The following is a 72,089-nucleotide window of genomic DNA, read 5'->3' as shown; positions in this document are numbered from 1 at the left end:
GATGTGATTTGCGGTGCGAATCACATCCGGATCTCCCCCCGCAGCAGTGTGAACCCAGCCTAATAGTCCCTTGAGGTGAGCGAAAAAGTTCGTTGCAGTGTGGGAAACGGGTGGAGAAATTCAGAAGAGTATAAGTCTCCAATATGTGTTATACCTTTTTTTTTCCAAGGAGCTATCTGCATGTCGGGTATGAGCAAGTTAAGGACTTCGATCGGTATGGGTACTTTACACAGGGTGGCTGGGGTAGGCAAGTTCGTGAGGAGATAGGAGAATGCCTTTACTGATGCACGGACAGTCGGAGATATATGCTTGTCCATATTACATAAGGAGGGGAAGCTCAGGAGCCAAATTTTCAAGTTGCTACCGGGGATTTGAGAAGCTTCAATAGAGCTCCATTGGTTAAGAGGGTTGGGGGAGAACCATTCTCTCAATTGTGCTAAAACAGCCGCCATATAATAGTCCTGCACATCGATGTATGCCATACCACCAGCTAATTTATGTCTAATGAGGGTTACATGGTTTACCCTCGGTCTTTTACCTTGCCATACAAAGTTTCTGAGAAGGGATCGTGGCTGTGTGAAAAAAGACATGGGTATCGGGATAGGCAGTGATCTGAAGAGATATAGAAGCCTTGGGAGTAAAACCATCTTGAAGGCAGCTAGTCTACCTGCCCTAGAAAGTGACAGTTTGGTGAGTCTATTCAGTTCTATAGGTAGTGTATGCAAAAAGGGTAGGTAATTGGATTGGTATAATGCTGTGGTATGTGCAGTGAGTTTTATACCTAAGTATGTGAGAGTATTTGTGGACCATGCATAATGATATCTATTCTGCAAAAAAGTTTGCTGATGTTGAGACATTGCTATTGGTAGTATATAGGACTTATTAGCGTTAACTTTGTAATATGAAACACAACTGAAATCATCAAGTGCAACTTGTACCGAAGCCAGGGAAGTGATGGGGTTGGTTAATGCAAAAATAATGTCGTCCGCAAAAAGGCTGATTCTGTGATCAGTGTTTCCAATGAGAAAACCAGAAATGGCATCGTGCGATCTAATTTTAGTTGCGAGGGGTTCTATCATGAGATCAAATATCAGGGGCGAGAGGGGGCAGCCTTGTCTCGTGCCGTTAGTAATGGGAAATGGCGTAGAAAGCATAGATAAACAATAGACTTGGGCTGAGGGGGTAGAGTATAAAGCTAGAATTGCAGTTAGGATAAAACCTTGAAAGCCAAATTTTTCCAGGGTAAGTTTTAAGTATTGCCAGTGAACCCGATCGAATGCCTTCTCCGCGTCCAAAGAGAGGAGCAGAGAAGGCACTCGATGGGTCGCTGCATAATGAATGATGTTGATCATACGCCGTGTGGCATCAGAAGTCTGGTGGCCTTTGACAAAGCCAGATTGGTCAGGGTGTATTAATAATGGCAATATGTCAAGTAGTCTAGATGAAATCACTTTCGCATATAGTTTTACATCATGATTGAGAAGAGAAATAGGACGAAAATTCTGTGGCAGATTTGGCTCCTTCCCCGGCTTTGGTATGGTAACAATCAAAGCTTTAAGCATTTCCTGAGGAAAGGAGGCGGAGGAGGCAGCAGAATTGAAAACAGGGGTTAAGTGTTCAATAAGTACATGGGTGAATTGTTTATAATATTCACCTACAAATCCATCTGGACCGGGGGCTTTATTGTTAGGTAAAGTTTGGATGGCTTTCCTAATTTCATCTTGTGTGAATGGGGCATTTAGTTGTTCCAACTGTTGAGGGGTCAGTTGGGGAAGATTGACTGATTGTAAGAAGGCCTGAATTTGGGAAGGTTGAGGTTGATGGAGTGTGTTATTATCAGCGAGGTTGTATAGACCACTGTAATATTCGCTAAAAGCATTGGCAATAGCTTGTGGATTAGTCAATTTAGAGTTGGTGGTAGGGTGGAGCAAGAAGGGTATAGGTGATTTGGATACATGGCCTTTGATCTGGTGTGAGAGTAATCTGCCGGGCTTATTACCCTCAGCAAAAAATTTCATTCTAAATCTTTTTTGTAGTTTGTCATGTGTTTCCAACAGTAGGGTTCTAAGTTCGAGTCTGAGGGAAGTCAGTTGGGATTTGAGAGCCAGAGTAGGGTTCTGCTTGTTCATGCAATCAGTGATTTGTATTTTAGCCAGGATGTCATCTAAACGCTGCCTCCTACGTCTCCTATCTCTAGCTCCGTACTGAATAAACAAGCCCCTCATGTATGCTTTATGGGACGCCCATAACACATGGGGGTCTGTAACTGAGTCCTTGTTTTGCAAGAAAAAAGCTAATAAGTTTTCATGCAATAGGTCTGTATACGGGTCCGTTTGCAGAATCCTAGTGTTAAGTCTCCATAAATAGGCCGGAGGGGTTTTAGCAGAGTCCTTAATAGTTATGCTAACTGGAGAATGGTTGTGGAGTGAATAATGGAGGAAGAGATTTTTTGAAGGGTCCAAGGGTCTGTGAGAAAGAGGTCAATGCGCGAGTAAGAATTGTGGCAGGAGGAGAAAAAAGTAAAGTCCTTTTCATCAACATGCAGGCATCTCCAAACATCATATAGATGAAAGCGAAAAAGAAGGGGATTTAGAGCTGGCCTAGGTCTCTTGGTGCGGATGGAGGAGTCCAGGGCAGGGTCAGGGGTGCAGTTAAAGTCTCCACACCATATCACTGCTCCTTGCTGAGCTGCAACTATTTTCTTATGGAGCTTGCGTAGGAATCGTGTTTGGTGCACATTGGGAGCGTAGGAGTTAACAATAGTGTAAGGAACAGTATTGATCGTGCAAGTTAAGATGATGTATCGACCATCGGGGTCCAGGGTAACCTGGGTGAGCTGGTATGCAAGGGAATTGCGAATGGCAATAAGAACTCCTTTCTTTTTGGAGGTAGCATTAGCCATATAGACTGTACTGAAGTTCTTGTTTGTACAAGAAGGAGGATGGCTAGACAAGAAGTGTGTCTCTTGTGCACACAGAATATCACACTGGGTTTGCTTAGCAAGTGACCATAGAGAGGTCCTCTTAGCGGGATGGTTTAATCCTTTGGCATTGATGGAGACAATTTTGATGGTCATGTTTGCAGGTTGGGTCGGGAGGAACTATAGTAGCTGGAAAGTTACCTGAAGTCCTGCAGGAGGGAGAAGCGGGTCCAAAAGGGGACTATGTGCGATTTCAAGGGATGCTGCCGGCGAAAGCGTTGATAGTTGGTCAGGACGACGTGTGGATGGGAATGTAGACGCCTTATCCAGGAAGAACAGATACTGTTGTAGACCTGCTGGGAGAGGGTAGGAGGAAGAGAAAAACAAAGCGCACAAAACAAAAAAAAAAAAAGACAAAGTTGGTTGAATCAAAGCACAAAAAGCAAGTGTCTGAGCCTCTAGATGCGAATAAATACTGCTTGTTGATTAGCCAGAGAGCCGTGCTATGGCCGCTTACAGTGGCAGTATGAGAAAAAACAAAAAAAATAAAAATAAAAATAAACCAATGAAAAAGTGTTTCCAATAGAACAGACCTTGGCACACCAGTGCCGGGAAACACTAATTGGGGGTAAAGAGTTTTTGTACCGAGCGTGAACATGAGCATAGAGCACACCGAATCGGCATGCAGTGATCACAGATCCGGGACCTTAGATAGGGAGTTGGTTCCTGCGGGATCTTGGCGGGAGAGGTTGAGGAGACATGGCACCCGTGTTGCTCTGATCCATGGGGGTCGTTTCATTATGAGAAGGAACAATGTTCCAGTTTCGCAGGAGTCTCAGGCCCTGTTGCAGCAAATGGACTAGGTGTTTTGATCCCTCGTATTGGATAGAGATTTTGGAAGGTGCAATCCATTGATACTGGATTTGATTGTTGCGCAATGCCTTGGTGATAGTATTGAGTTGTCTGCGTCTGCTTAAGGTATGTTGAGACAGATCAGCATATACTTGCAGGTGGCCATAAGGGTCAGGGAGAGAGGGCAGCCCTCTTACTGTGCGCATAAATTGCTCCTTAATATGATAGAAGTGCACCCTAAGAATAACATCCCTAGGTACAGCATCAGGTAGGAAAGAGGGCTTAGGTAGCCTATGTATACGATCGATAACTAGTTCAATGCCTTTTGCATCAGGAAGTATAGCTTTAAGAAGGTTTTTAGCAAATAAAGGCAGCTCAGTGTTCTGAACAGATTCAGGAATTCCATGGATTTTAAAGTTGTTGCGTCTGGCCCTGTCCTCTAAGTCTGCGATTTTGTCTCTAATCCAGCATGTTTCTTGGGCCTGTGCCTCCTGGGCATCAATCATGTCATTTATAGTAATAGTGACATCTCCCATATTGGCCTCAAGCTGCGTGGCTCTATCTTCCAATGCATTGATGCTACTACCAAAGTTCTGCATAAGGGACAGCATATCGGACTGCAAAGAACTTCTAAGGGACATCAGCATCTCCTTGAGAGTAGTGACTGCCTGACCTGCTGTGGGAAAGGAGGCAATGGCGTCCGGTTGTGGGCTTTGCTGAGGGAAGACATAGGGCATGGTGGCGGCCTGGACACTATCCTGAGGTAAACTATCATCCAGTCGCATCTTAGATTTCGCCGGACTATTCGTCAGCGGCGTTCCCGGAGGCGATGTATAGGAGTTGTCCCCCGTGATAGCACTTACCAGTGCGGTGTGGTGCGCGGAGACGTGCTCTCCGTGATGAGGAGAAGCAGCTGCCATCTTCAGCCCGCCGCGGGACGGAGCCTCGGCGCCATTTTGGTTGCGCCGTGTAGACGGCTGATACATGAATGCCGTCAGTTTCCGGGGGATCCTGTCCTCCTTTCTTTTGAGGGACATCTCTCCTCTGCCTTACAATAAAAACGCCGGCCAGTCGGTGAAGAAATAATTCCCGGGAGGTGCTGTAAGCCGCTGTTTTGCGCCGTCAGTGTGGAGAGCTCTGTCTTCAAGCGGCCATCTTGGTCACGCGCCGGACACGCCCCCCCCCCGCTTAAGGGATTTTTATTTGCAAAGAAGAATAAACACACACAGTCTCTTAAAGTAGGGTTAGAGGGTTTAGGTAGGAAAGTCCAGGTACTCTTGAAACTAAGTCAAGTAGAAAAGAGTCTTTCACATTAGGAAATTCAGAGAATAGCCATTCACAGCTGGATCCTCACCCTTATAGGATAGTCCTTCTCTCACCAGGCGTAGCAGCCTATAGAGTGCTCAATCAAAGCGAAGTCTCTGCCACAGACTTGCTATAGGACACTTGAATAAAGTCTCTGCCACAGATTTGTTATAGTACACTTGAATAAAGTCTCTGCCACAGAATTGTTGTAGAACACTTGAATAACTGAAAGATGTAGACAACTTAGAGAACGCTCGTACGGTACCAGTATCTTGCAGCCAATCCGGCGATACCATACGAGATCAGATTCACTTGGGGTCTTTCAACTAAGCCTCCAGGCTCCTTCTGAGAAGCCAACCCTTGCGTGGCCTTCTCCCGAAGAATCCTCCCCGGATGCTTTTTCCAGTTGCTGGGCCTCTTCACAAACCGAGACGGCACAGGACCACATCTGAATACTTCCTTCAGTTACTTTGCCTGCCCCGAGACTTGGAATTGGGTGAATCCACACCCCAGGCCATGAGAGCACTGGGGGCTTGTCAGGAGGACCAGGACCAAACAGACAGTAAGCACTTCTGGACCGGAATCTCGAAGCATGTGATGTCAGCACCTTAAGTATCCTCTCCCAGAATGCACAGCAAGAGTTACACTCCCACTGGGCTGGTTCCGAGAGAGAACTGGCACTCAATGCACCCAATTGGACTGCGTTATAGCCCCTACCAGAGATGACAATGCCACCTATGTTCATGCAGAACACAATGCAATCCAGCTAGACTAGTACTGAGACCAAAATTTAGTGTAATTGAACCCAAAACCAAACTGCAGTTCCAGGAATATTAAATGACAAAAACACCTAGTGCGTGCTCTTCAGGAGCCGATTCTACAATAACATTCGGGTAGCTCTGCATCTTCTGCCCAAGTCATCACGCAGGGATCGCTCCTCTCTATCCTGCCATTGCATTACCAATGCAGGTTTTTCAAAAAAGTGTACTTCATCCCTAGCCACTACACGTAGGTGAGCTGCGTAAAGCATGGAATACTGTATCTCCAAGGAGCGAAGCCTCTTTTTTACATCATTATACTGGGCCCGCTGCTTTTGCACCTCTGCCGAAAAGTCCAGGAACAGAGATATTTTAGAGTTATCTACCACCAGAGCATCCCCCAGAGTACGCGCCTTAGCCCTTGTACACACGGTCGGAGATTCCGACAACCAAATCCGTTATTCTGATGGATTAATTCCGGACGAGGTCCGGAAGTGATGTTGCATACACACGGTCAGACTAAGCCCTTGTACACACGGTCAGAGAATCAGTCGGAATGTGTCCTATCGGACCACGTTGTTGGATAATCCGACTGTGTGTGGTATGCATCGGGCTGTTTCCGTCGGAATATCCGTCGGACCAAATTTTCCAACTTGCTGGAAATATTTTCCGACAAACTGGTCCGATAGGACATACTCCGATCATGTGTAGAGAATTCCGATCAGACAAAGTGCCACGCATGCTCAGATCAAATTCCTACATCAAAGCTATTGGCTACTAGCCTGAACGTAGTCCCGTTGTAACGAAATTACATCATCACGTTCTGAAAGATCGGATTTTTAGACAACTTTATCCGACCGTGTGTATGCAACAGTTTCGGACAAAATCTGACGGACAAAATCCGACGGATTTGGTTGTCGGAATCTCCGACCGTGTGTACAAGGGCTATGTTGTTGGAATTTCCGGTTGCCAAGAATGCGGTGACGTAAGCCGCATACGGCGGGCCTAGAAAAGGGAAGTTCAGCACCACGTCCGGCACCCTTTGGGCTCCTTCTGCTGATCTCGTGTGTATCACGTGTTAGTAGAAGTTTGGTGAGAGACGATTCACGCTTTTCAGATTTGTGATTCAGTTCGCTACTGCTCTTCAGTTTCTGCTTGTCTTTGCGTATCTGATAATCAGTGCGTGTAGTCAGTAAGTATTTGTTTCTCATTGTGCACTATATCTTGGTATAGTACGCTTTGATTTGCATTGCTTATTGTCTGCATGCTTCTGCTATTCAGGTCGTTCTTTCAGGCATTGCTGTTTATCAGTGCTTTCTGTTGTCCGTTCTGACCAGCCGACCGCTTTCAAACCATGTGTCGTCTACGTACTCGTCGTAGAGTTTGTGCTGTGCAGGGGCTTCCTCTTGGGGTTGCGCCACCGTGACCAGTTCTCGCACATGCCTTTGCTCTGTGAGATCCGGGAGAATAATCCTGATGATTTCAGGAATTATCTCCGGATGACGGACCCCGTTTTTCACCTTCTGCTGGCTTTGCTGACCCCTTGTATCAGCAGGCAGGATACCTGCATGCAGCAAGCCATCACTCCGGAGCAGAGGCTCATCGCCACGTTGCGCTACTTGGCGACAGGGATAAGCCTTCAGGACCTCAAGTTCTCTACAGGCATCTCCCCCCAGGCTCTGGGGATCATTATTCCAGAGACCTGTTCTGCCATCATTCAGGTCCTGCAGAAGGACTATATGAAGGTAAGTTTTATCCTTTAACATCACATTCTATGTATTTCATGATTGCTAATGTCTTGCATTTCTTTCCTCATTCCCTAATTACCATCATTGCAATATGCTCTAATTCATATGCTCTGCCCCTTTGTCCTCATGCAGATTTGCCTCACTAACTTCCCCACCATGCTCTTCTTGGCCCATAAAACTATAGTCTAGTCAATTACCAATGTCTTTTTTCAGCTCCATAATATTGCTTTCCCCTAAACACCCCCTAAAATGTTTACAAATGTTATGTGTGTGCTTCAATTCATGCAGAGTGAAATTTGTTTTTTGGTTGTGCCAAACTCATTAGGAACCCCCCTCCCCCCAACTGCTAGGTCAACTGCTAGCAATCCTCTATCTGCTGACTTTACCAAACCCAATACACACTATATTTACCTTTTTGATGGTCACATTTATGGATGAATTTACCAAAGCATGTAGTGCAAGGGCCTGCCTCAATACTTTCAAATGCTATCATTTTGTTTGGTTTTTCCCCTATTATTATCTTGATATGTAATAGCAGAATGTGAAAATGTGCTTCCATTTTGTTTTCTTTTTGGTATTATGACACTTCTTACCTCTCCGGTGGGCTGCCAATAGTGTAAGTAAGGAGGGGCTTCCCAAAGTATCACACATTATTTAGGCATTCAGCTCTCAATCAAGTGGAGAGGGTTACCTGTCCAAAACATCCCCCCCTCATTTTTTAGCAAGGGCCCATCAGATGGGGGGGGGGGGGGGGGTGATGACTCTGATAAGGGGACCTTATACTTTAGGCTTTAAATACTCAGTTCCCAAAATGTTATACTGATCTTGGCCAAAAATGTTGGTGTCTAATCTGATTGCAATGTTGGTTTGCAAAATTACTAATTTTTGGTCTTGTTTCACTCCACAGTGTACTTCAACGCCACAGGAACCGCAGACTGTGGCCTCCTACTTTTCCAGTCGTTGGGACTTTCCCAATTGTGGAGGTGCAATTGATGGGAAACACGTCCGCATCGTCCCACCACCCAACTCGGGGTCGTACTATTTTAACTACAAGGGGTTTAATAGTATTGTGATGTTGACGGTGATGTCTGCGACCTATGACTTCTTGTATGTGGACGTGGGGCAAAATGGCTGGATGTCGGATGGTGGAGTGTTCGCACGGACGGAGTTCTACTGGCGTCTCCAGAGTGGCAGTCTGGGCTTGCCACCCCCAGAAGAGAATCAGGAAGGACTCCCGTTTGTCTTCGTCGCGGATGAGGCGTTTGCCCTGGCAAACCATCTGATGCGGCCTTTCCCGATGAGGACCCTCACCCCAGACGGGAGGATTTTTAATTTCCGCCTGTCCAGAGCCAGAAGAGTGGTGGAGAACACTTTTGGTATACTGGCTAGCCGGTTCCGCCTTTTTTTAAGCCTATCCACATGGCGAAATACAAACTAAACCACATTGTGATGGCGTGCTGTGTTCTTCACAATTTCCTAAAAAGACATTCTGCAAACTATGCGGTCTCAGTTGTCCAAGAAGCAGACTTGCTGGAAAATGAGAACCTCACGGGCCTTGAAGCTGCTCGTCCTGGCTTGCCCCCCCAAAGCGCCCGTGAGGTTAGAAACCAATACATGGAATACTTTGTGGGTAGGGGGGGCATTGATATGCCAGACAATGTCAAGCATTTTAGGAATACATTTTTCTTTGAAACTCCAATATTTGTTTTCATTTACTGCTTGGCTTGATTTTAGGTGTCTCCTAGGTAAATTTATGTTTTTTTGCTTTTTTCTACAACAGTGCAAACCCAAGTTCTGGGCGAGATGAGGGGACAGTCTCTTCTTCAGATAATCTTATTATGTTGTGGGTCTGCTACACACACACCTTGTTTTTGTTAACTAATGTATATAGTGCATTACTGACAAAAATCTTGCTCATTTTCAGCACCATGACAGAAATATGTGGGCTCAGGAAAATGGCATGATTGTGAAAATTAACACCTCACTGTGGGTGTTATTTACTAAAGGCACATCCACTATGCACTACAAGTGCACTGCAAAAGTACACCTGAAACTGCACTTGGAGTGCAAAGTGGAGTTGCCTTTAGTAAATATGACCCATTGCCACCGAAAACAAAAATTTTACTACAAATACTGCTTTTGCGCATTGAAAAAGGAAGCCACGCATTGTTGATAATTTAACTTTTTAATCAAAGCACATTCACATGTGCGTTTAGAAAAGGGTTTTACAACAAACCAACAAATTGTATGTATCAAAAACATTATTTCAGGTAATTTTTTTGTAACTTGGTGTTTTTGTGTAAACAGGCATGTATCAAAGCGTAACATACAGAACACAGGAACTTACAAAGTTCAACTTTGAAAAGTGAAGACAATATCAGACATGAGTATGTACAAACTGGGCTGATATTGCCTTCATCAGATGGGGTGTCACCCCTGGAAAAGCCAAATTTGGAAGATGCACACAGTGTGTGAACATGTGCTATCTCCCATCATGGTGGATCAATGTACATGTTTTGGGGCTGCAACCCCTTCATCTCAGCCACTTTCCACAAAACACGTACATTGATCCCCCATGATGGGAGATAGCTCATGTTGACACACTCTTTGCATCTTCCAAATTTCGATTTTTAAAAAAGACAAAAATTGTTGTTTAAAAGCAAAAAAATAAAACCCTAGCTAGTTTGTGGTGTTTTACACTCTCCCCAAAACATCAATGACGTTCTTCATTTTATTTTTAACATCATTGATGTTTTGCTGTATATTTTCTAAATCCCGATTGCACCCCATTATCTCCCCAATCAGGATCTGGGCACTTTCACTGGTAAAATGTGATTCTTCTTCCACATCACCTACAAAACAAAGCAAAAAAACACACCATGTATTATAAATATGACGACATACATTGATGAGCTTACCGGAAGCTGTGTTCTCCGACACTCACCTGTTGTGGTGACAATTTGTCCAACTTCAACGATCTCTCCTTCCTCCTCCTCCTCCTGCTCCTCTGCTTCTGCTTTTGGAATTTTGACTTCTTTGGGAGGGGTGGGGTCCCTGGTGTCCTCAGACTTCCAGAGTCTTCTCTCCCCTATGAGAATGTAAAAAAGGAATAATTAGCATAAAGAGGGCAGAAATAGGAATATGAAACATTGTTTGGAAGTGTAGTACAATTGTGTTTTTTGGCCGAGTTCAACGGTGAGAACATTATTGTGGACACTTTGTTAAGTTGGAATACTTACCTGCAGAACAATGTTTCTTACGAACGAATGAAACCATGAACTTGAAAGTGGCCATTTTAAACTGCACAACATGAAATCAAAGCACATGGAGCAGTATGCAAGCAAGAATAATCATATAAACACGACAACTACTTACTTTTTTGAAGAACACGCTTGATCCTTCTGTACTGATCGTGCTCCCTCAGTTTCAGGTCTGACCAGAATTTTCTCAGTTGATCCTTGGATCGGCGTACCCCAAAATTCTTCTGAAGACTCTTCACAACTTTAGTCATGATCTTGGCCTTTCTGATATTTGGGTTTGGGTAAGGTCCATACTTCCCATCATAGTCGGTCCTGTTCAATATGTCCACCATCTCCATCTCTACAAAAGACATATTTGAGGCCTAAAATCTTCTCTTCCTGGATCGGGACGTTTCAGGCTCTGGGCTTTCCTCGCCCTCCTCCTCATTAGTGGAACTCTGATTGTTCTCTTCTCCATGTGCTCTCCCCACTGCGCCAAAAGCGAAGGGGCAGGGAATAGTCTAGAAAGAACTTCAGGGGCGGGCGGATTTTCATGCATGCGCACTGTATATAAAACGCAACACGCGTGTGTCGTCCGCACGATCTGTGAACAGAGTGAGGAGCTGACGCTGTTGTGGTAAGTTTACACACAAAACACACCCCAAAAAATGGAAAGATGAGCAAACTGTCAAAAAAGGAGATGTTTATGAAAAAAAAAAAACACAAAATTAACCCAAAAAACAATAAACAAAAAATAAAATTGTGTAGATGTGATTATTTCAAAAATTGTATTGCTGAAATGAGTAAAAAAGACTCAGGAATCACGTTCGGGAGAAGTGTGTGTGACTATGAGCATCAAAAGAAGTTCATTCTTGCAGCATTGTAAAGAACAAGAGAATGCGCTTCATGAAAGAATTTTTAACATTGCAGCGTGACGAATGTGCTATATCGATTACGAGCAGTAGTTTTACCTGAGCGAGCACTTCCATGTCGGACTTGTGAGCATGCATGGCACCTTGTCCATCGGAGTAGGCTACACATGATCGGAGTATGTCCGATCGGAGCATTTGGCCAGAAAATTTTACCAGCAAGTTGGAAAAGTTGGTCCGTCGGATATTCCGACGGAAACAGTCCGATGCAGACCACAGACCGATAGGAAACATTCCGATGGAATCTCTGACCGTGTGTACAAGAGCTTAGACAGGATAGCATCTCTATCTTTATAATGGAGAAGTTTAAACAGGAAAGCTCTGGGGGGGATTACCCGGTGGCAGAGGCCTGGAGGGGACCCGATGTGCATGTTCCACTGTGAACATAGGGGAAAACAACTCCTTCCCAAATTTTTCTAGTAGCCATTGCTCTATGAAATGAACCGGTTTCTTCCCTTCCATTTTTTAGGGATACCAATGGCTCTAATGTTATTTCTACAAAATCTATTTTCTAGGTCGTCGAGTTTCGCGGGGTGTTTAGCCACCATTAGCTGATGAGCATACGACTCTCTCTGCATGGGGGCCCAGTCGTCCTCTATGGTGCTAATGTGCCCTTCAATGGCAGATGTGCAGTCTCTCAATTTCTGCATGTCCTGGCGCAGAAAGCACACTTCAGCCTTCATCCCCTTGACCTCCGTGGCCAGGGCAGCAATGGAGAGATTGCAGGATGTGACCGCAGAGAGGATGTCTCTTGGCATGGGTTCAGGCCCAGCCGAGCCTGTGGACATGGCCAATTTCAGGGTTTGGGACACGGGGGTAGTACTTACTGTGTCCCAGGGCAGTACTGGCGCTGTCGGGTCCTCCAGGGGCACGGTGTCATCTGTATCTGACTGAGAGCCACTACGATTCTCCGCTTCATTACTGGGTAGCTCCGGTAGATCTGGCATCCCACTTGGGGAGAACAGTTTCTGCATTTTACTTTAGCTGACTTTTGGGCTGCGCTTTCATCTTGGGACTCGTGGTCTGGAGAAGAGCAGGCCATGGAACCACGCCGAAACATCCTCCAAGTGGTGGGTAAGTACAGCGGCAGCCGGATGAAAGTATCAGGAAGCACTGGAGGGCAATTAGATACCAAAATCAGGTGATCAGCAGCAGTTTGCAGGTTAAACGAATTATCGGCGGAGCTCACAAAATGTGCGTCTGACTATATCTGCTGCCAAGCCACGCCCCAATTTTTTTCTTTTTTACAAAAAAGACCAACAATTTTGAAAAAAAAAATATTTTTTATTTTTTCTGTCAGTAAATTTTGTAACTAAGTAGTTTTTCGCCTTCGCTGATGTGCGCTGATGAGGTGGCACTGATGGGCACTGATAGGCTGAACTGCTGGGCATTGATGAGGTGGCACTTATGGGCACTGATGAGCTGGCACTGATGAGGAGGCACTAATATGCCGCACTTATGGGCACTGATATGTGGCACTGATGAGCACTGATAGGAGGCACTGATGGGCACTGTTAGGTGGCATTGTTGGGCATTAATAGGTGGCACTGGTGGGCACTGATAGGCGGCATGGATAGGCGGTACTGATTGGCACAGGTGGGCACTGATGGGTGGCACTGATGGGCGACACTGATGGGCATTGATCTACAGCAGTGATGGGCAGCACTGATAGGTGGAACTGATTGCCAGCACTGACTGGCATTGTAATGGGCACTGATTGGTTGCACTTGTTAGCACTGATTGCTGCCACTGGTGGGCACTGGTGGACACTGTATGGTGACACTGTTTTACTATACTGTAATCAGGGCACAGATGATCAGTGCCCTGATTACATTCCTACATGTCCCCCTGCATGGAGATGCCGCTGATCGGCTCTCCTCGCCACACACTCTGTCAGTGTGAGACAAGGAGCGTCGATTACTGGCACTTCCTTGTTTACATGTGACCGGCTGTGATTGGTGTGATTGGACACAGCCGATCACATGAATAAAGAGCCGCGGACACGATCAACGCGTGCTGCGTGCCCCAGCGGGCGTCCGAAAGCGGCCGCTCTGGGACACCATCATTTGATGGTTGACGGGATGCAACCAGTTAAAAAGGGGATCAAATCCAGAGATAAAGCAATAATTCTCCCACTCTACAAGACTCCGGCCGCACCTGGAGTATGCTGTACAGTTCTGGGCACTAGTCCTGTCCTCAGGAAGGATGTACTGGAAATGGAGCGAATAAAATGAAGGGCAACAAAGCTAATAAAGGGTCTGGAGGACATTAGTTATGAGGAAAGTTTGCGAGCACTGAACTTATTTTCTCTGGAGAAGAGACGCTTGAGAGGGGATATGATTTCAATATACAAATACCATACTGGTGACCCCACAATAGGGTTAAAACTTTTTAGCGGAAGGGAGTTTAACAAGACTCAAGGACATTCATTAAAATTAGAAGAAAAGAGGTTTACCTTAAACTACGTAGAGGGTTCTTTACTGTAAGAGCAGCAAGGATGTGTAATTCCCTTCCACAGGCGGTGGTCTCAGTGGGGGGCATCAATAGTTTCTAAAAACTATTAGATAAGCACCTGAACGACCAAAACATACAGGAATATACAATGTAATACTGACATATAATCACACACATAGGTTTGACTTGATGGACTTGTGTCTTTTTTTCAACCTCACCCACTGTGTGTGTAACTATGTCTCCCCTTATATTGTAAAATGCTGCGCAAACTGTTGTCTCTATATAAATCCTGTATTATAATAATACTAATAATATCTCATAGTTTGTAAACGCTCTAACTTTTGTGCAAACCAATCAATATACGCTTATTGGGATTTTTTTTTTACCAAAAATATGTGGCACAATACATATTGGCCTAAATTGATGAAGAAATTCGATTTTTAACATTTTTGTTATTGGATGTGTAGCAGAAAGTAAAAATATATATATATATTTTTTTTTTTTTAAATGGTCAGACTTTTTCTCTTTATAGTGCAAAAAATTTAAACTGCAGAGGTGATCAAATACCACCAAAAGAAAGCTCTATTTGAGAAAAAAGGAATCAATTTTATTTGGGTACAGTGTTGCACGACTGCGCAATCGTCACTTAAAGTAACGCAGTGGCATATCGCAAAAAATTGCCTGGTCTAGGAAAGGGGTAAATCTTCCAGAGCTGAAGTGGTTAACGGTTATAATACCTTGAAGCCAATGCAATGTACTTTAGATTCGGGGTAATACAATATGTCCTGTAACATACACACCTGCCTAATGTCACCATTGCCCCATCAGTGGTAGTCCTCTGTGAAGTTATAACCACAGAATCCAGTAAGTTTCGGTATTGCTGCGATGGTTGCAGTTTACTGGAAGGGGCTGAACTGCAATCTATTTAGCATCTCTTTCTGCCAGCAGGATGAATGTTAACCTCTGCTTTGCAATGTTGCTCAATGTTTACTTGTTAGCGAAAGAAGCTGAGATAAGAATTCTGCAGAACTCATAAAACAAGGCCATTCATCTATTTTGTTTATTTTAGAATGAAAGTTTACAGCACAGACTGAAGATAGGGGGTTATTTATTGAACTATTGGTATTTATCTGGAAATTATCTACAAGAAAATATAAAATACAAAAAAAGATACAAAACAGACCAGTTAAAGCAGTATTAAACCTAAAAGCGAGCATTTATTATATTAGATGTGATGGCTTTACTTGTTTTCTTTTTTAGGTGTAGCACTAACGTCCGAAGGAGCTACTGGTTATTTTTGGGCTTACCGTTACCTTTCGTTCTCCTTGTGACATGCCTAGGGGATGTCCCTTGGTAGATGGCCCAGTGACTTGAGACTGACAATAGAGCCAGTTGAATGGATTTTATTTGCAAACGTCAACCATTGAACAGTCTTTTAACTTGGGATCAGAAGGTTGGAAAGGAAAGTTCAGGTACTCTCAATGTCAAAGTCTATAAATGTTAATGAACTTGCTTACTTTGACTGCATCCAGAGAATAGCCATTCGCAGCTGGATGAGCACTCAGGCTGGACAGTCCCTCTCTCACAAGGTCTAGCAGCCAACAAGGTGCTTACTCAGGAACAAAGTCTTTATCACTGACGTTGTAGCAGAACAAGTAGGGAAACTAAGCTGTAGAACACTTGTAGGATACCTGGATCTTTCAGCCCACTTGGCGATATCCCCAAGACTGGATTCTCTTGGCTACTTCAGCCCTTCCAGGCTCTTGTTAAGAAACCAACCTCACGCGTGGTATTCTTCTAAAGAGTCCTCCCCTGGAATGCTCAAAGTACACCCATCCACCTCAGAGTCCTTCCTCAGTTTCCTTGCCTTGGGCTAGCAAGCCCCTAGTCATCAAAGTCAGGTGGAACCGCACCCCAGGCCATAGCCTTCCTGGGGGCTGGTCAGGAGGACCAGGACCATATACTCAGCACAGCATACTGAACTGGAACCCAGAACCACGTGATGTCCCTGTCTTAAATACCCTCTCCCAGAGGGCACAGCGGGAGGGCCACTCCCACTGACCTGACTCAGAGAGGGAATAATTCAAGTGCCTAACCAGACCATAGTTCCACACCTGCCACCAGAGACAGTGCCCCTGTGGCCAGGCTGAACATCCCACAGTCCAGTCAGACTGACACAGGGCCAAATTTAGTCAAATAGGCCCAAACCAAACTGTAGTTTGGGTAAAGCTTTTAACTTTGAAAAACAAAGTACGTGCTCTTCAGGAGCCCCCCACTACATAGGCTTTCTTTCTTCTATCTTCGACCAGTAAGACAGTATAGCCCGAAGTAAAAAAAAAAGAGAGGGGGTTAACTAGAGAGTTGTAGGTCACTTACTGTAATTGGTGGTTTTCAGCAGAGAGGAGGGGCTGCAGAAGGGTCTTGACCAGTGTAGATCAGATGTCCCTAACTTTCCTTTTACCTGCCCAACCATAAGTACTCACCCCCACCCCTTCTCATTACCTAGATTAAAGAGCCCAGATGAGAAATGGAGTATAAATGACCATAGTAGCCTTTTTATTAACCAAAACACTTATTCAAATAACATTTTTTACATCAACATCTGAAACCAAAAAAAACAGTCCTCAGGCCTGTTGATCTATGATGCCAACCCCAACATTCCACAACATGTTCCACTGCTACATTGTGGGACCTTTACCATGATAAGGACTCCAGCCGTGAACACCAGCTTGGAGACGACCCCATTACCCGCAGTGCAACCATTACCCTATTCCAGCTAAACCATGTTAACTGAAATCCACCAGAGGGGCACATACCACCGATGAGTCCCCCACACTTCCATCTCATAAGTAATTTCTTACACTGCCACAGACCAATCTACGGCCACCGCCCGTAAGGGTGAAACCCAGGGGCGGGCTGACCATTCAGTCATTCGGACGCCGACCGAGGGCCCATGGCCAGTAGGGGGCCCGTGAAAAGCACAGAATCTGGGATCCATAGCCCTGAGTCTTTTATCGGGTGCTGTGGCTGTGTTTAAATAGAAGAGAGAGAATTGCTCGCTATTCTCTAATTGGGGGGTGAGGCTTCCGCCTTGAATCCACACCACCTCATCTCTCATTAGCTCCAGAGAAGCTGAATTTGTGGCGCCAAATCGGAGTCCTGAGCAGGAGAGGAGCTAGCTGGAGGAAAGATGGGAAATGTCAGCATTGACAATTAGCGCACATTGGACACTGAATTGAGCTGAGCCTGAGCGAGGGAGGGGCAAAATGTGGACCCAGTAGCCTGGACATTGTCAACGCTCATATAAGATGAACATGCAGAGGAATGTCCAGAAAGGATAAACTCGATCTCTTCCATGCTTGTGAGTGTTAGGCAGCACTCGGGCCTCCCTCTCCCGTCCCCTCCCGGAGAACAGAGCAAGCAGGACAACACAGTAGCGATCATTGCTACCCATAAAGTAGTCGCCAGAGCTCCTCCAAGGCAAGATAACAGGACAGATGGCAGACTGCATTGTTCACCTGTGAGTCGCGATTGTTCTGCCTTCCACACTGTATAAATCTGTGCTTTAAACGTGTCCTGTACCTCAGCAGGACAGGTATGGTTAAAAGTAAAATTCTTGAATATGTTAAGAATATACTGGGACTTTTCAGGTACTACATACATGGATGCATTTTCACAAAATAATTATTTTTAATATATATGTATGTAGAATATCTCTGTAGCACCTGAAAAGTCCCAGTATATTTCTAACATATTCATGAATTTGCGCAATAACAGCAAAGGATGTGGTGCCACAATACAGCCCATCTCCAGGAAATTAAGATAAAGTCAATTTTTGCAGTGCAGACCTGCACTGCTCTCTTCCTCCACTAAAACCCCAGCCTCATCACATACCATAAAGTAACATTAACCCTGTATGGTATGATGAGGGGGGCTGGAGTGTCATCTGCACATGCACTGCCGCCGCGCGGGCAAGCCTGTACACGTTTAGTCATTTTTGAACATGCAGGCGTAGTGACATATGACACCGGGTGGCACCATTTTTAAATGTAAGGCAGCAGTGACACTTTGTGAGGTCTCAGCAGTGGCGTGCACCTCTCATCACAGCCTGGTAAGACCCCTCCACAGCCTCTGACCCCTGTACCATGACCGCATCCTCTGACCCCTGTACCATGACCGCAGCCTCTGACCCCTGTACCATGTCGGCAGCCTTTGCAGTGTGTGTGTGTGTGTGTATATGTGTGTGTATATTATATATATATATATATATATATATATATATATATATATATATATATCGCTGGTATTTTCAATACCAATGCTAGTATTTTTGTAAATTTAAGTTTGTCTGAAGCTGCAGTTTGACTCAGACTAATTATGCTAAAGTTCTGGTTTCTGTACCAGTTTAGCTGGGTTGTGCTAGTTTCCACTTGGCCGTGGATGTCGCTGTCACCACCGGTAAGTGTTGGAAATGCAACAGGCTAAATACATTGCGTACCCCTTTTACTCAGAAACAGCCCGGTGGGAGTTGTCTACCCGCTGTGCATTCTGGGTAAGGGTACATGCGCCATTTTTTGGGGTTCGTTATCTTGACCTCGTGGCCCTCCTGGCCTGAGGTGTGTGCTGCCTTGTTCTATGTCTCGGGCCAGGTGGCCCAAGGCTTCGCAACTGAAGGGTAGGCCCAGAAGCCCTAAAGCCTACTGATCCAGGGGTGGTCCTGTGCTGTCTTGCCTGCGGGGAGAAGCCACACAACTGGAGGATCCAGGGAAGGACTTTTTTCAGGAGAGAACCGAGCAACAAGGCTGGTATTTCTGGAAGAGCCTGGAGACTCAGTTGGAGGACGCATTCCAGATCACCTACCACACGGTATAGCTGGATTGGCTGAAAGAAACTGGTACTGTGTGACAGCTCTTTAATTTTACAACAAGTTGCTAGTTGTGTATTCCTGTGGCAGAGGATTGTGTCGGAGCAATATTCTTTGATCAACCCCTTTTACAGGACCCCTAGGATGGACACGGTAAGGTAACGGTAACGGTAAGCCCAACAAAAACCAGCAGCTGGTATAGATACACACATGCGTATGACTTTCTTTACTTTGCTGCTATGGGCTCTAGCCCCAGGCCTATTGTAGACCTAGCAACGCCCCTGTCTAGAGGTATGCTGCTGCCAGTGCTGGGATACCACTTGCATGGTAAACTGCACTGCGTACACACAGAGGAACCGTAGTTGTAATTTTCTGAGTCGTTGTCACGCATTTGCTTCCTGCCTTCTGCCTAACCCCCTAAATGCTGCATCACCCCACCACAACCACATGCATTGCACATAGTTGCAGGAAGGTTGCAGAGCAAACCTTTTGATTTGGATGGTTACGTTTGAGTGAGTGAGTGGTAGTGCCCGCCAAATTCCACTGGCATATAATTCTTGCTGAAGTCATGAAGCAAAGCAGCATGGCTGCAGCATGTGTATACCTTCCACCAGCCACTGCCTTGTCAGCTAAGGGTTTATTCAGCAACTGCGTTACAACATGCTATGTGGTGTAGATTGCAGTGCATTGTACTATTCATTTTTTTTTTTTTTTACTTTTTATTTAAGAGATGCGGCATGTAAAGAGTAGTAAAACATTCAAACATGTTTACAAACAATTCCTGTATCAAATTATGGAAATAACTTTTCCAGCAAATCTTTGTGCTTTAAAGAGGAAGTAGACCTTGATGGGTTTACTTCCTCTTTGTCTCCCTGCAAAGGTAAAGCATAATGGGCTACTATGCATTGCATAGTAGTCCATTATGTGTCACTTACCTGACACAGGAGCCAGCGATGTCACCGCTATCCCCTGTAGTCCAGAGCATTCATCTTCTTCCGGGTATCGCTGCTCCGGCCACTCACAGCGCCGGAGCAGTGATGATGTCACTCCCACGCATGCGCACGGGAGCTGCCACTAACGGCATATCGCCGGTAGCAGCGTCATGCTGCTAACGGCGATAGTGCGCCTGCATGCCACTGTCTACGGCACATGAGCTGTAGACAGCTGTCACTGTCTTTTAGTAAATATCTCCTAAACCGTGTAGGTTTAGGAGATATTTCCTGGACCTACAGGTAAGCCTTAATCTAGGCTTACCTGTAGGTCAAAGTGGTTTGTAAGGGTTTACAACCACTTTAATGAGAAAACATTTCAGATTCCATTACCTCATTATAGAAAAACAGAGAGCTGTGGTCTGAGGACTCCACAACAGTTCAATTCTCTAGCCTGGTTGGAATAGTAGAACACAGACCCAGATGCTCTTACATTGTGTATGTTTTAGCAGGAGGAGGGGGAGCCTCAGGGAGGTAGTTAGAGCTTAGCTCTGTAGATCAGGAACCAGGCCTAACATTTTAGAGGACTGACCCTAATCTTTATTTAATATGTATGCTATGGTTCTTAGTCTAGGATTAGCAGGACTGTTTCCAAGGATTAGCCGCAAACAAGGGGAATTTTCTTATTTATTGAAAGAGAGGTTGGGTGACACAGACAGTGTCTGTAAGGGGAGAAGAAAGTAGGGAAGGAGAGGCAGTAGAAGGGGTGGGAAGTTCCGGCAAGGCCGACGACCCTAGACTTCAATTTATCTTAATTCAAGCTACTCAAATGTAGGACTTGTACTCGTCTGAGAATCGGAACTGATTCCAAAGCGTCTAGCGGGTGTTGTGTTCCTCCTCCTTTTCCCCTATGGCAGCTGTGAGATGTTCCATCAGCTGAATGTCGCATACCCTAGTAAACCATTGTGACACTGCTGGAGGGGGCTGTTGCTGCCACATACTGGGGATACATGCCGTATCCGCGTTCAAAAGGTGTTTCAGTAGAGATTTTCGATAGCGTTTACTGGATATATGAGTCAGGTTTAAGAGTATAGCCGCCAGGTTATCCTGGAGGGCCACATCGGTGAGCTTATGAATGATCTGTAGCACTTGTCTCCAGAAAGGGGCCAAGACTGGGCACTCCCAGAAAATGTGGAATAGTGTTCCAGTCTGCGTTACACATCTCCAGCACAGAGGGCTGTGCCCTGGAAATATGGATGCCAGTACAGTGGGTGTCCTGTACCAGCGCATCAGGATTTTATAAGAGATTTCCTGATATTTGCTACATAGGGAAGATTTATGTGCAAAAAAGAGTATGCGATTCTTTTGGTCTTTTGTGAATGTAGTGTTAAGGTCCCTCTCCCACTTCCCCCGGTATTGGGGGTCATGTAGGGATGTGTTTGTGAGTAAGGCCGCGTACACACGCGGGACTGTTCGCCCAACTTTGTCCGCTGAACAGTGTTTCGGCAAACAGTCCGCTCGTGTGTGGGCTTTCAGCGGACAGTTTCAGCCAACAGTCCGCTGAACAAGGTTTTTCGGAAATTCCGAAAAACTGTCCGCTGAAACCTTGTTTCAGCGAACAGTCCCCTCGTGTGTAGGCTTGTTCGTCAAACTAAGTTCCGCGCATGCTCAGAAAGGATTTACACGCCGAAAGTTATAATGCAGTGTATAGGACGTCGTATTTTTCGTCCCGTCGTACGTGCCGTTCACGTCATCGCGCACGGTTTCAGCAAACTGTTCGTCCGTCGTGTGTGGTCATGTCCGTCCATGCTAATTTTGAGCGGACTGTTTGCCGAAACTGTTTGACGGACAAAGTTGGGCGAACAGTCCCCGCGTGTGTACGCGGCCTAAGATGTTGTAAGAGTATGAAAGGGTTTTCTGTATAGGCTGCTCTCCCAGACATAAGTCTTCAAATGGCGTCAGCTGTCTGTGGAATCCGCTGGCGTCCGGGAGGTATCTGAGGAAGTGTGAGAGTTGCAAAATCCTCCATCTTCCCAATATGGAGGAACCCGAGCTAGGATATATGTCTGAGAGGTCACACCAACCAGAGGGTCCAACAAAAGAGGAGGCTCTGACTAAGCTCTGGTCTGGGTGGAGCCGGAAGAACCTATCCGAGATACCCAGGTGAAAGTCTGGGTGTCCAATTATAGGAGTTAAGGGAGAGGGGAAGCTGGACGTTCCTGCTTTCTCATAATATCTGCTGAGTTTTTGCAAAGTGGGTTCTATTAAAGGGTGTGGAGCGGAGAGTCTGCAGAATCTAATCCCACTCCATGGCAAACCTTCAAGGTGAAAAGGCATTGTGTCCCTTTCCAGGTGGACCCATAACTTGTGGGATAAGTGTCTGCACCACTCTACCACTCTATTCATATGAACCGCCCTATAAAATAAGGCTGGATCTGGGAGGTCAACCCCCCCTCTGATCTTTGGCTGCTGCAGTAGGGAACTTTTAAGTCACGCGGGCTTACCCTGCCATACATATCTAATGAAGATCGTACGTAATTTGCGAAAGAAGATCTGTGGTATCCTGATCAGCAGAGCTTGGCATAATATTCATCTTTAAAACATTGCATCTGCCGAACCATGAGACCGCCAGACGCCTCCATCTATCTAAGTCTGAGGTAAAAATGCCCATGCGGGGCTGAAAGTCAAGTTGGTAGATAAGTTGTAAATTCAAAGGAATCTTGGTGCCTAGGTATTGAATTGCCCTGGGGGACCACCGGAAGATTAGCTGATAAGAGTATCGGGAGAGAGGTGTGCGGTTCTGAGATGTAAAACAGCAGGTCGTCTGCATATGCCGCGATTTTATGATGGTATGTGCTAGTTTCCAGTCCTTTTATGTCAGGGTAAAGTCTAATGTGTTGCAATAGGAGTTCTAAGGTAAGTATAAAGAGTAGTGGGGAGAGTGGGCACCCCTTTCTTGTGCCATTATTTATTTTAAAAGAGTTGGAAGCTATTCCGTTTACCCTAACCAATGCCGTGGGGGAAGAGTAAATGGCAGCTATCCAGGAGAGGATGGAGGTCGGCATCCCAAGGTGTCGCAGAGTGGCTAGTAGAAATGCCCAGTCCACCCTGTCGAAGGCCTTTTCGGTGTCTGTGGACAGCAGGATGAATGGGATATTAAGGTGTTTGACCCTTGCTATTACATCTGTCGTCCTTATTGTGTTATCACGTGCCTCCCTGTTATGGATGAATCCTGCCTAGTCTAGGGGAATAATGTGTTGGAGGAAAGAGCCTAGTCGTTCCGTCAATATTTTTGTGAACAACTTAAGGTCGCAATTTAGTACCGAGATAGGCCTGTAGCTTGCGCAAAGAAGCGGGTCCTTCTCAGGCTTAAGGATAACCAAAATATTGGCTCGCAAAAGGTCTGCAGGCATGGCATGATTGTCCAGTATTGCATTAAAGGAAGTAACAAAGTGGGTTGCTAACTGGGCTTGGAAAAAGAATAAGCGGAGGGCCATGTTCGGCAGGACGTGCTCCCCTAGGTCACAACATAACATTAAGTAATCTTATAACTTTACCAACATGTGAGAGTCACTAAACCTGAACCGCGGGCAGCGTCAGTTGGCGCCTCTAGTGAGGAATTTCTTGGACCGGGGTGATTCTCTCATTAGCTCCCCGCTGGACCATTCCATGTGGCAATCGAAGGATAGGTAGGCTGGGGGCCCCATGAGGGGCGCCCCAGCCATCCCCCGCACACATGCAATGGATGTAGACCCGGCCGGGTCCAACCAGAAATCCTTTGTCTATAAACTAGCTGCAGGTAGATACAATTAATAGTTTCAACCTCTCAGAGGCATTGGCATAGGTGTTTACTCGCCTCTTTTACCTTCTTGTCAGCTGCGAACCTAGACAAATGTTACAAAGCTTGTTATCTCTGACTCTGATCCAGCTATATGGCCTAAATAGCCAGCAAAAAAAAGTTGAAGGCATATAGTATCTAGAATTCTCTCAGTAAGGTCTATAGTTGCAGGACTTTATCCATTATGTTGCGTTTTCTAGTTTTAAAGAGTTAAACCTGTGAAAATTGTGAAAACCATAGGGAGGCTTTTTCAGATAAGACCTGCCAGATTCTCTTTCACTGTATGGGTCAGTTATGGATTATGAACCTTGTGAGGGTCTTTCGATGGATTGTCCTGTCCCTGGGGTCATACAGTCTGGGGGACCAGAGGATTCCCTCGGGGAAAGTCATCTGGCCTCCAAGTCCACTACTGATGAAAAGACAGGAGCAAAACAGGGTTATGTGAAACTTACGTCCAAATAGAGACTCCAGGAACTGGCATAGAACCTCGGGCTGGGAGCATAGTGAGTTCAAGGGGTTCAAGGCTCGCTGTCCTGAGGGGCTTGTGGTCTCCTGTGTTGGGACCGGCGATTGCGCCGGGGTTGCTGAGGTTGTCCTGTTGGGTTTGCTGTGGGGTTAGTGCCATTTGAAGGGAGGACAAATGCCAGCCAGTTGGGTAGTGGCATCGTGGGCAATCCCGGGGAGTGGAGGAAAGCGGGGACTTCCGTGGGGTGTCGTAGAATAAATGAGTGGCCTCCTCTGTGTGCAACAAGATGAAATGTATGGCCCCACTTGTAGGTAATCTCATTTTTGCTGAGCTTTTCAAGCAATGGTTTCATGCAGCGGAGCATCTGGAGAGTCCTCCTGGAAACATCAGGCAAAAGAATAATTTGTGCTCCATCAAAGTCTATGTGGCCTCTGTGCCAGGCTCGTTGCAAAATGTCTTCTTTAACCGTGTAGTTATGTAAGCAACAAAGGACATCTCTGGGTCTGTCCTCTGAAGGTCCTCTGGGTCCCAGGGTCCTGTGCACCCTATCTATAGTAATGGGTGTCTCTGGAGGGCGCTCTAAGCAGTTGTTAAATATGGCCGTTGCAGTTGCTCTGAGGTCTACCTGACGAGTGGCTTCGGGCAGACCACGTATTCTGATGTTACGTCTGCGATTTCGGTTTTCCAGGTCATCTAACAGAAGGCGCAGAAAGGCCAAAGGAACTGTGCTAAACAAATATCATCATAGCATGTCGACCAACATATTCAATGTTTAATTGGGTAGGCAGGAGGGGGTAAAGTAAAGAGGGGCAGGGGATGGAAGAATGGGGGGGGTATCAGGGGGAAAAGAGAGATGAGGTGGGCACCCTTCCCTGCCCCCCCTCCCCCCGCCGACATCTTATCTCTTAGCATTATAAGTTAGTTGAAGTGTCCCTACATAGTGGGGGAAAGAACGCCTTATATTTGTCTGTGGTTTGGAAGTGTTTCCAGTAAGCCCAGATGGTCGAGAATTTCTGTAAACGTTCATGTGAGGTATATATCAGCTCCTCCATCTCCTCTATCTTAGCAACTCTGGACAGCCATTCCCGGATGGAGGGAACGTCAGTAGATCACCAGTGTGTAGGGATACACATCCTGGCAGCGTTAACCATATGCATGGCTAGGGATTTAAGATAAGTCTGTTTAGGGAGAGTCGTAAGGTGGAGGAGATATTGTGCAGGGTTGTAGTTTAAGGTGTAGGTGGTGACCTGTGAAATAATGGAGTGAACTTCCTGCCAAAAGGGTTGGATTAGGGGGCATTCCCACCAGATATGAAGCATAGAGCCTGTCACTGTCTTGCATCTCCAGCAAATGTTGGGAATTGCAGGGGAGAATTTATGTAACCTAGCAGGGGTATATACCTATACCTATACCATTTAGTTGCGATCTTATACCCATTTTCTTGAATTGCTACATTCATTGAACCTTTGTGAGCGTACATAAATATGTCTTCCCTCTGATCATTTGTAAGGCTAACCTGCAAGTCTTTTTCCCAGGAGCTAAGTGTGTGTGCTGTCTGGTCAGGCCCATCTTGAAGCAGTTCATATATGCTTGATATCAGATGTCTCAACGGGGTTCTGCTTGTACATAGGCGCTCGAATGGGAGAAGTTGTCTACACCAAGTGGTAGCTGGGTCTTCTGAGGCGAGGAAATGCCTCAATTGCCTATAGGACCATAAAGGGAAACTACGGGTCGGGGAGAGTGCAGCTAGGTTTTCGTATGAGCGTGGTCTACCTTTGTGGAAGAAGTGGTGGGCTAACACCTCCTTGTGTGGCCACTCTCTTTTTAAGAACGAAGTACATTCTCCCGGGGTAAAATCTGGGTTGTTGCGTATGGGGGTCAGGGGTCCCGGTCGCAAGATATTTTGAAGAGATGCAAGGATTGATTGAAGGCTATTAGAGATGGGAAGATGAGTGGATGTGATTTGGTGGCTTGGTTCCAATGATTCGGGGTAAGCCAGGGAAGGGAGTTTAGCAGGCCATCTGTGAAATGATTCTCCAGAGGAATCCAAGCCTTTCTGGATTTGTGTATCTGCCAGTCTACCACTCTGGTTAGGTGGCAAGCTAAGTGGTATTTGGGGAGGTCCGGAAGTCCAATCCCCCTTTTGTTTTTGCCCGATTTAGGCGGGAGTATTTAATACGGGGGCAGAATTCTTCCAGATAAAGGTGGTACATGTTTTTTTATACATTGCAAAGAATGAGGGAGGGAGGTGAATCGGGATTGTTTGCATCAGGTACAGGAGTCATCTTTATTAAAGCTGCCCTGCCAAACCAGGAAACATGTAGGTTGGCCCAGTCATTTAGTTCCGGTTGGATTTTGGTGAGAGCGGGCAAAAAGTTTTGCTTATATAACTCTGACAGTTGACTAGTAATTTGGATACCTAGATAAGTGATGCTATCTTTTTGTCATCTAAATGGAAAGGAGTCCTGACAGTGAGTAGCTTCTTGTGGCGGAAGCGAGACGTTAAGGGCGTATGATTTAGAGTAATTGATTTTTAAGTTTGATAACTCCCCGAAGTGTTTCAAATCACTGAGAAGATTAGGTAGGGAAGTACGCGGGGACTGTAGTGACAACAGGATATCGTCAGCAAAGGCTGCAACCTTAAATTCCCTATCCCCTACAAGGCATCCTTTTATGTCAGGGTTGGCTCTTAGTCTGTTTAGTAGGGGCTCAAGTGTCAGCACAAATATTAAGGGCGACAAGGGGCAGCACTGCCGCGTCCTGTTGCTGATGGAGAAGGCGTCCGACAGGAGGCCATTGACCTTTACCTTAGCTGAAGGGTTTGCATACAAGGCGTCAATGTGGGAGCACAAGCGTGGAGGGAGTCCCACTCCTTGCAGTACAGCCCTCATGTAGTCCCAGGCCACCCTGTCGAACACCTTCTCAGCGTCGAGGGACAGAAAAAACCCCTGGGACCGTGTTGAGTTAAGCCAGTGCTGTATATTCAGCGTACGGATAGTGTTATCCCTGGCTTTCCTACCGGGGATGAAGCCCAATTGATCCGATACTATGAAGTCAGGAATAAGAGGAAGCAGTCTGTTGGTGAGCATCTTTGCGTAAAGTTTGATGTCCACGTTAAGTAGAGATACGGGTCTATAGTTTGACACTTGCGTTTACCAGTTTTGGGGATAACTGTTATGGGTGCTTCCAGCATGCGACCTGGAGAGGCGTTGGTGTTAGCTAGCGTGTTGAATGATTGTAATAGGGGAGGTGACAGTTCATTTGCAAAGGTCTTGTAGTACATAAGAGGAAGACCGTCTGGCCCTGGGCTTCTACCTACCTTCATTTGCTTGATTGCCAAGAGGAGTTCCTCTGGAGAGAGAGGGCTCTCCAGGGCTTGCGCTTGATGGGGTGAGATTGGTTTGGGGTTAAACAAATTTTATTGAAATGTCACATTTCATAATGTTCTCCTAACCATTGTACATTATGACGCAGTGGATTGCCTCGCACTGTGCTGCACTGAAAGAAAGTACTGCATGCAGTGCTTTTTGTCAGTGAGCACCACTGAAATGTTACAGGGAAAGGTACAATTTTTGCACTTTCTTTAAGGCCAATTCACACCATCACAGTGTAAAATGTCTGTCACTGCCAAGACACATAGAAAACAACTGTTTCCTATGTGTCCCATTCCCACTGCAACACAGCCTAGCACTGCACTGCAGACAGGTTGCATTTTATATCATTGCACTGGCCCTAATTGTACTGCTATGTCAAGCACGGTATTGTGCTGCCCAACATTGCAGTGTATAAAGTGTACATCTTGTACACTTCACATAAAGTTTGTTTTAAAAAAAAAAAAGGACAGTGCAGTGCACTGATTCAAGCACCATGCAGCTGCTATGCGATTCCATGAAAGGGAATGGGGAATTGCCCCTTAACCAATTCACTTACGGAAGGTTTAACCCCCTTTATGACCAGGCCATTTTTTGCAATACCAAACTGCATTATTTTACTGACAATTGCACCGTCGTGCGACGCTGTACCCGAATAAAATTGATGTCCTTTTTTCCCCACAAATGGAGATTTCTTTTTTTGGTATTTTTTTTCTTTTTTGGTATTTTATCACCTCCTGCGGTTTTTATTTTTTGTGCTATAAACAAAAAAAAAAAAAAAAATGACAATTTTGAAAAAATAAACTATATTTTTTACTTTCTGCTATAAAACATATCCAATAAAAAACTAAATCAAATTTCTTCATCAGTTTAGGCCAATGTGTATTTTGCTACATATTTTTGGTGAAAATCCCCAAAACATATTTTTATAGAATTTGTTTTTTTTTGTTTTTACTAGTAATGGTTACTGTACTAATGACACTGTCAGGGAAGGGGTTAACACCAGGGGCGATCAAAGGGTTAAATGTGTTCCTAGGAAGTGTTTTCTAACTGTGTAGGGGAGGCGCTTTAAATGTGGGACGACAGATCTGTGTTCCTGTTTAGTAGAAACACATGATCTCTGTCTTCCCTACTAACAGAATGGCGATCTGACTTGTTTACATTGGCAGACCACTGTTCTGCCTCTGTTGGAAATGATAGTCGGGGCCCAGCAGACATCGGGTCCACCAGACCCGCTGATTACCTCTCGGTGTGTCCAATCACAGTGGCAGTAAGTCAAACAGCGCGCAGACCTGCAAGTGCAAAATCAAGTACCTGTACGTGATTCTGCTCACAGGAGACGCAGCCCCGCAGTAAATCTACGTGGTTAATGTGAGTTTATTTTTCTTAATTTTCTTAACTCTTTAAACATTTATTTTGAACATACAGTAGAGAAATTCTGCGACCAATACATGTAATGTAGCAGTGCAATATATATGTGGGGCTTTGTGAGGGTGTGGCTTGTGTGTGGGTGGGTGGGGACAAAAGGGCCTCCATGATCCCCTATTGTCCGGGGGCCCCATGAGTTGTCAGTCCGCCCTGGTGACACCTTACCCTTAAGGGCCCCTTTACACCCCGAAGGCACATTGAATCCCATCCTGCAACCACCGCCGATAGATGGGCTCCACTTCCCCTTAGATACATCCTGTTATCAGATTCTAATTCCCTATGGTGAATGACCATGCCCCCATTTCTCATAAAAAAAATTGGCCCACCACTTTATTGACTTTAATTCGAGTCTTGTTGAGTCTTGTAACTGACCTCACCATGCGCCAAGTTGTCCGAGCCACCATGTTGGACCACAAGACCAGCATATTGGGGTAGGCCATATGGAAACGCAGGAAATCTAACTTGATGTCCATAATAAGCTCCCTACTGGAACGAATCCTCAGATCATTCCCTCCAACATGGAGCACTATAATGATTACATGCCTCCCTCCTGGATCCAGGCCTAACATTAGCTCGTCTGGCCCCCCAAAATATGTATGAGTGGCCCAAAATCCAGACGAGGCGTGTCTGCACTCCATTTGAAAGAAAAGAACGAGAACCACAGGATAACACCAAAACACCATGACTAATCACCAACAAGCAAGAACCACCACGACCCTTCCTCTATAAGGTACCCCCCTCCCCCCATGATCGGCTAACAAATGCTGGTGAATGTAGGTACGAAATCTCCTTGAGTCCCACCTACCAATCCTCCTTACAGACGCCTCGTCCAGCCCACACCGAGTGGCCTCTGTGGCCGCCCCAGTACGGAAGGAGTGCGAGGCACTGTTTTTCTTCCAAACCTGCCACCCGAAGACTCTTCCTGAATATGGCAATGAACTGAAACTTGGACAACAGCGACCCATCCCCATGTAACATAAAGGACCCTGCCACGCCTGGGCGCACATCAAAAAATTCCCATACAACGCCCACCGGACATACCATGGAACCCGGCAGTTGAAAGAGCTGTACCCATGCGCCGTTGCCCGTCTGGTCCGTCTTTGACCTGCGTAGCAAAACCTGCACCCTGTCCTTCTCCCAAATCACATCCCTCGCCAAGATTCCCCCTGCAACCTTCCTAGAAGGACTGACCAGCTCGCTGATCCAGACGCCCCAAAACATGCCAAGAAAAAGCAGCTTTAAACAAGGATACCTCATATCTGGAAGTACAGATGGTGCCCAATTGCACAAAAATGGCCTGCAAGATAGCAAAGGACACGGGCCGCCTACATCCTTGCGTGTATGCAACTTCTGATAACCCTTTAAAGCTTGGAAGACCCAAAAATCTTTTGTAAAATCAACCCCACCCCCTAATTTAAAGAAAAAGGCAGAGGCTGCCAGTTTCCGCTCAATAACAGACACTGACACGCCCTGCTCCAGGTTTCTGGAAACAAAGTAAAGGACTAGCAGCCTTACCTCCAAATCCTCCCGAACCCCCTCTGCATTCCACACCAACTACAACCATTCCTGCCATACCTTGGTATATGCCACCCATATGGCCTCACTCACCGACGTTCTGCTCCATCCAGCGACGGCTCCAAGGCAATCTCCGATAGCAAACCCAGACAAGGAACCCCCCATTGTTCCACCACTGGTGCCAGCTCTCGGAACCTGTGCCACTGAAACAGAGACAATGAGTCAGCCACCATATTATCAATCCCCGCGAGGTGTACACATACAGAAAAATATTCATCTGCAGCCAGCGGCGCACCATGTGGCGCAGCAGGTGTATCACAGGTTGAGATGATGCTGAGATGCGGTTAATAACTTGCACCACCCCCAGGTTGTCACAATTCAACCAAAGTTTCAAATTCCTAAATGATTCACCCCAGATTTCCATCGCCGGTACTACCGGAAAAAGCTCCAGGAGCACCAAGTTACGAAGGATCCCACACCTGACCAGAAACTCGGCCAAGGTTCTGCGCTCCAGTGATCCTGGTAGAATGCCCCATAACTAGGAATAATGTGACATTATTAAACGTACTCAGCAGCGATTGTAGCCTCCGAAGCTGGACCTTGTGCAGCCCCACTATCCACCGAATCTACATCTTGAGTGCCAACAATGTATTCTCTGGCAGGTGACACTACATGGCGTCCAAGTCCAGTACTATGCCCAGGAAACTGAGCATGGTCGTCAGACCCTCCGTCTTGTCCTCCGCCAAAGGAATAACAAAACTCCCAGCAATGTGCCGCAACGTAGATAAAAAGATCGCACACACATTAGAAGCTGACGGCCCACAAAAAGAAAATCATCCAAATAATGAATGACAGAATTCACCCCTGACAAATCTCGAACCACCCATTCAACAAAAGAACTGAATGTTTTGAACAGAGCACAGGAAATGGAACAGCCCATGGCGAGACCACTAGGTCTGGCAGCGGCTTCACTGCAAAAGGCCCACCCATGCGACCCAGTGCCACCTCCTTAGCCAATTTTTAAGATACCACCCTCGGATGTTGCAATGAGAAGCGCAAATTCTGTGCCACAGGCGACATGGCCGCCAAGGAACATGGGATGTGAAAACCTTCCAAGAATCCCCCCCTCAATAGGCGCACATCATCCTGGTCAGGATATCTACTTAGAAAAGGGTGTATCCTTTCCCCCCTCACCGGAGTCATTCCCCTTGTTTGCAAAATCTCCGACACTGCCCCTGCCTTTTTTGAAGCAGCAGGACACGGGATGAGAACCTCCACAACCCGAGTACTCATGTTTAAAACAGCATGATCCCCCAAACTTACATGATCCCTCATTGTATTGCCAAAAACTGATTCGGGGCCCATGCTGAGGACATGAGCTGCATCCGGAGGCTAATGTCCTTGTGGTCCAAACGAAGGGACGTCCGGATTGCCCGAAGCTGCCGAAACTGCTCGTCATAACCTAGCCAAGCAATTCCACCATAGACTCTGTGAGCTTCACCGATGGCGTCCATGTAGCAAAAGAGTGTAGAACACTGTTTTGGATTCTTATTCCGATGACGCTCGCCATAATCGCAAATGCTTGCAGCGAGTTGGCAAAAGTCTGAAATCAACTGATACCGCCGCTTCTCCTTGTCCTCTTTTTTAGTGTCGTCAAGCTTGAGCCGTAAGGAAAAAATCTCCATATACTCACCGTTGCAGATCTTCTCTTGGACTTCATGTTTTAAATGCGCCCCCAACGCACCCTCAAAGCATACATAAACTTTGCATTTTTCCATGTCAGCTAACCAAATCCATTTCTCCTGAGACCTCCTGCACCGCTCCCGTCTTCTCAGGCAACACAGAAATCCCTGTAGCTACCGGGGCTACCCCCGAGACCAAAGGGGGAGGAGTGGGCACCACACCGGACTCCGGACTAGCCCCATCTTACACTGCCCCTCCACCCGGCTGGACCCAAGGAGACACCTGCAGGGACTGTAACCCTGTTCCCCCCGCAAAGCGCTGCACAAGATCCTGCAGTCCTCTCAGCAAATTGCACAGCTACACATCTGTACTGGAAGTGGCAGGTGTATTACGGTGTGGCCCTGACATCCACCAAATCCCCCCATCCCTCACAGCCAACAACCCACCTAATGCAGCATTGAAAGAGGTAGTAGATAAAGAGGCAGACTTACTGGGCTGACCAGGAGAGACCCCAACAGCCACCGCTCCTGAATCCACCGGTGTCGGCTGGCTCCATGACTCTTCCTCCTCAGAGCATGACAGCTGTCCCTTGGACCACTCTCCTGGAAGCTGCTGCTACTCCGCTCTTAGCACCCCAGGCGTGGGTGGCCTGGATGATGAGGACCCGTGCCGTTGTTGGCCCCTCCTCGCAGCATCAGATCCGCCCCCGCACTGGCTTCTGAGTTGTTCCACCCTTCTGTTGCCCCCAGAAACCGCTGGCACTCTGCTGTAGCTTCTACTCCTTCCACCTCCTACAGGAGGAACTGCCCTGGTGTCGGAGCCACCGGCCACATGTGGTGACAGCTCGACAGCCGTGGCTATTCATCTCCTTCAAAGGGACCCCCCCTCACTGCCATGTCAGAGGGGGCAGAGTCTGCTGGCTCCCGACAGTGGCGCCGAACGGGCGGGGCGTATTTTGATAGAGCTCTGCCTCAGACAAAGATTCTATCTAGGCGATCCACCCGCTGCAGCTAATGGTGGCCCAGCAGGTGTGCCTGACGGGTCCTGCACAGGCTCCCGGGTGGGTCCCGCATGGGCTCCTGACTTGGCATAAAGCTTGGGGGTTGTACCCGGGGAACAATGCTCCAGAAGCTGAGACCTCTGTGCACGTGGGAGTTCCCACCCCCTGTCCCTGACCCGGATGCCTGTTCCTCTATCAGGGGTGCTATCTAAGTAGCTACTCCGGTCCCCTCGTGGCAGCAGCCGCCCGCAGCTGGGCCAAAATCCTGTCTACCGCTACCATAGCTGTTGATTTTTTAGCATCGTGTGAAACTGCCTGCTTCTTCACCTGCTGACACTCCACTAATGCCCGAGAGCCCCGCTCCCCCCTTAAGTAAACTACCAGACCCTTCCTTTTCCTGCTTTTCTCAGCCAATCCTCTCTCCTTCCTACTTCTACAACTTTAACTTCCTTAACCCATTCATTGCCTCCCTTTCTCACTCTGTCATACTGGCGCCCTTCACTATTTTCATTACATTCCTATTGCTCCGGGCCTCACTTTCAGGAAGATTGGGGCAATTTCAGGCATCCAGTGAAGGCACGTGGAGAAGAACAAAAAAATGAAAAAGTTGTGCTCAATAATCAATAAATAGCAAACAAAAAGTCCAAAAAGTGAGCTAATTAAGACCAATTCAGCAATATAAGTGAAGACAAACAAACAATAACATGAATGAACATCAAACTGAAGTGCTTGTGTGAAGCAAATCCAAAAGAATCCTCCACCATGTGACGTCACTAACAATAAAATCAGGATGTGCTCTTACCCCACAGGATGGATGCTCTATTATGGAAGGTCAAATAGGCATTGAGATATCTCAAGCAGTCTTTCCAGCAGTTCCTCCTCAGTTCAAACCATCAGGACAACCCAGCGATACCCAAAAATAGACAAGGGACTCCAATAGTGTAAAAACCTTCTTTAAGGTGTTTATTGGAATAACAATGCACTTAGACAGATAATCAAAAACAGTGCATGAGTGTTAAAAGCTGCAGCAATCAGTAACAATAAAAAAAGTTGTGGTAACATGTCTATGTATATTCACCCGACCGGTTTCGTCGCAATTGGACTTCTTCAGGGGCAGAAGGGGAGAAGAACGTTCCCACCTGCACCAGATCAGTTAATATTTAAGTGGTCTTAACAGCCTGGAGGCTGGGGTCTTTGGAGGCGTTTTAAAAATCTGCTGTGCTTATAATATTAGGAGCCCATCTAAGGTAAGCAGTCCCCTGTGGAATGCCAATTAATGGTGGGTTAATTGGTAAGTTAAAACTGAGAGGTATTTGCAGAAGGTTGAGGTTGTCCCGAGCAAGTGTGGTACGGCTGAGGACCGTGTAAGTAGTTACACAGATACAAAATGGATAATTGATACTTGGTGCCTCCAAAGATCGGCAACCTTTCTTGTTTCTTGTTATTGTATTATTATTTTGGTTCCTGTTTTAAGGAATGTTTATAATATTTTGTTCTTGGTTTAACCACTTCAGCCCCGGAAGGTTTACCCCCCTTCATGACCAGGCAATTTTTTGCGATATGGCACTGCGTTATTGTAACCGACAATTGCGCATGCATGCAACATTATACCCAAATAAAGTTGATGTCGTCCTTTTTTTTCCCCCCACAAATAGAGCTTTCTTTTGGTGGTATTTTATTACCTCTGCAGTCTTGATTTTTTGTGCTATAAACAAATTAGAAAAAAAAATATATATATTTTTTACTTTCTACTAAGGATGAGCCAAACACGTCTGCAAACATACCTAAACTTCGTGTGAACTTTAGAACCCTATTAAAGTCTATGGGACTCGAACGTTCAAAATCTAAAGTACTCATTTTAAAGGCTAATATGCAAGTTACTGTCCTAAAAAGTGTTTGGGGACCTGGGTCCTGCCCCAGGGGACATGTATCAATGCAAAAAAAAGTTTTTTAAAAATGACCGTTTTTTCGGGAGCAGTGATTTTAATAATGATTAAAGTGAAACAATTGAAGGAAATGTAGATTGTCTAAAGGTGATTTCTTAACCCCTTCATGTCTGTCAAAGTGTGATGTTCAATCCCCACAGAGGCCTGGGAGATTAGCCCATTGAGACAATGACACAAAACAACAAAGTCTCTCCGAGCAAATCTAAATCTTTATTCTTTGGTGTGAATATTTAAAGGGGGCTTTCAGAAAATACCGCCCTTTGAACGTGTCATACAGATTATCCAATCATATACAAGTACAGCCTACAATAAAAGTGATCTAGCAATTCCTCAAAATCATGTGCTTTCCAAGAAACTAAACAACTAAATAAGATAACAGTAACATGGGAAACAAAACTAGACTAGCAAAACTTGAGCATACATTTTGTGAGGTGGATGTTAGAGAGAGACACAAAATGGAAACCAAATTTCTTAAAGAATGAAAGCGGTTAAGCTAAATATCCCTTCAATCCCCTCTTAGATCATATAAGATGATCTCTACATTCTGTGTTGTGTTTTAATACTTCTTTGGGATTGTGGCATTGATTGCCTGATGACTCTTAATGTATGTCATGTAGGATAGAACCTTATCATTAGGAGATTGAAGATGTGCAACCATGCAAGTGCAACACTTAAAGCAGAGGTAAAGAATCAGAGCAAGGATAAATATCATAACAATAACAAGGACAATGTATTTTAACCATTAAAATATACCTCCAAGCCCATGTTTTAGCAAAGTCCCTAGCTTCCTGCTGGAGCTGACCTCTAAGGGATGTCCCCTTTTATCATCCCCTACCACTCCCATGACAGGTACCAAGTATGCAAGGTAACACCATCCCTTAACACGAAGGGGCACCCAGGGATAACACACTTTCCCACAACATACATAAATACTTTGTCCTAGTGCAAAAGGTCTCTTAGCAACAATCTCATGAGTGTACTTGTCATGTGTCATGATAAATTGTTGCAATATTTCACCTACATTTTTAGGGAAAGAAGAAAAGTTATGCAAAGTACAGTTTAGCCCTGGGTCAGATACTTGAAACAGTGAGCAGGCATTCCCACATCTTGATGTTAAATATTGACCTGTTGCAGAAAGAAGGGCTAGTCTGTGTCTCATTCCCTAAATTAAAACACCAATCAGGGGAATTACTTCTACCTGCTATTGGAAAGGTAACAAAGTTGTTTATGTACAGAGTGGATATGTTAGTCAGGAATACAGGAGGAGTCTCATTGAGAAAGGAGGAAATATTTAAAGGTACAGACAAAAGGTAAATTCAGGCAGTGCTAGGATGTAATTTGCTATATATCCTACATTCTTCACACCCTGATTTTTTTCCGAGCACAAGCATACTTAAATTTTAGCAAAAGTATCTTATCAGTAAAACTATCTCGTCTCTCTCTTGATTCTAGCTTGTGTCACTGTAATGCTCTCTTGTGTGTTTGTGTGTGTGTTCCCACAGATACTTTTAATTGCACTCAAATCTTCAGGTGGGTAGGAACACTGTCAGAGAGATCAGGATCAGGAGGCAAAATGCCTTGCCACAAGTCTGTGGTGAAATAAGCAAGGTCATCTTCTCTGGCCGGACCTGCTTTCCCAGGAACTCCTCCTTCCTCTGCTTGGACTTCTGCTTGAGGGCCTCTTGTATCCAAAATCTCCTTCCTGCTTTTGGGGCTTTGGGCAACCTTTTTCACTCTGTTGGCATGGATCCAGGACTGGCAATTTTCCACTAGGATGGCTGTTCTGGTCACTGCAACCACTGTGGTAGGAGGTCCAAAGGGATACTCTTGCTTCTTACTTCTGTTCAGCTATTGGACCACCACAGTATCTCCCACCTTGAAGGGGTGAGTAGCTTCCTGTGAAGAAAAAGGAGAGGTGCAAACAACATTTCTCTCAACTTTATCCAATGTTTCAACCAATTTCCTTACATATTCTTCCTGTATTAAGTCTAAATCTCCCTTTTCTATCATTAAAGGTGCTCTGGCCTATGGGATGGGGAAAGGTAGACCAATCAAGACTTCAAAAGGTGAATACCCTGTTGTCATGGAAGGGGTCATTCTTATTTCTGCCAGGACTGCTGTGAGGACCTTCTTCCAGTTGGCAAAGGTTCCTCCTGTGGCCTTTCTTATTTTGTCTTTTTAATTGTTCTGTTCATTCTTTCTAGTATCCCTGAGCTTTGAGGGTGGTAGGGAATGTGAAACTTCCATTCTATCTTGAGAGTTTTTACCAAGTCCTGGCAGACCCTTGATACAAATGTAGGTCCATTGTCTGAGTTTATTTGAAGTGGGCATCCCCATCGAGGAATGATTTCCTGAATGAGGATCCTCACTACTGTTTGTGCATCTTCTTTTGTGGTTGCAAAAAGTTCAACTCATCTTGAGAAAATGTTCACAATTACCAAAAGATATTTCTGTCTTTTGCCTAGTTTGGGCATGTGTGTGTGAAGTCAATCTGCAAATGTGTAAAAGGAGTGTTTGGCCTTGTGTGGGTTGCTGCTGATACATGTGATGCATCTTGATACATAATCTTTAACCCTCCAGAAAAGTTCTGGAAAATAAAAATCTTTCTCCAATAGTTCACAAGTGACCTTCCAGCCTCTCTGACCTATTCCATGGTACTGGGAAATAAAAAGTGATGCACTAGCTACTGGTATACATGGCTTCCCCTCTTTGCAGAGAAGTCCAGTTTTTGGATCTTTCTGCACACCTATTTTGTCCCAATCTCTGAGATCAGCTTCTTCTGCACATCCCTGCAAATCTGAAAGAACCTGGTCAAAGAAGGGCAATTCTGGGGCTAGCATGGGCATTTAGATCTGCGCATTTTGTGAAATAGCAGCTTGTTTAGCAGCTAAACCAGCCAGAGCATTTCCCTTGGCTATCTGTTTGTTGGCCTGTGTGTGCTCTGCAGTGCTGTGAAAGATAAATCAGACCTGGGTGATGTGTCTTGGTGAATGAGGTTTATGCAGTCATGTTGTGGCACAACCTCATCCTGCTCTCCTTTTTTAATTCTAAAGGGCATTTAAGATTGGTGCTACTCCTGCAGTGGGAGAAGCATGTTTGATGTGCAATTTTGGATTAGACAGCACAATCACCTCATAGCTTCTCAACCTCTGAGCAGACATGTGCTGTGTATGTACATTTTTCAGTAGGATTAATACATTGTTGGTGGTGTGAAGTGTGGTGTCGTGCCCCAGAGTGAAAGAAGTGGTCATCTAAACCATCATCGCACAGGACGCGAGAGCTCTGAGACACACAGGCATGCCCTGAACCTGCACCGGAACCATCTTTGAGGAAAAAAAAAACAATAGGGCGCAACTTGCCTCCATGCTCCTGAGCGAGGACACCTGACAAAGTCTTACAATTTTCCCTTGCAAACAAATAAAACATTTTTTTTTCCATAATTAAGGAGGCCGAGCCCTGGAGCCATTACCATAGCATTTTTCAAATACACAAAAATATTGCACATTTCATCTGACCATTTTATACAGTCTGGCATGTCTGAACTTGTGGCTTGTCTCAGGAGATTGTCATAGTAGGAACAGTCACGTATTCATTGGCAGGAGTAACCAATCATACCAAGAAAGGTAAGCATGTCTTTCTTAGTAAGTGCGCGGGGCAGACCCACAAGAACCATAGCTCTTTTGTGATTGACTTTCCTTTCTCCTTTTGAGAGTACACAACCAAGATATGCAACCATTTCCTGACACCATTGCAATCATTTCTTTGACACTTTGTGACCACTTTCAAAAAAACATTTCAGAAGATCCCTCCCATCCTCCAGGGCTGCCACCGAGTAGAACTGCAGATGAGGAGTCACTGTCACGACCGTCCTGGCGTCCCGGTCACACAGGGGAGAATTACCCACAGAAGCCTGTTGTCGAAAACCCGTCGTTCCCCTTTGGCGCGTGTTAGCGAGGTCGGCACGAATGAGCGCACGCGTGTGCGCGGGGTCACGAACAGGTGCACGGCCACTCGCGGGGGCACGCTGACTCGTCGTGCGACCGTTTTGGCGCCCTAAAGGCTTCTTAAGGACTCTGCTCCATTCCCTTCTTGCTGTCCAGTCTACAGCGTGTTCGGAGATTCTGCTATTCTGTTACCTGTTACCCGTTGCCTAGATTCCTGTGACCCGGCTTGTTCTTGACCACGATCCGTTGCTGCCTGCCTTCGACTACCTGCCTGTCTGACCACGTCTCTGCCTCGTCCCCTTGTACTGTGTTGACCGCCTGCTGCCGACCCGGCCTGTACCCGACTCTGCTGTTCCTGCCAATCCGTTCGGATTTCCTGTGCCTGCTGTCTCCGCTGACGATCGTCTGCTTGCCAGTCTATCCACTTGGGCCTGCCATCACCAGCCGATTGTCATCAGCCTTATCTACCTGCTGCCTGTGTTGCTGCTGACTATCCGGACCTGCCTCTACCTGCCAGGCACTTGTGCCCTCTGAACTTTTGAATCCCTGTTACCACCTCCAGGGGTTCTTGAGCCAGGGGATACGAGGGGCCGCTCCCTGCATTCCGGGCTCGCCTACTAGGTACGTGACAGTACTGGACAGCCATGTCCGAGCCTGCGCAGGGAGCCTCCCCCATGGACGAGCTCTGCCGCCACCTGGCAGTAAAGAGTCTACAGGAAGGTTATGGCAGATTGGAAGAACAAGTCCAGGCGCTATCTGCTACCTCGCCAGCTGCCCCAGGGGCCCATGCCCTACCATCAGTAGTGATGATGCCACCCGAACCCAGGGTCCCAACTCCGGAACGATTTGCGGGCGACCGGAATAAGTTCAGAGCCTTCTGCAATTCCTGTGAGCTCTATTTTGCCTTGCAACCAAGGATCTTCCCCCTCGAGGCGACCAAAGTGGGGTTCGTCATTTCCCTATTGACGAACGAACCTCAGGCCTGGGCACACTGTCTACTGGAACGAAAGGATCCGTCTTTAGACACCTTAAACACCTTCTTCCTGGCGATGTCTAGACTTTACGAGGACCCCCAACTTGCTGCAACCGCAGAGGCAGCTTTACACGTCCTGCAACAAGGTCGCAGGCCTGTGGAAGATTACGTGTCGGAATTCCGACGCTGGAGCGCTGACACGGACTGGAACAATGCAGCCCTGCGATACCAATTCCGCATGGGTCTGTCTGAGCCTCTGAAGGACGAACTGGCACGTGTAGGCATTCCTGAGACTTTGGAAGCTCCGATAGACATTCAAATTGTCCAAATTGACAGACTTCTGAGAGAGCGCCGCCAAGAGCGTTCCACCGCAGCTACTCGCCCCGTCTGGATGTTGCCCCGGGTGCCTAGCTCCGCTCACCCAGCTCCTTCTGCTCCTGCCACAGTCACACTGGATCCTCCGGAACCTATGCAGCTGGGGCTACTCCGTCCATCCCTGACTCCAGAGGAACGTCAACGTCGCCAGGCCGGTAACCTCTGTCTGTATTGCGGAGAACCAGGACACTTTGTTCGCACTTGCCCAGCTAAGATGCATAAGTGCCTCTTCATCCCATCTGTTCCCTCACCTGTGCTGTCTGATAATACCTCTCACCTGGCTGTTCCTGTTCTTTTGCAGCTTCCAGGAAGGACTATCCCAACCCACAGTTATTGACTCCGGGGCGTGTAGTGGCTTTGTAGACTCGTCCTTCGCCCTGAAGAACAAGATTCCCCTTAGACCTAGAGAGAAGGGGCTTTCGGTATTCCTGGCCGATGGGTCTACCCTTGAATCAGGACCAGTGACTCAGGAGACTACCCCCTTATCTGCTACCATTGCCGGGACTCACCAGGAATTCTTATGTCTAGATGTCATTAAGTCTCCTTTGTTCCCCATCATTCTAGGCATGCCTTGGTTGAGAGCACACAACCCACGCATCGACTGGGCCACTGGAATGATTGAGTTCCCTTCGGTCTATTGCCTCCAGCATTGTTGCCCAGCTGTTAACAGGGACTCTTCGGCCCTCCTCTGTTTGGAAGCAGACGCTGAAACCCGGCAAGCTGTACCCAAGGACTATCATGATTTCCTAGATGTTTTCAGTAAAAAGGGGGCCGAAACTTTACCACCCCATAGGCCATATGACTGCCCTATTGAACTACTTCCTGGGGCAGAGATCCCTTTCGGAAGAATCTTTCCTCTATCCGAGTAAGAACTGAGTACCCTGAGATCCTACTTGGATGATAACCTTGAGAAGGGATTCATCCGACCTTCTACCTCCCCGGCTGGCGCAGGGATTTTCTTTGTGGAAAAGAAGGACCATTCCCTACGCCCATGTGTGGACTATCGGGCATTGAACAAGATCACCATTAAGAATCGTTACCCCCTGCCATTGGTACCCGAACTTTTTCAGAGACTAGGTTCTGCTAAGATATTCTCCAAGCTGGATCTTCGGGGTGCCTACAACCTCGTCCGCATTCGGAGGGGTGACGAGTGGAAGACTGCCTTCCGTACCCGCTTTGGGCACTTTGAATATCTTGTGATGCCGTTCGGGTTGTGTAATGCCCCAGCTACTTTTCAGCACTTTGTCAATGACATTTTTAGAGACTACCTTGACCTATTTGTAATTATTTATCTTGATGACATTCTGATTTTTTCCCCCACTTTAGCCGACCACCGAGAACACGTCAAGAAGGTCCTGACTCGTCTCCGTCTTCACGGCTTGTATGCTAAACCCGAAAAATGTGTCTTCGAACGGCAGAGCATCCAGTTTCTCGGCCTGGTCATTTCCGTAAGAGGGATTGAGATGGATCCCCAGAAGGTCTCTGCAATCCAGGACTGGCCTGCCCCTTCCGATAAAAAGGGGGTTCAGCGGTTTGTGGGGTTCGCTAATTTTTACCGAAAATTTATTAAGGGATTCTCTTCTATCATCTCTCCCATTACCGGATTGACCAAACAGGGTCAGAAGTTCCGATGGACCCCTGAGGCGCAAGAGGCCTTCAAGATCCTGAAGGATTTGTTTGTATTGGCCTCCGTCTTAAAACATCCCGACTTCCGGTTCCGGCGCCGCATGTGCTAGCTGCGCCTTCTCTCAGCTCCCGCTCCGGGCTCCCTGAATCAGCCTATAAATTCGGCCTGAGTGGCCCCTCAGCCCAGATATCGCCTCCGGGGATCCCCCCTTACCTCCGGGCACAGATGGACCGGTTTGTGGAGAAAACCGGCGCCCGGTCGTACGCGGCCGCGGCGGCTTCCGCGGACAGGCCGCAAATCGAGCCCCTGGCTTCGGCCTACACCAATGCTGGATCGAACGCTCAGGTGTCTGACATGGAGGTTAGTGGCGCTGCTGCACAGGCTCTTCCCTCTTCACTCCCCGCTCCTCCCCAGGGACAGAATCCTTCTCTGGCTCAACACCAGACCCCACCAGTGGTCACTCTACCCCACAGTCCCCCCGGGATGAAGGCCACACGCATCGCATTGCACAGGCCGTGGCTGCTCTCCTCACCCCCATGATAGCAGCCTCTGTGGAGAAGGAGGTCAACGCTGGGATGCAACAGTTGAAAACACAACTTACTGAACACACCACCAGACTTAACGAACTGGAACATCGTGTCTCAGAGGTAGAAGATGAACTCTACCAAGCTCAGGCCACAGAACGATCCCAAGATAAAACCAACCAGTTCATCCTCCAAAAATTAGAAGACCTGGAAAATAGGTCCAGAAGGAGCAATCTGCGATTTGTTGGCGTCCCTGAGTCGCTCCCTGCAATTGCCCTACCGGAGTTTTGCTCCAAACGCATCCCGGAAGCCATGGGCCTGCCAGGCCCGTTCACGGTCGAACGCGCCCACCGCATGGGTTCCTTCAATGCTGAACGAAAGTCCCTTCATCCCATCATTGCAAAATACCTCAACTATGCTGACAAGTCGCTCATTCTCCAGAAATTTAGACAGTCCCCCGAACTCTACATTGATGGGGTTAGAATACTCCTTTTTGCCGACTACTCTCTTGATGTCTCCAAGAGGAGGAAGGCCTTCCAGCCGATGTGTTCTGAACTATTCAAGCAGCAAATAAAGTTTACCTTACGGATAAAGTCGCCTAAAGGTGACCAACTCTCTTTTCTGGACCCATCGGAAGCGGAATCCTACCTCAACACATTGAGACTGGACCTGCACCCCCACACGCCTTCCAAATCTGGAACCAATCTCCGCTCCCTGGATCAACATAGCCCGCACAAGGATTCTCCTAAACGTTTCCGGCCTTCGGCTCCTGATCATCGGAACCGCAACACCCTGCGCTGATCTCCATTGGCTCGTTCATTGGATTTCTACCTCTCTACCTCAGGTCGTATGACTTGGTTACTGTTTTTCCCAGGTGCTCCCCCCCACCTCATTTCTTTTTCGTTTTTCTTTTTGGCTTCTTCCAGAGCGCCTGACTTATCCTTATTTTATTCTTGACCTGACTTCGCTGCCCTCCTGTTGCAGCCGAGATCTGACTTTTAGCATCCGGCTCCCTGCTGGTCTCAAGGGGTTTATCCAGCCCCAGGCAAGGCCCCACCCTGGGGTTGATAGCTAACCACTTTTGGCAGCCCGCCCAGTCGTCATCCCTAATCCACACTACTTGGCCCCTTAGCCATCCTACCGCATTGTAATTTTTACTCTGTTTCATTTGTACTGGTTGTTTAATCCCTTTTGGTTTCACAGGTATCCGTCTTCTTAAGTTATGCCATACAGCTGTTGTTATGTTGTTATGATCTATGTTGGACATGTGCCTTGTCTTTTTCCTTAGGAGTCCACTGTGCACTTTATTCCGGTCATCCCCTGTCAGGTGGACCCGGTCCCCATAGCTCCTATATCCCCCCCAGTGGCTCTGGGGTACTCGGGCTATACTGACACCTTTTTTTTCTGCACGGGGTCCCGTGTGGGGAGCCGTCTCGCACAGTGTTCTCATGCTGAAAAAAGTGGAGTTTGCACTAATAGTTGTTGTATATTGTTTAATACCCCTTCCTACCCCGACCTCTCTGTCCTTCCTCCCCCTGTCATCCTTCCTATCCTTCCGCCCCCCAGGTGCGCTTTGCCTGTGGGATGGTTGCCTTTGCACTACACCAGTCCCGACTCTAAATAAATTTTATGCTCTCCTCTTGCTGATACTTTGCTTACACGGCCGCTCTATTTATTCCCCTCCTCATGGTAATCTCTTAGGGTAGTTTCCTGGAATGTGAGGGGTCTCCGTTCTCCTCACAAGAGGATGAAGATCCTTCGTCATCTTAAAAGATTGAAGACTGACATAGCCTTGCTACAAGAAACCCACCTCCCAGCTTCTGATTTTCATCGTATGCAGAAGCTGTGGGTGGGTTCGGTATTGGGCTCAGAGTCGGTTGGACGCAAAGCGGGTGTCCTCCTTTTAATTCACAGGAACCTTCCCTGTTCCGTCCTATCCACTTACGCAGATGACCAAGGGCGGTTCCTTTCGACCCGAGTAAAAATAGGATCAAAGGAACTCCAGATCTCCAATGTATATGCCCCCAACAGTCCCTCTAAAGCCTTTTATTGTCAGTTATCCACCTGGCTCCTTGATGTCTCACACGTTCCTCATTTAATTGGTGGGGACTTTAACGACCTCATGGATCCAGTAGTCGACAGATCCTCCCCGAAGTCCCCTTCCGCTATTCCCTCTCAAGTCACGCTCACCCCTTTGGCCTCTACTATAGAGTCACTACACCTCACAGACATCTGACGTCTATCCCATCCAATAGATAGGGAATATACTTTTTACTCCAACCCCCACAAAGTCCTGACCAGGATAGATTACTTTTTTGGCTCCGATAATCTCCTTCCCCTGATCTCTGACTCGGAGGTGGGGGACATAGCTATCTCAGATCACGCCCCCATAGCTCTCACTTTGGATCGTCTGGATCTCCCGCCTCATCCCAACATATGGCGCTTCCCCTCATTCCTGCACGACAATACTGATTTCAAGGCCTATATGGAGCGCTCCTGGGAGGAATTCTCCTTGGCCAACTCCCCCCATCTGGGCGACCCCAACCTCCTTTGGGATGCTGGGAAAGCATTCCTGAGGGGACGTATCATTTCCTACGCCTCTACCTTTAAACGCCATTCCATGGTCAAATTTAAATCAGCTAGTACTCGATTGCACAAAGCCCAAATCTCCCTTAACACCTCTACCTCCTCTGCGGACAGAGATGAATGGGCCACCGCCAAATCCGCTTTTGACGCCTGGGCCTCTACCCTTGAGCTCACTAAAAAGGCACATTTTGACGCCACCCTGCACAAATTTGGGAACAAGTCCGGAAAGCTCCTCTCCAGACTATGCAAGGGCCCCACCCGCCCGACTCGCATTACTTCCCTTCGGGATAAATCGGGGTCCATCCACTCTACTCCCCCTGCCATTAACAAAACCATGTTGGAATTCTACTCTGCTCTCTATGGCCCTGACCCGATCGATGTGTCTACTGCCCGGTCTTTCCTTGACAAAGTTCATTTGCCCCTCATTTCTCCCGCCCAGCTTGAAACCTTGAACTCCCCTATCACATTAGCCGAAATAGAACGCACCATCAAAAACCTTCGCCCTTCCAAAGCCCCTGGCCCTGACGGGTTTAACGGTGAGTTCTATAAAACCCTCCTTAATATCACTGCTCCTGTGCTACATTCCGTCTTTTCAGGTATCTGGTCGGGGGGCCCGTATCTGCCCACGGGCAACCAAGCCATCATTAAACTTCTGGCCAAGAAAGGAAAGGACCCCTTGGAACCCGGTTCCTACAGGCCCATTTCATTGCTCAACCTGAATGTTAAAATCCTGTCAAAAATCGTGGCCACTAGGTTGGCTGACATCCTCCCTGACCTCATACACCCTGCCCAATCCGGTTTTGTTAAAGGTCGTACGCCCACTCTGAATATACGGAAGGTGCTCCTGGCCCTTGAACAAGCTAAGCGAGATCCAAAGGGAGACTATGCCATCATTACCCTGGATGCTGAAAAAGCCTTTGATAATGTCAGCTTTGATTGGCTCTCACTGTCCCTTACCAAAATGGGTTTTTCGGGTCCCTTTTGCCATCTCATAAATTCCATGTATTCGACCCCCTCAGCCAGGGTGGTGGCAGCGGGACTCCTCTCCGAGGAGTTTCGCCTCCACAAGGACACTAGGCAAGGCTGCCCTCTGCCCCCTCTACTGTTCAATATCGCCCTAGAACCCCTCTCCAGATATCTATCCCAGGTCGCTCCCTTGAGCGGCATCTCTGTAGGTTCTTTTGAGCTCCGGACATCTCTCTTCGCAGACGACATCCTCATTTTCACTTCAAATCCTGCTGTTGACATCTCACATATTAGAAGTATCTTTGACACCTTCAGGTTATGTTCAGGGCTCCGCATTAACTATGCCAAGAGCGAAATCCTACCCATTGGTACTCATCCCTCACCCCCTTGGACACATCATTCACTTTTCCAGGTGGCCCCGTCGTACATCACCTACTTGGGAATAAAAATAGGGAAATTGCCCTCCTCCCTATACCACCTCAACTTTCCCCCTCTTTTCACTAAAATTAATCAGGAGTTATCTAACTGGATGGATCTCCCCCTGTCGTTTCTGGGAAGGTGCCAGCTGGTCAAAATGATTAGCTTCGCCAGACTGTTATACCCTCTGCAAACTATTCCCCTATTGCTTAAACATAAAGATGTCGCCGCCCTTAATTTGAATATCTCCAAATTTTTATGGCGAGGCAAAAAGCCTCGTATAGCGTTCAAAAAACTGCACCTTCCTAGGGGCGAGGGGGGCATTGGTTTACCTCACATTAGACTGAATAACCTTGCTTGTTTACTCAGGACTAGCCTTGATTGGATTGCCCAACAATCCCCTCACTCGAACTTTACTCTGGAATCTGCTATGGCTCACCCCTACTCCTTAGTAGCCCTCCATTGCAGATGGAAGACTATCCCTCTCCCGCTTCAACACAACCTTTTGTTACGAGACACGGCATTGGCCTGGAGAGAGGTCAGAAAACTCCTCAAGCTCCCGGCTCTCATCTCGTGCCACTTGCCGATTCAAGGGAATCCTGCCTTTCTACCTGGTCTCCACTACAACTCCTACGGAATATGGGGGCAACATGGACTCTCAAAATTTTCCTCACTGTGCAACCCCTCATCTGGGAAGCCGCTGCCCTTCTCAACCGTGGCATCTCTATTTTCCTTGCCGGTCTCACACGCTTTCTACTACAATCAATGCACCAGCTTCATCTCCAGCACATGTAAAGCCGAATCTCTGAGATTCAAATCTAGCTTCCTGGACCGCCTACTTCAATCTGGACAGTATTCCATCTCTGACATATATAAACCTCTCCTATTGAGCTTCTCTCCACCGCTTTCGTCTACATCTATTGTTAATTGGCGCAAAGACTTCTCGGGTTCCGGGGTTAGTTGACAAACTTCTGCAAGGCCTCCGGGAGGTCCTCTGCCTCACACCTAACGAGACCTGGAGAGAAACCCAGTTAAAAATAGTTCACCGGGCGTTTGTTCCTTTCCTCTCCTCGAAATCCACGGTTGACGGAACTCTCTGCCCATTATGCTCGGCTTCTAGACTCTCCCTAACTCACCACTTTTGGTCGTGTTCTTTCATCTCCTCTTTTTGGGATCAAGTTATAGCCTTTATTTTAGAGATCACCCTACTGAAACTGCCCAAGGACCCCCTCCTACTGATCTTTGGCTACTGGGACCCAGTTCTGCTGCCCTGGTCTCTCTTCTCCACAGCTTCTACCCCTGCTAAGCCGGCCGTCCTTCCTCCCTCCAGAGATTGGATCCTGATTTGCCTACTCATCGCTAGATGCCTTATCCTCAGGAACTGGCTCTCCTCTCAAAGCCCATCTATCTCCCAACTCAAACATGAATCTCTTGCCCTCCTGTACAGAGAACGTCTCCTCACGGACTTTAAAAATGCCAAATCCAGGTCCTGTTTTCTTCTCCGATGGCAACATTTTATTTCTTCAGCCCTTTCTTCAGATGACCAACGAGCTTTTTCCACTCTAGCTTTCTCATTTGATGAGCCGATCTCTGAAACTTAACACCTACTCATGTTCTCCCTGCCCACTGCTGTCTCTGGTGATTGTGTTTACACTCATCCTATATATCTGGGACTACTCCATCAAGACTTTTTTTTTTTCCTTTGGCAACCGCCACCCCCCCGTGTAACCCCCCTCCCCCCCCTCCGCCCTCCCTGTTTTCCCCCGGTTGAGATTTTCTTTTTTCCATCATGTCAATCATTTCCTGCTTCCCAGTGGTTAGTACACAGATCCATCCAGTTTTCCTATGCTCACTTTACTGGCCTAGATACGGTATTTTAGCTTAGACTATGTTTTCGTAAGAAGACTGCTTTGGTCTCACTAAAGGAGCCTTCTCATGCTATCTATCCCCTTATGTGTTAACTTCTTTGGCTTATACATCAGCCCTGTTAAATGTAATTATTCTTACATGCCCTGCTTTGATGATCTCCCTTTGTGCTTTCCTCTGTTTCATTTATATCACTGCTGTACTACCCGAAAAAGTCTGATAGTAACCTGTCTTAATGTCTTTTGTTCAATTTTTTTCTCAATAAAAACATGTTTAAAAAAAAAAAAAACATCCCGATTCCGCTCTACCATACATCCTCGAAGTGGATGCTTCGGAAATAGCAGTTGGAGCGATACTTTCCCAGAGGCAGGGGCCCAAGTCCTTACTTCACCCGGTCGCTTTCTTCTCCCGCAAACTGTCTGAGGCGGAGAAGAACTACGACGTCGGTGATCGCGAGTTACTGGCAATAAAGTCTGCACTCGAGGAGTGGCGCTATCTTCTGGAGGGTGCCACCCACCCGATCCTGGTTTATACAGACCATAAGAACTTGGAGTACCTTAAGACAGCAAAAAGATTGAAACCACGTCAGGCCAGGTGGGCACTCTTCTTCTCCAGGTTTTCATTCCATATCACCTACCGTCCCGGATCCAAGAATACCAAGCCTGACGCCCTGTCCCGCATGTACAGTCAACCGGAGAGTCTGCCATCCACGGATACCATCCTCTCTACGGGGAACTTTCTTCTGCTCCAGGGGGACTTAGTGTCTCAAGTTAAGCAGGCTTCCATAGGCACAACACCTCCATCCGGTATCCCGTTGTCATCCAGTAATGACCTTCTGTGGCATGAGGACAAGATTTTTGTTCCCCAGGAAGTTCGGACTCTGGTTCTGGCCTCCTGTCACGACCACCCATTGGCCGGCCATTTTGGGGTATTCAAGACTTTGGAGTTACTCCGACGTACATTTGGTGGCCACGAATGAAAGATGACTGCAAGAAATATGTGGAGGCTTGTGTCACCTGTATTCGGAGTAAGGGCAGCAAGTCAAGAGCCTGGGGTCTGCTGAACCCACTGCCTGTTCCTGATAGACCATGGAGGATGATCTCCATGGATTTCATCGTTGAGCTACCCCCTTCGGAGAATTATTCAACAATTTTTGTCATAGTCGATAGGGTCACCAAGATGGCCCACTTCCTGCCTATGAAGGGCACCCCCTCAGCCACAGAGACAGCCAACACCTTCATTAAGGAGATTGTGAGACTCCATGGCATTCCCGCCAACATCACATCTGATAGGGGGGTGCAGTTCACCTCAAGGTTCTAGAGAGCACTCTGCGGAGCTCTGAAAATTGAACTTTGCCTGTCCTCAGCCTACCACCCGCAGACCAACGGCCAGACCGAAAGGACGAACCAGACGCTGGAGCAGTACCTACGTTGTTTCTCGTCCTTTTCCCAAGACGACTGGGTCTCCCTTCTGCCTTTGGCTGAGTTCGCCTACAATAATACAGTCCACTCTGCCACCAAGCAATCCCCATTTTTTGCGAACTTTGGCTTCCACCCACTATTCCTGTCTGGCAATCTCCCCGAGTGTTCGGTACCAGCGGTACAGGAGAACCTTAACTTCTTTGAAGTAAATAACAAACTTCTGCAAGAAACCCTGACCAAGTCACAGGAGTACAACAAAGAAGTGTTCGACAGAAAGAGAAGGGGGGAGCTGGATCTCAAGGTTGGGGATCAGGTCTGGTTGTCCACCTTGAATCTTAAACTGTCTTGCCCCTCCAAGAAGTTGGGCCCGAAATTTGTGGGTCCCTTTCCGATCAAGAGGAAATTGAATAATGTGGCATTCGAGCTAAAGCTTCCTGAATCCTTCCGGATCCACCCAGTCTTCCACGCGTCACTACTCAAGCCTGCAGTCCCGGATCCTTTCGCTGACAGAATTACCAGTCCTCCAGAACCCGTGATGGTCGATGGGGAAATTGAATTCGAGATTGAATCCATACTGGACTGCAGGAAGAGACGGAACCAGATTCAATTCTTAGTTAAGTGGAAGGGGTACGGACCTGAGGAGAACTCCTGGGAGCCAGAATCCAACATTCACGCAAAGAGACTAATCCGTGCCTTTAAGAACTCCCACCCGAGTAAGATGGCTCAATTGGGCATCCGGAGGCTGCCCCTTGGGGGGGGGGCAATGTCACGACCGTCCTGGCGTCCCGGTCGCACACGGGAGAATTACCCACAGAAGCCTGTTGTCGAGAACCCGTCGTTCCCCTTTGGCGCGTGTTAGCGTGAACGGACGCACTCGGGTGCGCGTCGGCACGAATGCGCGCACGTGTGTGCGCGGGGTCACGAACGGGCGCATGGCCACTCGCAGGGGCACGCTGACTCGTCGTGCGACCGTTTTGGCGCCCTAAAGGCTTCTTAAGGACTCTGCTCCATTCCCTTCTTGCTGTCCAGTCTACAGCGTGTTCGGAGATTCTGCTATTCTGTTACCTGTTACCCGTTGCCTAGATTCCTGTGACCCGGCTCGTTCTTGACCATGATCCGTTGCTGCCTGCCTTCGACTACCTGCCTGTCTGACCACGTCTCTGCCTCGTCCCCTTGTACTGTGTTGACCGCCTGCTGCCGACCCGGCCTGTACCCGACTCTGCTGTTCCTGCCATTCCGTTCGGATTTCCTGTGCCTGCTGTCTCCGCTGACGATCGTCTGCTTGCCAGTCTATCCACTTGGGCCTGCCATCACCAGCCGATTGTCATCAGCCTTATCTACCTGCTGCCTGTGTTGCTGCTGACTATCCGGACCTGCCTCTACCTGCCAGGCACTTGTGCCCTCTGAACTTTTGAATCCCTGTTACCACCTCCAGGGGTTCTTGAGCCAGGGGATACGAGGGGCCGCTCCCTGCATTCCGGGCTCGCCTACTAGGTACGTGACAGTCACATACTGCAGCAGGGATGAACAGTGTCCTGGTATCCAAGCTCTGAGAGTAGTTTGGAGGATAATGGAATAGACTGCAGAGGAGTCTACATAGCCCTGGGGCATTCTACACCATGTATGTTTGTTAGAAAGCAAAGATTGGCTGTGTCTCCTCATCCACAGGGACGGAAATAAAAAAAATGCATTCAATAAATCAATCACAGTAAAATACTCTGCATCTTGTCGTATGGCAGTATTGATGACACATCAGGCACTATTGGGGCAATCGGTACCATTAGGCTATTGATGGCCCTTAGGTCTTGTACAAACCTATAGTCACCATTTGCCTTCTTACTGGGTTAATGTTAATGTAGGGCAAGACAATTTCCCTCTTGGTTGTCTTTGTGTGTAACCCCCTCTTTGTCCTTGCCCCCTCCCTTTTATAAAAGTTACCCCTTTTATTTCCTGAGAAACCATTTTGCTAATGTGTCTGCACTGGTGTTTGCTTAAGGATGTCAAAACATCCTGCAGCATCCTTCGCTGTCAGAAATCAGTTATTGTGCTTGTAGCCCACTCTGATATTTACTGTGTGTCCTCATGTAATGAAGTCTTTCATGAAACTCTTATCTGGTTGTGGAATGTAAGGGGGAGGAGGGGGGCGCATGGTACATGCATAGAAAACTTTGATTTAACCCTTAAATCCACCATCTCATGTCTCTGTTAAACCCATCGTGGACAATGTTTTGGCTAGGATGCTATAGGGAGCCTCGGTCCAGCCGGGGATCTCCACAGCATGTTTATTTTCATCCTTATTTTTATTTCTAAACATTCTGACTTTTATTTCCTTTACTTTTTTCTTGGCAAAATGCCAATAAGCACTCCTTATGGCCACAGGTTCCCCTGATCACAAGCAAGCTTTGTGCTTTATTACTTTTCTTATTTTTATAACCAAACAATTTTTATTTCTATTTCTATTTTTTTTTGGCAGAGTGCCAACAGGTTCAAACAGTACTTTCAATTGCTGTAGTACCAATGTCACAAACAATTGCTCACTATCTATTACGGTCAGTGAGATATTAGCATATGAACCCTGTTGGCAAAAAGCCAAATGTCCAAATTTTGCACCTGGCTTCCCCTGTGCAAGAGATGTCAGTAGCAAAAAGAATTATTCAAATAGCATGTTTTGATCAAAAGTTAGCCTCAGAGTATACTACCGACTATGCCAATTTATGTATTACCTTAAGAGAGTGTTATTAACACTGCTACTATGCTCACTATCTCATACATTGGAGTCAAAACATTCATATGCAAATCATTAAGAGAAAACATAAATACATCACCGGATACTGTAGCATCGATCTACGTTTCGGTTGGGGAACTTCCATCAATCACAAAAAGGAGCCGGGAATTCACCGCAAGATGCGTCTGTCGCCTTTTATTTACGTACCCTTATAACACAGTGCAGTGGAAAGCGTTGTCTTACCTTACAACGCTGACAAATTCCACACAAACAGTTAAATCATCTTATAAACTTCTACGGGCGATAGGAAGATAAGCAAAGAGTTGGGTTTTGTCCGTCACACTTTAGCAGACTTTTTTTTTTTTTTATTACAGTACTGTATAAATCATTTTCCTACGAACGTCTCAGAGTCCGTGAAAGCCCCCCCAGAGCTTTCTCCTTGTTCACACGGGAACAAGTGCTGCTTCATAAAGCAGCCTTATTAAATGAACTTCTCGGAGTCCATTAAAGCCCACCCAAGGCTTCTCTACCTGTTCACTAGACATGTGCAGAGTAAAATATTTCGTTTCGGAATTTCGTTTTCGTCTGAAAACTTAATTTATTTAGTTACTCCCGAAATTCGTTTTTATTTATTTCGTTTTTCGTTCAAAAATTGCATTCGTCCGAAAATCCACATGAATCACGGTCGAATCTGTCTTTGAAGGCTTATGGTGTCTGTCGAATGTATAAAGAAGATTCGACGGAGCTAGTATATAGCATACTTTAGAACCCTATTAAAGTCTATGGGACTCCAACGTTCAAAATCTAAAGTGCTCATTTTAAAGGCTAATTTGCAAGTTACTGTCCTAAAAAGTGTTTGGGGACCTGGGTCCTGCCCCAGGGGACATGGATCAATGCAAAAAAAAGTTTTAAAAACGGCCGTTTTTTCGGGAGCAGTGATTTTAATAATGATTAAAGTGAAACAATAAAAGTGTAATATTCCTTTAAATTTCGTAGGGGGGGGTTGTCTATAGTATGCCTGTGAAGGGGCGCATGTTTCCCGTGCTTAGAATTGTCCCTGCACAAAGTGTCATTTATGCAGGAAAAAAAGTCCTTTAAAATCACTCGCAGCTATTATGAATTGTCGGCTCCCGTAATACAGAGAACACTCATTGAAAGTCATTGATAAAAAAATAAATAAATAAATAAAAAAAAAAGCGTGGGGGTCCCCCAAATTCAATTACCAGGCCCTTCAGGTCTGGTATGGATATTAAGGGGAACCCTGCCTCAAATTTAAGAAAAAATTTGACGTGGGGTTCCCCCTAAATATCCATAACCAGACCCTTCAGGTCTGGTATGGATATTAAGGGGAACCCCGCGTCAAATTTAAAAAAAAATTGACGTGGGGTTCCCCCTAAAAATCCATACCAGACCCTTTATCCGAGCACGCAACCTGGCAGGCCGCAGGAAAAGAGGGGGGGACGAGAGAGCGGCCCCCCTCCCCCCTGAACCGTACCAGGCCACATGCCCTCAACATTGGGAGGATGCTTTGGGGGTCTGTGACCCCTCAAAGCACCTTGTCCCCATGTTGATGAGGACAAGGGCCTCATCCCCACAACCCTGGCCGGTGGTTGTGGAGGTCTGCGGGCGGGGGGCTTATCAGAATCTGGAAGCCCCCTTTAACAAGGGGACCCCCAGATCCCGGCCCCCCCCTGTTTGAAATGGTAAGGGGGTACAAAAGTACCCCTACCATTTCACAAAGAAAGTGTAAAAAATGTTTAAATAAAACAAACACACTTTTGAAAAATTCCTTTATTAAAAATAAAAAAATAAAAAAAAGATTCCAGCGGCGGTAATCCACTCTTGCTATCCAGCGACGGACGGTCATATCTCCAGCGATGTCTCATGTCATCCAGCGCAGCGCAGCATCCTTCTTCTGTCTCCGTGTAGGAGACACTGCAGGCATTCCGGCGGCTGACGTTTGTTATATACGGAGGGCGGGGCCACCCGTCACCTGACCCCGCCCCCCTCTGACGCAAGGGGAAACCCGGGGTTCCCCGTGACGTATAGGTGACCCCGCCCCCCTCTGATGTAACGGAAACCTGCCTGTGTTACATCAGAGGGGTGCGGGTCACCCCTACGTCACAGGGAACCCCGGGTTTCCCCTTGCGTCAGAGGGGGGCGGGGTCAGGTGACGGGTGGCCCCGCCCTCCGTATATAACAAACGTCAGCCGCCGGAATCCTTGAAGTGTCTCCTACACGGAGACAGAAGAAGGATGCTGCGCTGCGCTGGATGACATGAGACATCGCTGGAGATATGACCGTCCGTCGCTGGATAGCAAGAGTGGATTACCGCCGCTGGAATCTTTTTTTTATTTTTTTATTTTTAATAAAGGAATTTTTCAAAAGTGTGTTTGTTTTATTTAAACATTTTTTACACTTTCTTTGTGAAATGGTAGGGGTACTTTTGTACCCCCTTACCATTTCAAACAGGGGGGGGGGGCGGGATCTGGGGGTCCCCTTGTTAAAGGGGGCTTCCAGATTCTGATAAGTCCCCCGCCCGCAGACCTCCACAACCACCGGCCAGGGTTGTGGGGATGAGGCCCTTGTCTTCATCAACATGGGGACAAGGTGCTTTGAGGGGTCACAGACCCCCAAAGCATCCTCCCAATGTTGAGGGCATGTGGCCTGGTACGGTTCAGGAGGGAGGGGGGGCCGCTCTCTCGTCCCCCCCTCTTTTCCTGCGGCCTGCCAGGTTGCGTGCTCGGATAAAGGGTCTGGTATGGATTTTTAGGGGGAACCCCACGTCAATTTTTTTTTTAATTTGACGCGGGGTTCCCCTTAATATCCATACCAGACCTGAAGGGTCTGGTTATGGATATTTAGGGGGAACCCCACGTCAAATTTTTTCTTAAATTTGAGGCAGGGTTCCCCTTAATATCCATACCAGACCTGAAGGGCCTGGTAATTGAATTTGGGGGACCCCCACGCTTTTTTTATTTATTTATTTTTTTATCAATGACTTTCAATGAGTGTTCTCTGTATTACGGAGCCGACAATTCATTATAGCTGCGAGTGATTTTAAAGGACTTTTTTTCCTGCATAAATGACACTTTGTGCAGGGACAATTCTAAGCACGGGAAACATGCGCCCCTTCACAGGCATACTATAGACAACCCCCCCCCCCCCCCTACGAAATTTAAAGGAATATTACACTTTTATTGTTTCACTTTAATCATTATTAAAATCACTGCTCCCGAAAAAACGGCCGTTTTTAAAACTTTTTTTTGCATTGATACATGTCCCCTGGGGCAGGACCCGGGTCCCCAAACACTTTTTAGGACAGTATCTTGCAGAATCTTTTCTCTCTGTCAAATCTTTTTTCTCTGTCGAATATTTTCTCTATATAATCTTGGACTAATAGAGGTAAGGTTAGGCACATTCGAACACAGGTTCTATAGACACAGATTGTTGTCAGAGTCATGTCGAATCTCCTATTCTATATCGAACTGTTGTAACAATGAAAACGAAAATAAAGCATTTATTTATGTCGGATCTTTCGTTTTTCGGATTTTGTGCTTTCGTTATCGTTTGTCAAAACGAAAACGAAAATAGCTGAAATTCGGACGAAAATGCATTCGGACGAAAACGAATGCACATGTCTACTGTTCACACGGGAACAGGTGCTGCTTCTTAAAGCAGTCTTATTAAATGAACTTCTCAGAGTCCATTAAAGCCCACCCAAGGCTTTATCACTGTTAACTCAGAACAGCCTTTTTTACTGCTTCTCAGAGCAGTTAAACTTATCAACGAGGTCTGAAAACAACTTCTACATAAATTACAGGTTCAAAGAACGATTTCTGAATAGATGTTACAGTGAGAGATACATATATCAATTCAACTCACCATATAGACATATATTATAATCGACCCCTGACGAGCCCCCAAACTGAAGGAAATGTAGATTGTCTAAAGGTGATTTCTTAACCCCTTCATGTCTGTCAAAGTGTGATGTTCAATCCCCACACAGGCCTGGGAGATTAGCCCATTGAGACAATGACACAAAACAACAAAGTCTCTCCGAGCAAATCTAAATCTTTATTCTTTGGTGTGAATATTTAAAGGGGGCTTTCAGAAAGTACCGCCCTTTGAACGTGTCATACAGATTATCCAATCATATACAAGTACAGCCTACAATAAAAGTGAAACTAGCAATTCCTCAAAATCATGTGCTTTCCACGAAACGAAACAACTAAATAAGATAACAGTAACATGGGAAACGAAACTAGACTAGCAAAACTTGAGCATACATTTTGTGAGGTGGATGTTAGAGAGAGACACAAAATGGAAACCAAATTTCTTAAAGAATGAAAGCGGTTAAGCTAAATATCCCTTCAACAATAAAAGTGTAATTTTTTTTTATTATTTAAATTTCGTACCTGGGGGGTGTCTATAGTATGCCTGTGAAGGGGCGCATGTTTCCCGTGCTTAGAACGGTCCCTGCAAAAAGTGTAATTTCTGCAGGAAAATAAGTCATTTAAAATCCCTCACGGCTATAATGAATTGTCGGCTCCCGTAATACAGAGAACACTCATTGAAAGTCATTGATAAAAAAAAAAAAAAAAAAGAGTGGGGTTCCCCCAAATTCAATTACCAGACCCTTCAGGTCTGGTATGGATATTATTTTTTTTTTTAATTGACGTGGGTTTCCCTCTTAATATCCATACCAGACCCTTTATCCGAGCACGCATCCTGGCCGGGCTTCCCCAATGACGTGTGGGTGACCCCACCCCCCTCTGATGTAACGGAAACCTGCGTTACATCAGAGGGGGGAGGGGACACCCATATGTCATTGGGGAAGCCCGGCTTCTCCATTTGCGTCAAGGGGGGGTCAGGTGATGAGGCCCTTGTCCCCATCAACATGGAGACATGGTGCTTTGGGGTTGACCCCAAAGCATCCTCCCAATGTTGAGGGCAAAGGACTCTTATTTTTCGCTTCATATATATGTTCACATCGTAACTGTTTAACTCTTATTTATGTTATTTGTCAACAATTGTTATAATTTATATTGGGCAAATCACACGGGTCATACATGTGATATTTGCACACATATGTTTTTCATTTTAGCGCAACACTTTCTTTTTACACGTTATCTTAACTAAAATATCCATTGTTAGCGTGTTAGCTGCTTTTTTGTTTTTGATAGCGCAGTGTTTTTGTTTTGATTTGAGGGCATGTGGCCTGGTACGGTTCAGGAGGGGGTGGGCTTTCTCGCCCCCCCCCCTCTTTTCCTGTGGCCTGCCAGGTTGCATGCTCGGATAAAGGGTCTGGTATGGATTTTTAGGGGGACCCCATGTCAATATTTTTTTTTTATTTGACGAGGGGTTCCCCTTAATATCCATACCAGACCTGAAGAGTCTGGTCCTTCAGGTCTGGTCTGGTCCGGACCTTCACAGGCATACTATAGACACCCCCAAGGTACGAAATTTAAAGGAATATTACACTTTTATTGTATCACTTTAATCATTATTAAAATCACAGCTCCCGAAAAAACGGCTGTTTTTTTTTTTTTTTTAAACTTTTTTTTGCATTGATCCATGTTCCCTGGGGCAGGACCCAGGTCCCCAAACACTTTTTAGGACAGTAACTTGCATATTAGCTTTTAAAATTAGCACTTTAGATTTCTCCCATAGAAATCTAAAGGGTGTTCCGCGGCTTTTGGAATTTGCTGGGAACACCCCAAATTGTTCACTGTTCACCAAACAGGCAATGTTCGTGTCGACTCGAACTCGAAGCTCATCCCTACTTTCTACTATAAAACATATCGAATAAATAAAATAAAAAAATCATCAATTTAGGCCAATATGTATTCTGCTGCATATTTTTGGTAAAGAAAATCCAAATGAGCATATATTGATTGGTTTGCACAAAGTTTATGGCATCTACAAACTATGGGATAGATTTATAGACTTTTTATTTATTTTTTTATATTTTTTTACTAGCAATAGCGGCGATCAGCAATTTTTAGCAGGACTGAGACATTGTGGCTGAAAAATCTTACACAAATTTTTTTTTTTGTTTTAAAGAAAGGACCCAAGACAGGGCAGGCAGCTTCCATTGCCAATTGGGTCTGTCAATTGGTCATTCAGGACTACGGTCTGAAACTAGAATTTTCATTATTCGGACATTCGGATGCATCCAAATTACTGAATTACAATGCTAACGAATTCAACGAAATTCGAATCAAATTCTAAAAATGACATTTTGGGGCCACGTATCTCGGGGTCCCTTATAACTAGAAACCCCAAGTTTGGTATGCAAACACAGTAGAACTAGCACTACAACATCTCCAAATTTTGAGTTTCTAGCTCCAAGTGACCCGAGTTACGGGGCCCCAAAGTCGGGTCGCAAAATGTCAAGCACTTTTCTGCAGCAGAGAATGACATTTTGCGACCCGACTTTGGGGCCACGTATCTCGGGGTCACTTAGTGCTACAAACCCCAAATTTGGTGATTTTGTATTGCTAGTTCTACTAGGGACCAGTGACACCAATACAGTGATCAGTGCTAAAAAAAAATGCACTGTCACTGTATAAATTACACTGTCAGGGAAGGGGTTACCATCAGGGCAATCAAAGGATTAAATGTGTTCCCTATGTGTGCTTTCTAACTGTGGTGGATGTGCTTTGACAAAAGGAAACCAGAGATCCATGTTTCTGCTTGGCAGAAACACAAGATCTCCATTTTCCTCTCTGGCAGAATGGCGGTCTGCCTTGTTTACATAGGCAGACTGCTCTCCTGTGAACGATTGCAGGTTGCCCGCTGACTGGCTCCGGCGGTGCACGCACACGCCTCTGAGCTGATCACAGGAATCACGTACAGGTATGTGATTTTGCGCTTAAGGGCCGCCCTGCCGCAGTATTTACATACCTCCCAACAATTTGAGATGGGAATGAGGGACACCTACTAACAAACCTATATAGACATAGGACACACTCCCTGACACACACCCTTAAAGGAGAATTAACCAAAAAAATGGTTAATTAAATCCAGAAGTGCTTTTTTTACCACTACTATTCCTTTATATTGGCTTTTAAAATGTACAAGTCCAGCAATTTAGAAATTGGATAAAAGGGTTAGTATTGGGAAACACTTTTTGAAAGATAAAAAGTAAATTTTATATACAGCTACAGTATCTCACAAAAGTGAGTACACCCCTCACATTTTTGTAAATAATGTATTATATCTTTTCATGTGACAACACTGTAGAAATGACACTTTGCTACAATGTAATGTAGTGAGTGTACAGCTTGTATAATGCCCTGTACATACGGTCGGACATTCCTGTACACACGGTCGGACATTCCAACGACAAAATCCATCAGATTTTTTCCGACAGATTTTGGCTCAAACTTTTCTTGCATACACACGGTCACACAAATTTGTCAGAACATCCGATCGTTCAGAATGCGGTGATGTAGAACACGTATGACGGGACTATAAACAGGCCAGTAGCCAATAGCTTTCATCTCGTAATTTATTCTGAGCATGCGTGGCACTTTGTCTGTTGGAATTGGCTAATTGGCTAATTTGTCTGTTGGAATTGGCTAATTGGGTTCATTTTGGACATTGTCACTTTGTTGCCAGCGGTTTAGACATTAATAGCTGTGTGTTGAGTTATTTTGAGAGGACAGCAAATGTACACTGTTATACAAACTGTACACTCACTAATTTACATTGTAGCAAAGTGTCATTTCTTCATTGTTGTCTCATGAAAAGATATAATAAAATATTTACAAAAACGTGAGGGGTGTACTCACTTTTGTGAGATACTGTATATGGATCAGACCAAAATGAGGGACAAATGAGGAGGAATGAGGGGCAGAGGAACATTGCTCCAAATCAGGGACAGTCCCTCAAAATCAGGGACAGTTGAGAGCTATGTATTTGTATGTAGGGTGATCCTTAAGTGGTTAATAAATGTTCGCTATGGCCAATTTTGCTAAAAAAATTGTATCATGGTGGTTTATGCAGTTTAGTTGGGGTAAAAGGGTCGGGGTAGGTTAGCGGGTAGGTTAGTGGTCATGATTATATTGGTGATGTGGTGCCTTAGTCACGCTGTTTTTCAAAAGAACAAGCTCTTGTACAGATGTATCAGTTTACAGGGACAAGACAAACCATTTACCGTATTTATCGGCGTATAACACGCGCCGGCGTATAACACGCACCCCAAGTTTAGGAGGGAAGTTTAGGGAAAAAACTTTTAGGAGGCAAGTTTAAGGAAAAAAACCTTACATTTTAAATGCCCATCAATGTAGCCTTCCACTGTCCCCCTGCAGCCCTACACTGTTCTCCTGTAGCCCTACACTGTCCCCCTGCAGCCTTCCACTGTCCCCCTGCAGCCTTCCACTGTCCCCCTGCAGCCCTACACTGTCCCCCTGCAGCCCTACACTGTCCCCCTGCAGCCTTCCACAAAATTGCAGTATGGTTAGTTTTAAATTTACCGCCGCCGCCATCTTCGGCTCCTCCCGCCGCAATCTTCGGCTCCTCCCGCCACCGCCGTCGAGATCTTCGGCTCCTCCCGCCGCCGAGATCTTCGGCTCCTCCCGCCACCGCCGTCGAGATCTTCGGCTCCTCCCGCCGCCGACATAGACCGAGCCGAGCCGAGGGTACTCAGCTACTCGGCTCTGCTCGCAGTAACGCCCCCGTCCCGTCCCTTGTTCTGGCTCCTGTGATGGACACAACACCGGGCCAATGGCGGGACGTAAAGGCTAGGAGGCGGGACTGGGCATGACTGAGAGTGGAGCCGAGTACACAGTACACTCGCCTCAGCTCGGTAAATGTCGGCGGCGCTCCACAGAGCGCAGATCGGCAGGGGGATAACACGCACCCATGATTTTCCCCCGATTTTAAGGGGAAAAAAGTGCGTGTTATACGCCGATAAATACGGTAACTGCTTCCCGACTGTGCTACAGCCAAAAGACAGCTACAACTCAGTCATCTAGTTCTGTGATCGGGGTAAAGGGCCAATCACAGCAGCCCTTTACCATGTGATCAGCTGTGTCCAATCACAGCTGATCACATGTAAACACACATGCCAGTTATCGGCGCATGGAGCCTAAAGCTGTATATGGCATTATAGAACATTATGAAACCTTATTCTGGAGTAAAATAAATTGCATATCTGTGCTTTACTTTTACATAATTGCTCAGCTTACATTTAGCAGCAATGCAGTGTAATTGATTTTCAACCCAAAAGAAAATTTGTAATATGTAGTTTTAAAGTGGTTGTATACTGACACTTTTTTTTTTTTTTTTAATACCCCTGTAAGGCAAAAGGCATAATGAGCAAGTATGCACCGCATACTATCTCATTTTGAAATACTCACCTTAGAACAAGGCGTCAGTAACTCACCTGGTCCACGCCATGGGAGATGACATGTTGCCTTGGCGTGTCTCTGTGAGTGGCTGGAGCCGCAATGTCATCACTCCCGTGTATGTGCATGGGAGACTTTCTTCTGGGCTTTCAGCCGAGATTCCCCTGTGCGCATGCGCTGCTGTAGTCAGTGGCTCATTGCAAGGGGAATATCTCCTAAACCGTACAGGTTTAGGAGATATTTTTTTACCCTACAGGTAAGCCTTATTATAGGCTTACCTGTAGGTAAAAGTTAAAAAATAGACTATACAACCGCTTTAATGTAGCAGTAATAAACCTTAAAGAGATAGTTCACCTTTACCAAAAACCTATGCAGATAAGGAGCACCTGTAGATAAAAAACAAACTGTGCAGCTTTGACCAAAGTTGAAGTCCTTACTATAGGTGTAGGTCAATTATGTGCCTCATGAAGATTGACTGAAAACCCACAGGGTTTACTTCCTCTTTAAATCTCTTCCTCCACATGGTTGTTATAATTGGATGATATGTAGCGCTTCCTGTACAGGGGGTAGTCCAGTTTCCAATAATCTCTATATAAAAGCAGCTCTCTGAGTAAGTTCTTGATAGTATATGTTTTTGAATATTTGAGCACCCTTCGTATCGTGTTATACACGCCCCCATGGTGACCAGTTGCTCCTTAGCACAGTGGTGTAGTGGATAGCACTTTCATCTAGCAGCAATAGGGTCACTGGTTCAAATCCCAACCACGAACACCATCTGCCTGGAGTTTGCATGTTCTCCCTGTTCCTGTGTGGGTTTCCTCCCACACTCCAAAGACATGCTAGTAGGTTAATTAGACCTTGTCTAAAAAATTGGCCTTAATATGTGTATGTGTTTGTAAGCATGTCAGGACCTTACAGGGTAAAGGACCACGCAAAGCCACAGATTGACTCTGGTGGCAAGAAAGCACCCTGAGGCGATTCAGTTCGCATAGGTAGCACCATACAAGTCAATCACTTACCTACTCTCTTGGTTGGTGGGCCCCTGACACCTTGCATAATCCTAGGCAACGTACATGCATGTGTTTTGTCTTATTTTTCTTGTATAATATGCTTAATATGATTGATATCTATGCTTATACTTATATATTTTTTGTTTATTTCTTTATTGTCTTGCTAGACACACTAATACAAGCTCCAGAAGAAGCGTGTAATTCCTATAATGCAAATTGAATGTGTGAAAACCTCCATCCAATTTGCATATGTCTGAACCTCCACTATCACAGGAGTGAGCTCTCAAACACTGAGCTCAGAACTACTGCATCAGGGGGGATAAATACATAGGAGGGGGGTTTGAATCAAAGAAAAAGCTCACTCCAGTGATGGTGGAGGTGAACAGTAGCTAGCAACAAGGCAGCACACTGAGTTGCAATCTCTGATGGGTTTACTTCCTCTTTGATTCCCTGCAAAGGTAAAGCATAATGGACTACTATGCATCGCATAGTAGTCCATTATGTGTCACTTACCTGACACAGGAGCCAACGATGTCACCGCTGTCCCCTGTAGTCCGGATCATCCATCTTCTCGGTGGGTCTCACTGCTCTGCCGCTGTCCTTCGACGAAGCCGCGATGACGTCACTCCCGCGCATGCGCACGGGAGCTGGCACTCTCGACATAACGCCATTGACAGCAGCACGCTCAGTGCATGCGCCGTAGACAGCGGTGCCTGTGTTTTGGCAAATATCTCCTAAACCGTGTAGGTTTAGGAGATATTCCTTGGACCTACAGGTAAGCCTTAATCTAGGCTTACCTGTAGGTCAAAGTGGTTTGTAAGGGTTTACAACCACTTTAAAGATCCTTGGATCAGGCCTGAATTGAGAAACTGATTGAATCCTAGAGAGGCCTATAGATAGAGAAATATTAAGCAAATCATAATATATAATTTTTATTATGTAAAGAGAATTATAGTAGATTTAAATTTAATGTAGCAATCATGTAATTCAAATATTACTAAATGAATTCTATCATTATTGTTTATTATTATTTGTATTCATTATTATATAATTGTGTTTGGAATATCACTAAATTGTCAAATTGTGGACATATAAACATATATATATCTCTGCTGTAGCAGAGTAAATGATAATTTAATATTGAATGTCATGAACTACTTATAAATCCATTGGTAAAATAGTTTATTCAAAAATTATAATAATAGAGGCTCACCACAGAAGAAGGCTGTAATGTAGCCTAAATTTCTTTTAGCTCTGCAGACATAAGTTCATAGGATCTCTGGATTAAGAGGCATAAGAGCGATACAGCATATAGCAGAAAGGGAGACCCCCACCAGGAGACAGCGTTGGGTAATTATTGTGAAGCCAGCAGAGCATCTGCAATCAGATTATAGAGCATATTAGATCCCAAGCAATACCATGATATCATTAACGATGTGCAAATAAACAAAATATCCCAGCGCTTACCCGTGCGTTCACCAGAATAATGTCAGCCGTGTAGTGTGCCCAGATGAGGTCAGCTGTGCAGAGCTCGCACAGAGCGTGCTATTAGTATACACGTCCCACTCATAGTCAACCAATCGGCTTACTAGCCGATGTGACGTCATCCGAACCGGCCGTAATGTCACTGCGCATGCACCCGACACAATGCGCCTACGCAACACGCTCAGCACAATAGTCGGCCGGACCCACGGAGCGACAAGGGATTGGCCACTGAGGCCGCAAAGCTCCACCCAGGCTGCTACAACAAGATGCACACATAAATTGCTTTTGTATGGGGCTAATCCCTTCAGCCACACGTCCAGTTGTAGCCAATTGACCAGTAGATTCAGTCGTAGGGTCACTCTCCTCTAATAGCAACATTAAATCTCGGAGGGCTCGAAAGTCCTCCATTGTGTAATTCTTCACTTGCTCAGAGATACTTTTATCTTGTAAAGATTGCTGGCGGTCTTTGTCGAAAAGGAATTTGTAAGTCAAGTTACGTGAGAAAAGATAGAGGTCCTTTATAGCTTCGTATTTATCGATATCCATCGAGGGACAAAAACTAAGGCCTAAGCGAAGGTCATCATTTTCTTCCTTCGTGAAGGTGTAAGGTGTAAGGTTTATAATATCCAAATCAGAGTATTGTTGTGAAAATATGGTTTTAAGCTATGTTGTATTAAATATGATGCAATAATAATTTAAACAATAAAGTTTATGATTTTACATTATTGATATTGTTTTGTCTATGGTGCCTAAAAAGTCAATAAGCCCCCTGCCGTTCTTTATTTCAAAGAGCTAGGAGAGTCCTCATGATGCAAAATGTGGATGTAACGTACATCATTCAAATGATTAAATGCGGTAATCCAGAAAAACTGTGGTGCAAAAGCACATCCAAGCCATATGATCAAAGTCAGTGGATAACAGAGCCTTAATCAGAAATATAGGCCATGTCCAGGCTATTCATTCAGAACAAAAAAGACTGCAGATAAACAGGTATAACTGGTGTAGGAGGATTCTTTTCATCAATGTCTATTATCCGAGGCCAGTCACTTCACTGGGCATATGGAAGTGTTTATTTATTTTATAACCACTTTAAAGCGGAGTTCCACCCTTCTGGGGGGGGAGGGGGAGGACAGGACACCTGTCTTTGACAGGTATCTTTTACCACTTCCGGGAGCCTCAGCCGCGGATATTGTTGTCACGGCTGGGGCTCCCTCCTCCTCCCTTCCCCAGCCACCGGGCCAGTAGGAGAGAAGAGTGGGCCTTGCACCTGCGTTGTAGGGTTCCCGGCGTGAAGCTGAAAGGTTACACTGCTGGGTTCCCTTACCCACAATGGCAGGGGCAGTGTAAGCATCAGCTGCGGGTGCCGACATTGCTGGACTACAGGACAGGAAAGTGTCCTATTATTAAAAGCCAGCAGCTGTAGTATCTGTAGCTACTGGTTTTAATTTTTGTTTGAGCGGAACACCACTTTAAGTTACTCCCACCCCTACAGCGGAAGCCGTCCTCTGGTAAATCATTCTATGCTGGGAATACTGCCTTACTTTAACAATGAAACATTACTGAGTGACATACCACTGCTAAGCTGTGCCATTGCCAAATATTCTGCTGTTGCAATACTGTCGCTTACTGAATGTACTTTCGCTGCCACGTTGTGCTTTATTGACTGTTCTCATGCAGCTATATGGACACTCGCAGTGGGTTATCTGAATGCCCTTTTCTGCACTACTAATAATGTAACCATTTCTGGTAATTCTACTTCAATATAAAAGAAAACATATAGCCTGTTGGATTGTGAGTGTGGTCTATCTCAAACTGGGTAAGTAGCAACCAAGAAATAGTACTTTATATTAAATAGCACCATCTAGGATGCAGTAATGGTAATGACCATGACCCATGTATTCAAGATATTGGCCACTACTCCCTTACCATCCTACCTCCCTTCCCCCTTTTACCCCCCCCCCCCCTTAACCAATAAATAGACCACACAGGAGTTTGGAATATGAATGGCCATAGCAGCCTTTATTAACAAATATTCAAACCAAAACTTAAATAACTTTTATAAAAATATATATCTCTCTATATATAAACTATATATACACAACACCAGTTTTTGTAACGGCAATTTCAACTCCCGGTCTTTGATATTACACCGACTTCACCATTTTCCAGTACACTGCGGGACAACATTATACCAACATTATACCACCAGGCCTGCGGCCGTTTATCAACCCGGAGACAACCCCCTTTCCCGCAGTGCAACCAAACCCGTATTCCAGCCTACCCTTTCACTGAAATACACCAAAAGGGGGCACATACCACCTATGTGCCCCCCCACACTTCCATCACCTCAGTTTCTTGCCACCATCAAAGACCAAAGACACCGCCACAGCCCGCAAGGATGACCCCCTTAGACTTAAGGGCCCCTCCAAACCCATAGGGCCTGTTCAATCCCCTCTTGCAGGCCTAACGCCCAAAGATCAGTCCCTACTGCCAATAAGTGGACACCACTTAACCTCCAACTCCATGTGGCGAATAATCAAACCCCCATTTCTCGCTACAAATCTGCCCAGGACCTTATATACGTGCTTTATTTAGCCTGACCACCGATCTGGCCATCCGCCATGCAGTACGTGCGGTGATGTCTGACCAGACCACCACCATCCCTGTGAAGCAGCAAAAAATCGCACTTGACATCAGCAATGAGGTCTCTGGTAGACCTAACCCCCAAGTCATTTCCTCCCACAAGCAGCACCAACACGTCCGGTGGCCTGTCCAGGCTAGCGTACCGTTGCACTTCCGGCACCACTCTACTCCATTTTATCCCAGGGATCCCCAACCACCTAATGCATGCCTCACTGCAATAAATCCCCAGCTGCCTGCCCTCCGGCCTGACATCTGCTCTCCTGGCTCCCCAAAAAACATAAGAATGTCCTAGGATCCAGACGAGGCGTGTGTAACCTCCATCTGAAATGACAAAACAAAACAATCTAACAACCGCCACCAACACCCCCAATCTACCCTCCCCCAACATACATACCACCAGTCCCACCTCACACCCTGAAAGTGCCCTCTTTTTTAATTTTTTTATGAGAAACCTTCAGACAACAAGTGTGGGCATACGTAAGACCTGAACCATCTGGACTCCCACCTCCCAATCCTCTTGACTGCTGCCTCATCCAATCCACATCTGGCAGCCTCCTTGGCCGCCCCAATGCGGAAGGAGTGTGAGGCAAATTGTGAACTCTCTAGCCCCCCCCGCCTGCAGGCACTTCCGAAACACCACCACAAATTGAAACCTAGATAAAAAGGTCCCATCACTATGTACCAGAAACGGGCCATCCCCTTGAGGTGTAACCTGCACAAACTCTGCCACCACCTGCACCGGACAGACTGCAGACCCCGGTAACGCATACAACCATATATCCACCCCCTTACCCACTTGATCCCTCTTAGATCTGCGTAGCTTCAACAGGACCCAGTTCCACATCCTGCTACAACAGGCTCCCCTCCACCTTTTTCGCCGGACTGACTAACTCCCCTACACGAAATGCTCCAAAAAATGCGAGCTAAAAAGGCGCTCGAAACAACCACACTTCGTACCCCGACTCGCATAGCCCACCCAATTTGTCACAAATGACTTGAAGAATAGAAAAGACACCGGTCATCTCATATCCCTCTGTGTCTGACCTTTCCGGTACCCATTCAGGGCTTGTTATACCCAAAATCCTTTTGTAAAGTCCTGCTCGCCTTGAAGCTTAAACCAAAACGCCAAGGCTGACAGCCTGCACTCAATGGACGATATCGACCCCAACCTTTCCATCTGTCTAGACACAAAGTATAGAACCAAGAGACCCTGATCACCCCCCCCCCCAGCTCGGCCACCGCCAGCCGTTTGAAATCTAACCACTCCTGCCACACTCTATTGTAGGCCGACCAAGTAGTTACGCTCACCGACCTCCTGATCCATCCTGCGGCGACTCCAATGCTATCTCCCAAAGCCATCCCGGACATGGGAGTCCTTCCTTTTCCATGGCCGGAGCCAAGAGCCTGAATCTCTTCCACTGAAACCGAGACAAAGAATCGGCCAAGTTATTGTCCACGCCCGGAATATGGACGGCATACAAAAAAAGTTCAGCTGTAAACACCGTAACACCAAGTGGGGCAGCAACCGGATCACCGACTGAGAAGACGCTACCCGATTGATCACCTGCACCACCACCATGTTATCGCAGTTCAACCTGATCTTCAAATTCCAACAAGCCGTACCCCATAATTCCACCACTAGCACCACCGGAAACAACTCCAGCAGCACCAAGTTCCACGTGAACCCTGCTTCCACCCACGACCGCGGCCAAGCCTCCGCACTCCACTGACCTTGGAAGAAAGCCCCGTAGCCAGTAGACATGTGCAGAGTAAAATATTTTGTTTCGAAATTTCGTTTTCGTCCGAAAAATTAATTTATTTAGTTACTCCCGAAATTCGTTTTTATTTATTTTGTTTTTCATTCAAAAATTGCATTCGTCCGAAAATCCACATGAATTATGGTCGAATCTGTCTTTGAAGGCTTATGGTGTCTGTCGAATGTATAAAGAAGATTCGACTGAGCTAGTATATAGCATACTTCGTGTGAACCCTATTAAAGTCTATGGGACTCCAACTTTCAAAATCTAAAGTGCTAATTTTAAAGGCTAATTTGCAAGTTACTGTCCTAAAAAGTGTTTGGGGACCCGGGTCCTGCCCCAGGGGACATGTATCAATGCAAAAAAAACTTTTAAAAACGTCAGTTTTTTCAGGAGCAGTGATTTTAATAATGATTAAAGTGAAACAATAAAAGTGTAATATTCCTTTAAATTTCATAGCTGGGGGGTGTCTATAGTATGCCTGTGAAGGGGCGCATGTTTCTGGTGCTTAGAACTGTCCCTGCACAAAGTGTCATTTATGCAGGAAAAAAACTCCTTTACAATCACTCGCAGCTATTATGAATTGTCGGCTCCGTAATACAGAGAACACTCATTGAAAGTCTTGATAAAAAAATAAATAAATAAATAATTTAAAAAAGCGTGGGGGTCCCCCAAATTCGATTACCAGGCCCTTCAGGTCTGTTATGGATATTAAGGGGAACCCCGCGTCAAATTAAAAAAAAATTGACGTGGGGGTCCTCCTAAAAATCCATACCATACCCTTTATCCGAGCACACAACCTGGCAGGCCGCAGGAAAAGAGGGGGGGATGAGAGAGTGGCCCCCCTCCCTCCTGAACCGTACCAGGCCACATGCCCTCAACATTGGGAGGATGCTTTGGGGGCCTGTGACCCCTCAAAGCACCTTGTCCCCATGTTGATGAGGAGAAGGGCCTCATCCCCACAATCCTGGTCGGTGGTTGTGGGGGTCTGCGGGCGGGGGGCTTATCAGAATCTGGAAGCCCCCTTTAACAAGGGGACCCCCAGATCCCACCCCCCTGTTTGAAATGGTAAGGGGGTACAAAAGTACCCCTACCATTTCACAAAGAAAGTGTAAACAATAGTTAAATAAGACAAACACACTTTTGAAAAATTCCTTTATTAAAAATAAAAAAAAATAAAAAAAAGATTCCAGCGGTGGTAATTCACTCTTGCTATCCAGCGATGGGGATTCCGGCGGCCTGACGTTTGTTATATGCGGAGGGCGGGGCCACCCGTCACCTAACCCCCGCCCCCCTCTGACGCAAGGGGAAACCCGGGCTTCCCCGTTACGTATGGGTGACCCCGCCCCCTCTGATGTAACGGAAACCTGCCTGTGTTACATCAGAGGGGTGCTTGGTCACCCATACGTCACGGGAACCCCGGGTTTCCCCTTGCGCCAGAGGGGGGCGGGGTCAGGTGACGGGTGGCCCCGCCCTCCACATATAACAAACGTCAGGCCGCCGGAATCCCCGCAGTGTCTCCTCTGTGGAGACAGAAGATGGATGGATTTGCTGCGCTGATTCAGATGAGCCATCGCTGGACCCCGGAGAGATGATCATCCGTCGCTGGATAGCAAGAGTGGATTACCACCGCTGGAATCTTTTTTTTATTTTTTTTTATTTTTAATAAAGGAATTTTTCAAAAGTGTGTTTGTCTTATTTAACTATTTTTTACACTTCCTTTGTGAAATGGTAGTGGTACTTTTGTACCCCCTTACCATTTCAAACAGAGGGGGGGCCAGGATCTGGGGGTCCCCTTGTTAAAGGGGGCTTCCAGATTCTGATAAGCCCCCTGCCGCAGACCCTCACAACCACCAGCCAGGGTTGTGAGGATGAGACCCTTCTCCTCATCAACATGGGGACAAGGTGTTTTAAGGGGTCACAGACCCCCAAAGCATCCTCCCAATGTTGAGGGCATGTGGCCTGGTACGGTTCAGGAGGGAGGGAGAGCCGCTCTCTCGTCCCCCCTCTTTTCCTGCAGCCTCCCAGGTTGCGTGCTCGGATAAAGGGTCTGGAATTGATATTTAGGGGGAACCCCACGTCAATTTTTTTTTTTAATTTGATGCAGGGTTCCCCTTAATATCCATACCAGACATGAAGGGCCTGGTAATTGAATTTGGGGGACCCCCATGCTTTTTTTTAAATTTTAAAATGTTTTTTTTTTTATCAATGACTTTCAATGAGTGTTCTCTGTATTACGGAGCCGACAATTCATAATAGCTGCGAGTGATTTTAAAGGACTTTTTTTCCTGCATAAATGATACTTTGTGCAGGGACAGTTCTAGGCACCAGAAACATGCGTCCCTTCACAGGCATACTATAGACACCCCCCGCCTACGAAATTTAAAGGAATATTACACTTTTATTGTTTCACTTTAATCATTATTAAAATCACTGCTCCCGAAAAAACGTCCGTTTTTAAAACTTTTTTTTTGCATTGATACATGTCCCCTGCGGCAGGACCCGGGTCCCCAAACACTTTTTAGGACAGTAACTTGAAGAATCTTTTCTCTCTGTCAAATCTTTTTTCTCTGTCGAATATTTTCTCTATATAATCTTGGACTAATAGAGGTAAGGTTAGGCGCATTCGACCACAAGTTCTATAGACACAGATTGTTATTGTCAGAGTCACGTTGAATCTCCTATTCTATATCGAACTGTTGTAACAATGAAAACGAAAATAAAGCATTTATTTATGTCGGATCTTTCGTTTTTCAGATTCTGTGCTTTGGTTATCGTTTGTCAAAACGAAACGAAAATAGCTGAAATTCAGACGAAAATGCATTCGGACGAAAACGAATGCACATGTCTAGTAGCCAGTGGCCCCGCCGCATCTGTCACCAGCTCCAGGTCAAAATTACTTACCGGTCCATCCATCCACACCGACCGGCCATTGTACGCCTCCAGAAACGTATGCCAAACCTTCAGGTCCTCCTTATGCTCCCTGGTCAATCTCACAAAATGGGTCGGAACCTGCACCCCCGTGGTAGCTGCCGACAGCCGCCGGCAGAAAACCCTCCCCATCGGAAAAATCCGGCAGCGAAATTCAACTTGCCCAAAACCGACTGCAACTTCCAAAGTTGCACCTTCTTCAGCCCCACCATCTCCCGCACCTCTCGCTTGAGCCCTT

At 46.3% G+C, this 72,089-nt stretch overlaps 1 long non-coding RNA gene across 1 annotated transcript; it reads right to left on the bottom strand.

Moving 5' to 3' along the window:
* Nucleotides 1–34,238: 34,238 nt before the first annotated feature.
* LOC143961243 (uncharacterized) lies at nt 34,239–64,790 on the bottom strand. Its single transcript, XR_013270438.1, has 3 exons — nt 64,503–64,790; nt 64,249–64,412; nt 34,239–37,141 (listed from the first exon to the last, which is right to left on the bottom strand). It is a non-coding gene; the product is annotated as an uncharacterized LOC143961243 (long non-coding RNA).
* Between the last annotated feature and the right edge of the window lie 7,299 nt (nt 64,791–72,089).

Source organism: Lithobates pipiens, unplaced genomic scaffold (assembly GCF_037356315.1).
Source record: "Lithobates pipiens isolate NorthernLeopardFrog02 unplaced genomic scaffold, aLitPip1_a1.2 Scaffold_8, whole genome shotgun sequence".
Lineage (NCBI taxonomy): Eukaryota > Metazoa > Chordata > Amphibia > Anura > Ranidae > Lithobates > Lithobates pipiens.
The sequence above is the reverse complement of the archived record's forward strand: the minus strand, read 5'-3'. Positions and strand labels throughout refer to the sequence as shown.